The sequence below is a fragment of the Hemiscyllium ocellatum genome, chromosome 6 (assembly GCF_020745735.1).
Source record: "Hemiscyllium ocellatum isolate sHemOce1 chromosome 6, sHemOce1.pat.X.cur, whole genome shotgun sequence".
NCBI lineage: Eukaryota > Metazoa > Chordata > Chondrichthyes > Orectolobiformes > Hemiscylliidae > Hemiscyllium > Hemiscyllium ocellatum.
Window position 1 is genome coordinate 31,124,477 of NC_083406.1, and position 72,089 is coordinate 31,196,565.

General features: G+C 42.2%; 1 protein-coding gene across 1 annotated transcript; it reads left to right on the forward strand.

Annotated features, from left to right (window-relative positions):
- The first annotated feature begins 1,690 nt into the window (after nucleotides 1-1,690).
- slain1a (SLAIN motif family, member 1a) lies at nucleotides 1,691-57,563 on the forward strand. Its single transcript, XM_060826527.1, has 4 exons — nucleotides 1,691-1,796; nucleotides 32,299-32,430; nucleotides 52,583-52,865; nucleotides 57,301-57,563. The coding sequence occupies exons 1-4, from the start codon at nucleotides 1,736-1,738 to the stop codon at nucleotides 57,374-57,376; spliced, it is 552 nt and encodes a 183-aa protein (XP_060682510.1). The 5' UTR covers nucleotides 1,691-1,735; the 3' UTR covers nucleotides 57,377-57,563.
- The last annotated feature ends 14,526 nt before the right edge of the window (nucleotides 57,564-72,089 follow it).

Here is a 72,089-nt window from a genome sequence, read left to right on the forward strand (position 1 = left end):
AACCTTTATTGCTAATGATTATACGTCAAGGAGAAACAACTCAAGATGTGATGCTGGATACTTATGATATGCTTTAGGTCCTTGCAAATTAGAAGTTTTGATATCAACTGTTTAACTATTCTGCTTACAATGCTAAGTTTACTTCTATACAGACATGGGACAGAGTATTTGACTTCGATAGAGAAGTAAAATTGATCTCAATGAAAATTTAAGTCAGGTGGGGTGTACAGCCAGACTGAAAGTCCAAGTTTTACCATTCTGCCAAAGTTAATAGTCCTTCCCATGGAATTTTGCAGTATGATTACTTTGGTTTTCCTATCACCTTATTGCTCACATCTGTATTTTCTTGCTTCATAATTGGTTTCAAAGTGAAATGTAACTTTTGCTTGCTTTTATGCATCACCTTCTGATAGGTCTTGATGGTTTTCATGATTTTTTGGTTGGTCAAACAGAGAAGATAACAGTATTGATAGCAAACATTTAACAGGTTTGAATGATATTTCATCATTATTTCAATGCCGGTCATCTATTTTACATGTAATGCTGTTCCTAAAAGAGCACAAAGAGACATCATAAATGTTCTTCAGTAAATGTTGGTTACAGTAAAGTCTAATGAAAGTAAATCTGTCTCTGCATGCATGAAAGCTTAGGTTTCAATTTTACTGTAAGTAGACAAGGATGAATTTGTCTGCTGGTCTGAAGTTGAAAACTGCCTCAATTTATATGCTAACTGCTTGCTTCCAATTATAATTTCTTGTCCAGGACATGTGCAAAACATCTCTCCTTACACGCATGCAACGTTTGAACTAGCTTTAATGACCTACTGCAATTAATGTGGCTTCAACAAGAGGCTGCCTTTAAGGAGGAGATCAGCACTAGCTCGAAGCGATAGTACTCACCAACAGTGAAGATGCAGGAGAAAAGACGAGGAAACATCAGGCATCATTCAATTTTCAGAATAGTATTACAATATCAGAACTAAATTTACATTTTATATTGGTCTTCTGTTTTCCCAGACAGCGAATGTTTATCACAGTGGTTACCAAAGCAGCTAATACTAATTATAATAAACTAGTGTCAATACAGTGACAAGGTGGCCATTAAGAATTGTGTAAGGATATGTGTGGAATGAACAAAGTTGAAAAGAAACTTTTAAAATATTTTTTTTCTAGCTCAGATTGAAGCTCCATTATTGTGATAGCCCATGTCTGCTGTTTTGGATTATAGTATATCTATTGCAACCAGCAAAGACTTTGTATTGAGTGCAATACATAGAAACTGAAAGAAAAGCCAACATTTCTTAGTGCTGTTTAATGATTTTGAACAATTCCCAGTCCTTGATGAGTGAAAAAGATGTAAATTGCTTTTAATCAGTCTCCATTATACACAGGGCATTATGGAGGCTTTTTTCCAAGTGCCTCTGGGCCTAGTGCTGGCTTCATCATGTACACTGTTAGTAATTTTCAAGTTTTGCTGTCAAGTCATGCCTGTACTCTTGTAAGATTTCTCAATTGCTGAGTCAGTTTTAAAAAGGATTTCAAAACCATACATTTATTCAGTTGAGGCAACTTTTATCCTGCTTTCATTTAAAATATGCAATTGTTCATCAAATAGTTACACCTGATTTTGTTTACATGTATTTACAGGTTATGCAATCCGAAATCTTCCACTCAGCCCACAATCATCGATCGACAGTGAACTGAGCACTTCTGAGCTTGATGATGAATCTATCTCCATGGGTTATAAACTACAGGATTTGACAGATGTCCAGATCATGGCAAGACTACAAGAAGAAAGTGAGTGTGTTAATAGTTAAGCACACAATGTAATATATCTCATATTAGCAAAAAATATTGTCAAAGAATATTTTCACCTTTTAGCAAGTGCAGTGTTTCAAATAATTTCCTTTGTTTGGAGCAATGACCTGGTCATGGGTGAGCAACAATACTGGATTTCTCCTGCATTATTTTTAAATAAAGTTCACTATGGAGTATGCTAAAAAGAATCTAATATTCTCCACAATTCAAGGTTTTGCATTTCCTTGTCTGAATGTTTATTCTAAGTCTGGACTGCAAACTAATATTTCTGTAATTCATGCAAATTTTGTTACAACTTAATTTCCCTTCAGTAGGGGTGAAGGAATAATTTCTTCTTCTAACATTTGAAGGACTCCACTTTAATCTTCATTTTAAAAATCATTCAGTTTTGGGTTGAAATTTGAAAGAAGCAATTGTCTTATAGTGATGAAAGTACTTAAACTCACAATGATGGAATCAATTGGAATTTTCTATGTTAACTTTCGTTTGCCATTATAGTTTTGAGGTAGAGTAAATTCTTAATTCAAGACTTCAAGTGCAATTATCTGATGATTTAATTTCTTTCAGCACTCACCTCCAATTTGGCTGAGTTATGTACATTGCCTTAATTCTTGACTATTTAATATTTTTGCCATAAAACTTGTTTTGACTTATTAGGGGTAGGCCTGCTTGCTTTTGTTTTTCTTAAAATGACCTTAGTAAACCATAATTTCCTCCTATTTTTGTAACTGAGCACTTGTGGAACCAATGCGACATCTCACATTACATTCCCTTGTAACTAATCCCCCACCCCTGAGATCTCTCAATAGCTATTTGCAGTTTTTTTTGTGTGTTTTATAATTGCTTGGTAGACGTGATACTATGGTCTGTCGAGCTTCTGCTTCGCAAGGTGCTCATTTTTGTTCAAACTAACCTTGTGGAATTATCAGAACTGGCCTTCTTGCTGCAAAATCAGGTATTGGCTGCAAAGAACACTGACCTAAACAAAAATTTTGATTTCGATGGATTTTTGCAGTTTACTCACTGGAGTAATGTACATTTGCAAGTTGCTCATTCTCTGTCTGCATGTTTATTTTGTAAAGAAAGTTTGATTCTCTATCCTTTAAAAGAACTTCACAGTTTCCCCACTGAGAACATTGATTTAATTAGCTAGAACACTATCTTAAAAGTTGTTGTGGTTCTGTTCGCCGAGCTGGAAGTTTTTGCTGCAAACGTTTCGTTCCCTGGCTAGGGAACATCATCAGTGCTATTGGAGCCTCCTGTGAAGCGCTGCTTTGATGTTTCACAGGAGGCTCCAATAGCACTGATGATGTTCCCTAGCCAGGGAATGAAACGTTTGCAGCAAAAACTTCTAGCTCGGCGAACAGAACCACAACAACGGACACCCGAGCTACAAATCTTCAACCAGACTTTATCTTAAAAGTGCTAGTTTGTAACTATCCTTTTTTTTAAAGTTATGCATTATCTCATGTATCAGGCTTTGTGTTAAGAACTTTACATGACCTCAGTATGTTGCAGAACACTGCAAACAAGAAACCATTTTTGAAATGTAGCCACTTCTGTAATATTGGCAATGTGGCAGTCAGTTTGTAAAATAAGGTCTTGAGCAGTAGTGAAACAATCTGTATTTGTCTGAAGTGGAGGAATAAATATTGGCCATGACACCGGGGAGGTAATGACATAGAACAGATAAAGGCATAGCCTACTGTCTCAACCAGATTTGGAGGTGCTGGTATTGGACTGGGGTGTACAAAGTTAAAAATCACACAACACCAGGTTATAATCCAACAGGTTTAATTGGAAGCACTAACTTTTGAAGTGCTGTTCCTTCATCAGGTGGTTGTGGAGTACACAATTGTAATTCACAGAATTTATAGCAAAAGTTTACAGCGTGATGTAACTGAAATTACACATTGAAAATACCTTGATTATTTGTTGAGTCTCTCATCTATTGGAATGATTATGATAGTTTCACTTCTTTCATATATAAATCAGAAAACTTTTTTTTAAAAGTTACATTCTCAGAATAACTGTAACAATTGGTGTCAGCCAGATAAAATGGCTAACGCCTTCAACAGCTTAACATCTTTATCATATCCTTCTGATCTGGAGGTGAGAAAGTCACCAGTTGAATCATGGCTTGTATTCTAGTTATTGAAAAACATACGTTTTTGTGTATGATTCAGTAAACAGTGTACATGTATTTTGATGCTATAGATCATGGTTTATAAATCGAACTTTGAAGCTTAGAAAAATCCTACCAATGTGATTGGTATAAAATGTGAGGCACTGATGCTCGTGTATGTGATTTACATGAGTGTGTCTTAAAGCTCCACCCATCGTTTTGGCAGCAGGAGCCATATCTCCTATTTGATCTCATGTGACGATTAATAACCTGAGTATACCCATCCAGGTGCCTTTTAAATGCTGCAATTGTACCAGCCTTCACCACTTCCTCTGACAGCTTGTTCCATACATGGACCACCCTTTGTGTGAAAATGTTGTCTCTTCGATCCCTTTTAAATCTTTCTCCTCTCACCTTAAACCTATGTTGTTAGTTTTGGACACCCCCACCCCAGGGTAAAGTCTTTGTCTATTCACCATATACATGCCTCTCATGATTATATAAACCTCTGTAAGGTCATTCTTTCAGCCTCCAAAACTCCAGTAAATAGCCCCTGCCTATTCAGTGTCTCCTGATCGCTCAAACCCTCCAGTCCTGGCAAGATTCTTGTAAATCTTTTTTGATCCCTTTTAAGTTTCACAAAATCCTTCCTATAGCAGGGAGACCAGAATTGCTTGCAATCTTCCAAGAGTGGCTTAACCAACGTCCTGTACAGCTGCAAACATGACCTCCCAACTCCTATACTCATTGCTTTGACCAATAAAGACATGCATACCAAGCACTGCCTTCACTATTCTGTCCATCTGTGATTCAATTTTTCAAGAAACTTGCACTCCAATGTCCCCAGGACCTTACTATTAAACATATAAGTCCTGCTTTGATTTGTCTTTCCAAAATGCAGCACCTCGCATTTATCTAAATTAAACTTCAGCTGCCACTCCTCTGTCTATTGGGCCATCTAATCCAGGTCCCTTTGTACTTTCAGGTAACTTTTGCTGCTCACTTTTGGTGTCAGCTGCAGGCTTACTAACCATATCTCCTGTAAACACATCCAAATCATTTATGAAAATGATGAAAAGCAGTGGACCCAGCACCAATTCTTGCAGCACACTGCTGGTCACAGGCCTCTAGTCTGAAATGCTTCCCCCCCACCAACACCCCCTGTCTTTTACTTTCAAGCCAGTTCTGTATCCAGAGGGCTAGTTCTACCAATATTCCATGTGATCTAAGCCTTGCCCTTCACCCTAACAGGAACATAGTGTTTCTGGACTTTCATTATCTCATTTTTGAAGTTTTCATATTTACCTGTTGTCCCTTTACCTGCAAACATCTATCCCCAATCATCTCTTGAAATTTCTTGCCTAATACGGTCAAAATTGCCCTTCCTCCAATTTAGAACATTAACTTTTAGATCCAGTCTATCCTTTTCCATCACTATTTTAAAACTAATAGAATTATGGTTACTCGCTGCAAAGTACTCCCACACTGACACCTCAGTCACCTGCTTTGCTTTATTTCCCAAGAGTAGGTCAGGGTTTGCATCTTCTCTAGTAGATACATCCAACTACTGAATTAGAATTTTGTTTTTGGACACAGTTAAGATCTCAATCTAATCCGTTAACACTATGGCTGTCTTATCTATTTTTGGAAAGTTTCTGAAGCTGAAAAATTAATCTGATTCTTATTATGAGAATAACCCTGAACATGCACTTATTAGTTGCAGAGTTGGAGAGATTGAATTATACACCAAATATAAGGATAAATTGAGACATTAAAAATTCTGACTAACTGGGTCAACTTTTATGCTATGATCTATGATATTTATTTTGTGTGTTCTATTGTAGTGCTGAATACATTTATTCTTTAGAACAGAAATATTTATTTTACATTTTGATATAAATTTGTTGTTTGTGATCACCACAACAAACCACTTGTTAATTATTTTTGTCTGTTTATTTTGCCTGATTTTCAGGTCTACGACAAGATTATGCTTCCACTTCAACAACACTCTCTCAACGCAGCTCCAGTACATCATTATATTCAGCAAAGCGAGGGACGAGCAGCGATCAAGAGTACGATTGCTGCAGTCTGGAAGATGAAGAGGAATTTGACCAACTTCCCCCACAACCTCGGCTCACCAGATGCTCTCCACCATTGCGCAGTATGCCACATTCACAGACTTTTGCCAGTATACGAGAATGCAGAAGAGGTCCAACTCCTCCTTCCTACTTGCAGTCCAGTGGTTATTCATCGTATTACTCACAGGGTCATATGTCCGATCAGCATCAGTACCGAACAAATGCAGGTAAAATTCTAAAAACTGTTTCAAAAGTGATTCTCGTTTTGATATTGTAAGTTCATTGCCAGTCTTTGTGAAGATGCCGGAGTTGAAATTGGAGATTCCTTTATGATTCAGTGCCAGCATTCAAGGACCTACCAACAATTCAGGTACAGCCTGCATCAAATGCTGATCAAAACCTCCCTATTCTTGCCTGAAGCATGTGTCTTTTAAACTTAAATACAAAAAAAAGAGAGGAACCACAACTGAAACTTTATCATGATTTACATTCAGTTCATGTTCAATTATTAGTCATGCCAACCAAGAAACCGCTGCTTCAGTTTCAATCCACTTGTAATTATAAGTTGCAGTGTCTTTATGATGTCTTGACATCTTTTGTATCATTGTTGAGGTGAAACAGCCACCTCTAGCATAAATATTTGAATTATTTTTGTCAGTTAGCACTCCCAATATGAGGCTTCATGCTCTGAGAATGCACACTGAGAATCCAGCTGACTTTTGCACTGAAATTCTGAATGGTCCAGATCTCCTGAAAGTCCAAAGCCGGATATATGACCAGAAATGCATTTTGGAAACCCTTGGATATCTTGATGCTCTGAATCCTTGCAAATCTCATGGCAATTATGAACTTCTGAAGGATAATTCCTCCACTCTCAGCCCCCTCACAGGAAGCCTTCAACTCTCCGCTAAAGCTGAAGACTTCAGACAATTATGATCTATTTACCTGCTATGGAATTTTAGACAGAAATTTCTATCTAACTCCTAATAATAGAATTGCCCTATCTCTGGACTCCTCCCACTGATTCCCCTTCACTGAACCTGACCTGATTTGACCCCTTATGCTTCCCCACCATAGATGCCCTCCCCTAACCACCGAAACCAACATGATGAGGTTCGCCAGCTACTGCTCCCCATTTCTCTAAACACCTCCCAAATCTTCAATACCATCTCCAACCTAACTTGACTATCTCCTGATCTGATAACCTCTGTTAATTTGATCTGATAGCCCACCTTACCTTGCTGCCAATCTACCCAATTGTCACTTATTATGTGGGCATGCCAACTCTATACTCTTTTGGTCATGATGACGGTTGCTACCAACACTTCTTTTTAAGTGCAGGAAACTAGGAGGCCTGTTTTGTCTAGTGTGGCAGAGGGAAAGTACTTCCTGGTCTAATTTGAGAAATCTCTTGCAGTTAACATGCAATAAATTGCATCATGTTAAATAACTAGTTACAGGTTACATTGATATGATGGACATTGAGGCAGACCAGGTATTAGGTTCCAGTCATAGAGTCATAGAGATATACAACACAGAAACGGACTCTTCGGTCCAACTCGTCCATGCTAACCACGTATCCTAAATTAATCTAGTCCCATTTGCCAGCATTTGGCCCATATGCTTCTAAACCTTTCCTATTTATTTACTCATCCAGATGTCTTTTAAATCCTGTTACTGTTCCAGCCTCCACCACTTCATGCACCACTCTCTGCTTGAAAAAGGTGCCCCTTCCATCCCTTTTAAATCTTTCTCCTCTCGCTTTAAACCTATGCCTTCTAGTTTTGGACTCTCCCACACAGGGTAAAAAACCTTTTCTATTTATCTTATCCATGCCCCACATGATTTTATAAACCTCTATAAGGTTATCCCTCAGCCTCAACATTTCAGGGAAAATAGTGCCAGCCTATTCTGTCTCACCACATAATACAAACCTTCCAAACCCTGGTAACATCCTTGAAAATCTTCTCCGAGCCCTTTCAAGTTTCACAACAACTTGTCTAAAATGGGGAGACCAGAATTGCATGCCATATTCCAAAAGTGGCCTCACTTTTGTCCTGTACAGCCGCAACATAACCTGCCAATTCCTGAACTCAATGCACTGGCCAATAAAGGCAAGCACACTAAATGCTGCCTTCACTATCCTATCTACCTGTGACTCTAGGAACTATGCACCTGCACTCCAAGGTCTCTTTGTTTAGCAGCACTCTCCAGAACCTTACCATTTAAGTGTATAAATCCTCCCTGATTTGCCTTTCCAAAATTTAGCACCCCACATTAATCTAAATTAAACTCCATCTGCTACTCTTCAGCCCATTGGCCTATCTGATCAAAATCCCATTGTACTCTTAGGTAACCTTCTTTGCTGTCCAAGGCACTCCAAATTTGATGGCATCTGCAAACTTACTAACCATACATCCTATATTCACATCCAAATCTTTAAATAAATGATGAAAATCATTAATTTTGTTCTGCTCAAGTTTGTAACATCCTCATTGTGGTTGGTCCCGGACTGCTGAAGTGCCCTCCGACTGGGAGGGAACACTGCTGTCTGCTGTCTGTTGTTTGTTGTGCGGTGTCCATTCATCTGTTGCTGTAACCTCTGCTCGGTCTGTCGAATGTAACATGTCTCAGGGCATCCTTGCCTGCAGCGTATGGCCGAGTCGAATGTGTACCTGCATGTACATGGTGGGAGGTGTCCCCACGTTTAATGGTGTCACGTCGACACTGACACATCTTGCAGCGTCTACTGTGACAAGATTGTATGGTGTCCTGAAAGTTGGGCAGTTTGCTGCGAACAATAATCTGTTTGAGGTCGTGCAACTAACAGGGTACCCTTGGTTGTCCTGTACTTCCCAGGAGCCGAAAGACTACGCCATGTTCTTCGTAGCCTAATACATATTATTGACCTTCTCCACGCCTCCACCTCTCACCTTTAAACAACTACCAAACCTCAAACAGATCATTGTTCGCACCAAACTGCCCAGCTTTCAGGACAACACCATACGGTTTTGTCATGGTAGACGCTGCAAGATATGTCAGTGTGAACATGGATGTCACCATTTCATGTGGGGACACCTCCCACCATGTACATGACAGGTACTCATGCGACTGCACGACAATCAACAGACAGGGGTGTTCCCTCCCAGTCGGAGAACCATTCAGTGGTCCGGGACATTTGACCTACAACCTTTGGGTGACCATTCTCAAAGTCTGATTTTGGGACAGGCAACAATGCAGAATGGCAAAAGCAGAGGATGATAGCCAAGTTTGGAACCCATGGGGATGGCCTCAACCGGGACCTTGGATTTGTGTCACACTACAGGCGACTCCTCTGCATGACACACACAGACGCACACACACACACCTACAGACTCATACACTTACACAGACCGCCTCTCATACACAAGCTCTTCCTCATATACTCACACTTACACTCCCACACTCGTATGCACCCCCTCACAACCTATACCCTTTTACGCTCATGCTCACACAATACACATAAACACGCACTCCCACATACACTCCTACACCCTTGCGCACACACACCCACATGCATGCACACACATATATGTTTGTGGGGTGAATTTGTACTTGCAGAATTACATTTTATGTTGCTTAAAAACTGCATGAATCCATGTAAGATTCTGTAAATCCCCTTTTTAGATTAGAATCAGCCTGAACACTGGGGCACAGACAGGGCACCTTTAATGCATTATCTGGGCCAACACGGCACCTATTGTTAAAGTTCACTTGAGAATGTAACTTTGAAAAAGTTCTGGGATTTACTTATAAAAGAGCTGAAACCAACATACCCATTCTAAAAGGTGAGAGACTAAACAAACAATCCAGGTCTGTTTCAAAATATAATTTCATTTTCATCACACTGTAAACTTTAGCTATAAATTCTGTGTCTTGCTATCCTATACTTCACAACCACAGTGCTCCGAAAGCTAGTGCTTCCAAATAAACCTTTTGGACTATAACTTGGTACTGTGTGATTTTTAACTTCATAAATTTGAATCTACTCAATGTGGTATACATGAAAATGTATTAGGATTGTTCTATCATGTGCATATTCCACTCAGCTTATTAAATTAAAGTTCTTTTCCTATTGAATATTAGTTTAAGAGTCTTCAATATAAATCAGAAATTCAGTTATCTAACATGTAAAATATGTGCAACTTCCAGCCCTCTAGGCCAAAAGGAAGTACTGCCACACATTCCACAAGTGAACAAATGTTAGCCCTTTTTTTATTTACATTGATCCATTGACACTAAGAACAGATATCCTTAATTCTTCTGAACAAATCCGCGCCCACCCCCTCCAAAAAAAAAGATAAACTGGACAAGCACTTTCCAGCATATCCTGTTTAGTTCTGGTGTGTGTAGCTGATGTAACGTGACAAACATTCTCACCTGGAATGCATTCTTGTCTGACTTGGAAGGCTGGTAGCTTGTTGCATTAAAAACTGTTGTCTTTGAATGTCTGATGTCTGGAGGATTTCAGTCTCTTGGATTTTATCTATGGAGGACGTTTTCGCTGCTGAAACATTCAGTGTCTTTGAAGTAAACTAAATCTCTGAAACAGGTAACTTCTTCCTTGCAGTGGCTTCAGGCATTGGGTGTTAGTTGTTCCTTCTCAATGATGGCTTCCATGGAGTTGTATATCAGGGGATTTGTATTCGCAAGCTATCTGTAGATTTGTGTTGAAGCATGTAATCTCTGGACTTCAACTCCTAGGTTGGTTGAGAGTCCCTCATTCACCTCTGTGATTGCATTTTGGTGAAACTAATGTTCACTTCCTCAAATCTGCTCTTTTTGAAGATAGATCATGGCAAGGTAGAACCACTTAAGCATCTGACATTCGACTTCAATGCGTCACAACTCTTTGTTTATAGGGCTTTGTTGCATTCTGAGTTACCTTAATTGATGACATATCATTGAACTGAAATGGAATTTGGTATTCATTGGATAGGTCATTTTAAATAATATTTTCCCCATATCTGCCCCGCTGATTAATTCATTGATATCCTCTTGCAGTATGCAGTTTCCTTCTCACTATTCACCACGCTTCCAATTTCTATGTCTTCTGAAAAATTCTTGATTATGATACCTAAATTTAAATGCAAATCATTAATGTATACCATAGCAGCAAGGGCTCCAACTTTGCAGAATCCCACTGGAAACAGACTTAATGCCACTGAAACATGCTTCGACCATCACCCTATACTTCCACCCTTTCAGCCAATTTTGTCAGACATGTCACTTTGCCTTCAGTCATAGGTTTTTAATTCCTTGACCAGGCTGCCACACGGCACCTTATCAAAAGCCTTTCTAAATCTATGTAGATCACGTATAATGCATTACTCTCTTGAACACACCTGATCAAATTTATCAAACACAGCCTTCCTTTGATAATTCCATGTAGATTAACCCAATTCTCTCCAAGTGCTGCTATATCCTGTTCCTCAGAAATATTTCTGATAACTTCCCCAACACTAAGGTTAGACTAAGCAGCCTTTACGTTTTTGGTCTTTCTCTTCCTTTTTTAAAATAATGTTAATGGTCCTCTGGCACCTTACCTGTGGCCAAAGAGGATTTGGAAATAGCTCTCAAAACAGTTCTTCTCTCTCCTTCATCCCCTCCCTTGACAGCCTTGGTACATCTCATCTAAGGCTGCACTTTAACCACTTTATAAGGCCGCTAAACTTGCCTGTTATTTTCTTCCACTATTTCACTGTCTTCCATACTGATGTCTATATCTGCATCATCCTTTCCCATTGTGAAGACACCCTAGTTATTCAATTGCTGTTTATATATTGTAACAACCACTTTGGGTTATCCTTTATTGTATACATCAATTCTTTCTCATGTACTCTCTTAGCTTTCCTAATTTCTTCCTTTATTTCATTGTTGGTCTATTGATATTCCTCTGGGGACTCTGCTGTAATGAGCCCTCAATATTTGGCATAGCCGCCTTTTTCAATTGTAAGGCTAACCTTTACGTCCCTTTACAGCTCGGAAATCTGTGGCCTCAGTCGCGTCCTTTCCTTTACAGGAACAGACTTGTCTCATACTCTTGCTGTTTCATCATTGAATGCCTCCCACTGGAACAACAGTTTTTTTTTCTGCGCGTAGCCGCTCCTTCTTCACTTAGACCGAATTGAACCTTATCTTAGTAAAATTAGGCTATCTACATTTTAGAACTTTTATTTACAGTCCATTCTTAACCTATATATTAAATAATATGCTCACAATCTGCAAAATACTCCCTTACTATTATGCCTTTCTCCTCTCAGTGATACTGACTGCCTGTCTTGATGTCCTTAACTCACCCATTCCTCTCCATTTGTTTAACATAGGAACACTTGAGGCTTTTTTTTTCTTGGACTCAGCACCACCCTCCTAACCTGCAATCCTCTTCCTGACCTCTCCGCCCCCACCCCCACTCCGGCCTATCACCCTCACCTTGACCTCCTTCCACCTATCACATCTCCATCGCCCCTCCCCCAAGTCCCTCCCCCCTACCCTTTATCTGAGCCTGCCTAGCACCCTCTCCTCATTCCTGATGAAGGGCTCTGGCCCGAAACGTCGAATTTCCTGTTCCTTGGATGCTGCCTGACCTGCTGTGCTTTAACCAGCAACACATTTTCAGCTTTTTTTCTGTTGTCAACTGTCCTACCTCATTATCCTGTTTGTGCACAGCTAATCAATTTCTTCCTTTTTTCTGAAAGTTACCTATTTGGTGACAAATAATGTATTTCTTTTTGATAGCTGAACACTTGATTGTGCCTGTGAAGTTTCTTTGCTCCATAGTGTGGTCAAGTTGTCATATATGTGTTCCCTCAATGTACTAACTTCTCACTTGGGTCCACTATCTTGTTTTGTACCTCAAGAATTAAATAGATACTGCTGATCTCCTGAATCAAGGTTGATCCTCTTCTCATTGAATTGATCTATGTTGCTTAAAGACTTTGGCTTCACTCACCTTAGAGTCTCATCTTCACTCACTCACTGACTTGGAGTCTCTGAACTATGACTCAACACCATTCTCAAGATTTTTGCACCATGATATGCTCTGTATCTGCTTTGGAATTACAGGCAGTTCTCCTATAATGCCATAGTTCCATTCCAGCGAAGCCTGGAAAATCACTTCATAGAAATAATGAGGCCTATGGGAAAAATGGGTTTAGGGGCAGACCAGCAAAAGAAATCACTCACAATCACTCAACAATCCTCCAAAAGCCTAACACGAAGTATAGCACTGCCTGAATGAAGGTTTAAATCATATTTATTAACAAAACAAAGGTAAATTTAACACAGTACAGTGAAAAAATATTGTTACTGAAGGGACCGAAGGTCGTTGTCATCACTACCCTCAGGTGCAGTTATGATTGCAGAAGTTGGATGGATGTGGGACATTGTCTTCTGACTGTTTCTTGGGGGTTGGCTTAAAAAACGGCATCCAGTTTTTCCTGCTTTGCCCTTTTTCATCTGTCTTGAAGAAGCTGCTCAGAGTGCCAGACGATATCTTATTGAATGAACTGGTACCCTGCTGCATTGTGTGTTGTGATCATTGTCCTCTAAGAGCTGCATCTGCCTCTCAGTTTCCCTCCGGATAGAAGACAAAGGAGAAGTGGAAAGCCCTCATGCTGCTACATCCTGAACTTCATCTTTTTCATCTCCAGCTTCCACTTCCCCTCAGCGACAAGCTGTTGTAGATCAGCTGCAGAGAAGTCTTCACAGTGGGGCTCAAAGCAGCTCTTCAGTAGCCTCACTTTCTACTTCTTCAAAGCCAATCTTCTTTGCAAGGACAACACCATGCTCTTTGATTTTTGGGAGCTCCTCTGATGGTTCACATCCTTTAAAATCTTGAGAAAAATCTGGGAGAAACTGTCGCCAAACTGCATACAGGCCTTCCTTACAGACATCACCCTAGGCCTCCATAATAAGGTTGATAGCATTTGATGTTAAAGCTCTTGTCACTTTTGTCCTCCAACTCTGGGGGAAAAAAAGAAAAGAATAATCTAAGAGTAGATCGTGTTATATACAGGTACAATAAGGAATTAGAAAGGCAAATGGTATGTATAGGAGTAGTGCAGTTATGCAGAAATTATACAGAGTTTGTACAAAATAAGACAAGAATATCCTCGTCTCCGAGGGAGAGCAATGAACATTCATGAGTTTAATTTTAGAGATGAAGCTGCCCAATGTATAGTACTGTACTTCTCTCAGTCTCTGACGGCAGCAGGTGTCAGCACATGTACAGAATGAAGCGTGCAAAACAATTGCTGCTGGAATCGCGCTATTACAAACAGAGGTAAGCATTCTCGAAAATACCATGCCCTAATTTTCCATGACATTATAGCCAAATTGTGTTGCCAAAACACACTTTATACAAGAACTACCTGTACAGAGTCTCCTTCTCCAGGGACGTGCTAACTCCCATGTTGCAGTCCTTATCTTACCAAGTTAGAGATGTTTTAATCTTTCACAGGAGTATTATTCCTCATTGAGGAATGCCATAAGAATTTCCTAATTAGGGTCCTTAAATTCCTCATCTTTCCTGCTACTAACTCAGTTGTAAGACTTAAAGCGGAGTATGAAAATTTCAGATCAGTAGATAAGCTAGCAGGTGGCAGGAATGTCAAGTTAGGAGAGGGTAAGATGCCAAGTGGATAAGTTGCCAAATGTTTAGGGGTGGGTAAGAGGTATCAGGGCAGTAGTGTGCCGTGTAAGTGCGATTCTAGGTTGCAAGATAGCAAGGGGGACAGGTAGATGACGTTGTTGTAGGTGGGGAGTAACTGGATTTGTGTCAAGTGTACAGATCTCTTGGCAGGAAAAAGGTTTTGGCACTAGGGGGTGGTGGGATGGTAGCAAAGAAGTGTTGGTTCCCAGAAAGTGAAGTGGGGGGCCATGCACAAAATGAGGGAATGTAGATGGGTGAGTGAATGGAGGTCAGATTTGGAATGGGTTGGAGTTTGCAGATGGGGCACCATCAGTTTCTTGAAATAGAGGAGGAGTGTCAGGTCAGTTCTGATCTGGTGTGTTAGTTGCAAGGCAGGCTGTAGTTGGGGGTGAGAAAGATAAATGTCAGATAATTACTCAGGAGTTAGACAATATATTTAAAAGTCCAAATTTTCCAAAGTAACTGTTCACTTCATTTAATTAGAATGCTACCAGTTCTGATTTAAATCGAAATTTTCTGAGGCTGCCAGGCATAAATGAAGAAAATTTAATTTTCTCAGCAATTCTGACGGAGTCTGCTGCAATGGAGATTCCATGTGCATTCTCACATCTATGCCAGAATAATTGATGTCGAGCCATGGGATAATTCAGTTAATATATCACAAATAAAAACCTTGCTTATGTCTCACCAGAAATTGTTTACACTGTCCTTGATGAGAACATTGTAAGGTTCTCACTTCTTTGGGAAGGAAGTTCCTCAAATGGTACTCGCTGTATGCTGAAGTGATTCTCTGCATACCTGTGTGGTAATGATCAAGCACAAAATTTATGCTTTGGCAATATCTGCAAAAGACAGCTTTCTACTGTTTCCAGACATTTAACTTTATGCTCCTAAATTCATTTCCTGAGAGATATTTTGGTGAAACTATGCATTAAGAACCTGAGAAAAAATGCATTATTGTCGTCTTACAGATTTTTGCAAAGAACTAGCATTTTCTGTTGTAGAAGTGAATTATTTGCATGGCATTGGAGCAGAAAATCCTCTGAATACAAATGGAAGAGGGTGCAAGTTTTTCTTTGTAATCAATAACTGGAAGTGAAATTATAGAAATAGGAAGCATTGAAATGTTTGTGCATGTATTAATTGAAAAGAGACAGATCCTTTTTTTTTAAGCTTACCCCTAAATGGTGGTTGGTAGTTCTATTTAAAAAAATGATTTCAGCATTTGGCTTTGCTGATTCCATGATGCTTGGAAATTTGTAGACATATATTTTGTACCTCTCCTTGCTATCTCTGTCAATCTCTAAAGCACTCATTGTCTTGGAATATTGATATGCCTTTGAAATTTGTTAAATTATCTCCGTAACTGAAACTTTATCTATATTCAATAGTCCCTTTTTCATTGATTTGACCAGTACTTTCAATAACCTTCTTAAATTTCTTAGTAGAATTGCAATAATAGCAAGCCATCATTCATCGTCTTCCTTTTTTATAAAATTTGTTTCTGTTTGTAACTGCATTCATCATAACAATAAAAAATGACTCCAAGATATAATTTGCATCGAAGTATTAATACATGAAGAAAAGTTGTAAATATCAAATATCTCTCTAGGTTAAATAAAACCTTTAAGGGGCTAAAATTTGTGCTAAATTATGCAACAACAATTTTATGTTGAACTGACAGTAATAAATTTACACTCTGGCTGCATCTTAGACTGTCACAAAAACACAATTAAAAGCCTTGAGGGACAGGAATAAATGTAATCATGTCAAAATTCTATCTGATGTTTTCACATCATTTTCCCGATTATGCTGGAGATTATTAAGAGGATAAATAGCTGCCATCGATGTCTTGTGGATCTCTTGCTTCCAATTATCAATTTCCAGTGGACAAAGTGAAATCTCTTTAAAACTAGCAGTAATTTGATATATTTTTCATAAGGCAAGCTGTTTTCTGCCCAGATAAGCTGCAGAAAATTACACAAGATTGCTCAAGTTTCACAAGTCTCCTTGCACAATACAAGCTGAATGGAAAATTAAATAGAGCAGCTATTATATACTAATTTTCCTTTCATGTTTCGTGTTTTTAACAAAGAAAATCGGTCAGCCAATGAGATCAGCCATGATCCTAGTGAATGGCAGAGCAGGCTTGAGCTGAATGGCCGACTCCTGTTCCAATTTCCCATGATCTTGTAAACACTGTATAAAAATTAGAATTCACAGTGATGTCTAACGCAGTATTAGTTCAAACAAACTTTAATATTATGGATTAGATGCTTATCTTAGCATTTTAAAAGTTAATATCCACTGATTCCTAATAAACATTATTAACCTATTATGCCATCTAATGAACACTGGTTTTCCTCATATGTAATAAAGTATAGCCTTTGTTTGTATAAGCATTCTTGGCTCAAACCTGTTGTGTTGCAGTGTTCAGCCTTTCAGAGTTTTACTGGTAGAACATTCCAGTCTTGGGAGAAGTTTGGAAGAATGGCGGATGGGTGACCTACATTGGATGGGAGGCCATAGTTTTGAATTACAACAAGGAAATGTTTGCACCACAATTAAATGCTCTTTCCCAATTATGATCCACCCAATCAAGAATTGTGTGCCTTCACAAACCTGATGGTATTAAGAGGCATGCAGCGGATGAGCTTGACTTCTTGGTGTGAGTACTTGATTCAATGATGGAATTGCAGTGTAGGATATCCAGGAAAGAAAGCAGCACAGGGGAACAGACTAGCTCCTCTTTCAGGGTAGAATGGAGAGAAGGTAATACTGGAAGGGAAGATCAGTGGGGAAAGGAAGGACAATGGCCAGGGAAAGTTGGGGCTCTCATTTTCAAAGGAAGAAAGGTGGATAAAGTCACATGTTTCTGCTCTGTCTGGGGTCACTTCGCTGCATCTGGGAGGAAGAGTTTGGTGCAGGGTCATTCCTTTCAACAGGCTGAATGATAGTATTGAGCAGCAGGTTACAGGGGCAGTTGGATATGTTAGGGGGTACATATAGGGTCATGGCAGGATTGTACTGTCTCAAAAAGGAAGGTCAAGAAATGCAACGATGTAAGTCATCTTAAGAATTGGAAGGGATCGGAGTCAAAAGGGGCATCGGGATGTTGATATTTGGAGATTTGGGAGGGAAAGCAGCAAAGTCAACATAAACATGGAATCCATGGAAAGGGCAGGTAAGGCAACTGTTCAAAGGTAATAAGGGTGACATGAATCACAAGTTGGTGTGAGTAAAGGATAATTGGGAGACATTGATGGGTGAAGGGGGAGAATTAAAAATATTGTCCTTCATAGAAATGAAGTGAATTATATTCTCACAAGAAGGCCTGGTGTTTGTCAATGCAGTGGCAACATCCAGAGTTGGAGGATGTTTTCTTCAGGTGGGCAAGGTTAAAGTGAGAATATTTAGTTGACTGAAAGGGCAATGTGTTAATCACCTTCCAAGGAGCAGGAAATGTCGATACTCCTGCTCCTCGGATGCTGCCTGATCGGCTGTACTTTTCCAGCACCACACTCTTCAATTCTGATTCTGCAGTCCTCACTTTGTCCTAATGCATTAATCACAAATGCAGTGGCTGACGAACCATGCTCAGCTGAGTTACTCTCCATGAACCAGCATCCCTCTAGACCTTGTGATATTCTAATGAGATCCTATAATATCATGGACACTGACATCATTGAGGGCAGATTGGAATGGACAAGATATGGATGCAGGCATTGAGGAAGGGCAGCTGGTATAGGATCTCTTGACCTCCCCAACTACATGCTTGAATCAGAAAATTGAGGTTTGTGGTGTTAATGGAGGGAGGGTATATGTCTAACATGCAAAGGAAAGGATACAAACCTTGTGTTGAAATTTCAGTGAAGGAAAGCTGACTGTTATGTTGAGGAAGGTGAACAGATGTGCTTTTAAGTATCCCACTCTATGCGCAAACTGTCCATTCACTTGAATGTTTTGCTACAAGGACCTGTCCTGTGGGGCCACACATGATAGACCTCACCATGGTGGACATGTTGGGTTGGAAGGAGGGTCAGAGGAGGAAAATTACCAGCAGGGGCATTATGCAGTGGATCTGAAAATCAACTTAAAAGTCTATGATGAACATGGCTATCAATGCTGTGAATAGCCATATTTCCTGAAGCAAACGTTAAGATGGCACAGCACCATCCTGCCCTGATTTTGACCATTGTTTAATGGAGGAGGAGCCAGTGTAGATGGATAGAGGAACAGCATCAGCAAATCAGCCTGCCCAGGGCAAACTCCAGGTAGTCCAGGAGTTATACAGGCAGAGCATGAGTGGAAACTGAAATTACAGATATTGTTGCAGTAACATCAACTGACTGAGAGGTATTACAAGAGCTTCAGGCCATCCTGGGAAGTGCCCGGTATCCCTCAGCTGGTTGGGAAGCTTTGACTCAGTGGTAAGCACTGTTTCTTCACAGCACCAAGGACCTGCGTTTGATTCCAGCCCTTGGTAACTGTGCAAACTTCAAACAGGCATCTCCCTGGGTTTTCTCCGACTCCACTGGTTTCCTCCCGTAGTCCAAAAATGTGCAGATTTGGTGGATCAGCCATGTTACATTGCCTTGTGGTGTCCAGGGATATGCAGACTAGGTGGATGGGCCATGGTAAAAGTGGGGTTATAGGGATAGGATGGAGAGGTCTAGGTAGGATGCTTTTCGGAGGTGAAGTGAAGACTCAAAAGGCCAAATGGCTTCCTTCCGCACCGTAGCAATTCCGTGACTGAGGACTAGGGGACAATCCTGTGCTGGTTCTCTTGTAGGCAATAGTGGCCTCTTCACAACTGACTAGTTTGAGGGCTCAATTTTGTTTTTCACTCATGGGATGTGGGCATCACTGGTTGGGCAGCATTTATGGCTCTTCAACTGAGTGGCTTGTTCGGCCATTTCAGAGGGCAGTTGAGCATCAACCACATTGCTATGGAGCTAGAGTCACATGTAGGCCAGACCATGTGAGGATGGTAGATTTCCTTCCGTGAAGGACAAGAGTGAACCAGATGGGTTTTTCTAACAATCAATGTCTTTAATATGACTACAGTGTCATTACTGGATTCTTAATTCCAAATTATCATGAGTACAAATTCTATTTGTCATACTGGGATTCGAACTCAGGCCCCCAGAATATTAATTGAGTTTCTAGATTAATAGTCTAGCAACAATGCCATTTGGCCATTGCCATTCCTCCCTCTGTGGGATCTTTCAGAGCTACTCACAAGTATATATGGAAGGTCACTGATATAACTGAAAATCCCTGAAAGTTGAGAGGTGGAATGAGCAAGTAGTTCGGGCAATGGACCTTTTTGCTGCAGCTAGTTTCCTACAGTTATAAGGTATTACAGACCATACCCACATTGTCATTAGAGTGTCTTGGAGCTTCCAGCTGTGTTTATAAATAGGAAAAGGTTCTATTTGTTTAATGTGCAACTAACATGTTACCACTGAAGCCAAATCCTCCAGATTTGCACACAATATCCAGGGAGTTCTCATGCAGGGAGAGAATGCTCTGTTTCTTTTAGTTTCTGTGAGTCCTTTCTCTTCATCAACACAGTCACACTTCAGAGTGCTCTTCACTCTGAAATCAATGATGAAAAGTGAATTCTGGCACTTCTCCACCAGTCTGGGCCCCACTCCCTCTTGACCTGGGATTCTTGATCTTCAGACTGACAGAGAGAAGGTTTGAGTAGCATTGCAATTGATGCATGAGTACTTCAGGAACATTCATGGCCATGCCAGCACTTGAACTTTCTCAGTTATATTTCCCTCATATAGGAAAGATTATGTTAAACCTGAAAGGGTCCAGAATAGTTTTAAGACCATAAGACCATAAGACATAGGAGTGGAAGTAAGGCCATTCGGCCCATCGAGTACACTCCGCCATTCAATCATGGCTGATGGGCATTTCAACTCCACTTATCAGCATTCTCCCTGTAGCCCTTAATTCCTTGTGACATCAAGAATTTATCAATATCTGCCTTGAAGACATTTAGCGTCCCGGCCTCCACTGCACTCTGCGGCAGTGAATTCCACAGGCCCACCACTCTCTGGCTGAAGCAATGTCTCCGCATTTCTGTTCCGAATTGACCCCCTCTAATTCTAAGGCTGTGTCCATGGGTCCTAGTCTCCTTGCCGAATGCAAACAATTTCCTAGTGTCCACCCTTTCCAAGCCCTGTATTATCTTGTAAGTTTCTATTAAATCTCCCCTTAATCTTCTAAACTCCAATGAATACAATCCCAGGACCCTCAGCCGTTCCTCGTATGTTAGACCTACCATTCCAGGGATCATCCGTGTGAATCTCCACTGGACACGCTCCAGTACCAGTATGTACTTCCTGAGGTGTGGGGACCAAAACTGGACACAGTACTCCAAATGGGGCCTAACCAGAGCTTTATAAAGTCTCAGTAGCACAACAGTGCTTTTATATTCCAACCCTCTTGAGATAAATGACAACATTGCATTCGCTTTCTTAATCACGGAGTCAACCTGCATGTTTACCTTGATAGAATCCTCGACTAGCACTCCCAGATCCCTTTGGACTTTGGCTTTATGAATTTTCTCACCATTTAGAAAGTAGTCTCTGCTTTTATTCTTTTTTCCAAAATGCAAGACCTCGCATTTGCTCACGTTGAATTCCATCAGCCATTTCCTGGACCACTTTCACAACTGTCTAGGTCCTTCTGCAGCCTCCCCACTTCCTCAGTACTACCTGCCTGTCCACCTAACTTCGTATCATCGGCAAACTTCGCTAGAGTGCCCCCAGTCCCTTCATCCAGATCATTAATATATAATGTGAACAGCTGCGGCCCTAACACTGAACCCTGCGGGACACCATTTGTCACCGGCTGCCATTCTGAAAAAGAACCTTTTATCCCAACTCTCTGCCTTCTGTCAGACAGCCAATCCTCAATCCATACTAGTAGCTCACCTCGGACACCATGGGCCCTCACCTTGCTCAGCAGCCTCCTGTGTGGCATCTTATCAAAGGCCTTTTGGAAGTCTAGATAGACCACATCCACTGGGTTTCCCTGGTCTAACATACTTGTCACCTTTTCAAAGAATTCCAACAGGTTTGTCAGACACGACCTCCCCTTACTAAATCCATGTTGACTTGTTCTAATCAGACTCTGCTCTTCCAAGAATTTAGAAACCTCATCCTTAATGATGGATTCTAGAATTTTACCAACAACCGAGGTTAGGCTAATTGGCCTATAATTTTCCATCTTTTGTCTTGATCCTTTCTTGAACAAGGGGGTTACAACAGCGATCTTCCAATCATCCGGGACTTTCCCTGACTCCAGTGACTTTTGAAAGATCTCAACCAATGCCTCTGCTATTTCCTCAGCCATCTCTCTCAGAACTCTAGGATGTATCCCATCGGGGCCAGGAGATTTATCAATTTTAAGATCTTTTAGCTTTTCTAGCACTTTCTCTTTTGTAATGGCAACCATACTCCACTCAGCCCCCTGACTCCCTTTAATTGTTGGAATATTACTCATGTCTTCCACTGTGAACACTGATGCAAAGTACTTGTTAAGTTCTCCTGCTATTTCCTTATCTCCCATCACTAGGCTTCCAGCATCAGTTTGAAGTGGCCCAATGTCCACTTTTGCCTGTCATTTGTTTCTTATGTATTGAAAGAAACTTTTACTATAATTTCTAATATTACTGGCTAGCCTACCTTCATATTTGATCCTCTCCTTCCTTATTTCTCTCTTTGTTATCCTCTGTTTTTGTAGCTTTCCCAATCTTCTGATTTCCCACTGTTCTTGGCCACTTTATAGGATCTCTCTTTTTCTTTAATACATTTCCTGACTTCCTTTGTCAGCCATGGCTGTCTAATCCCTCCCCGGATAATCTTTCTTTTCATGGGGATGAACTTCTGTACAGTGTCCTCAATTATACCCACAAACTCCTGCCATTTTTTGCTCTACTGTCTTCCCTGCTAGGCTCTGTTTCCAGTCTATTTTTGTCAGTTCCTCTTTCATTCCCTCATAATTACCTTTATTTAACTGTAACACCATTGCATCCGATTTTGCCTTCTCTCTTTCAAACTGCAGACTGAATTCTACCATATTATGATCGCTGCTCTATAAAGTCTGGTTCATTACATAGCACTAGATCCAGAATAGCCTGCTCCCTTGTGGGCTCCATGCCAAGGTGTTCCAAAAAGCCATCCTGTAAGCATTCCATGAATTCTCTTTCTTTGGATCCACTGGCAACATTATTTACCCAGTTCACCTGCATATTGAAGTCTCCCATGATCACCGTGACCTTGCCTTTCTGACATGCCTTCTCTATTTCCTGGTACATGTTGCGTCCCTGGTCCTGACCACTGTTAGGAGGTCTGTACATAACTCCCATTATGGTTTTTTTGCCTTTGTGGTTCCTCAATTCCACCCACACAGACTCCACATCATCCGACGCTGTGTCATTCAGTGCCATAGATTTAATTTTGTTCTTAACTAACAAGGCAACCCCACCCCCTCTGCCGACTTCCCAGTCTTTTCGATAAGTTGAAAATCCTTGGAGGTTTAACTGCCAGTCCTGACCCCCTGTAACCACGTCTCTGTGATGCCTACCACATCATAATCATTCACTATGATCTGTGCCATTAGTTCATCTGCTTTGTTACGAATGCTACGAGCATTCAGGTAAAGTGCCTTAATGATAACTTTATCATTAGAGGTATTGGAAGTCATAAGATGTCCTAAGTTATCCTTCCTTTTTGCTGCATTCCCAGTCTGCCTCGACTTTAAATCCACCTGCACATATGCTATCCTGTTGCTTATCTTTCCATTTAACTCCATACTCCCTGTCACTTTCACTTTCCCTTCCACCCCCCCCCCAACTCAGAAGTTTAAAGTCCTACTGACCACCCTATTTATCCTCTTCGCTAGAACATTGGTACCTAATCGGTTCAGGTGGAGTCTGTCCCAACGGTACAGATCCCCCCGGTTCCAAAACAGATGCCAATGCCCCATGAAGTGGAATCCCTCTTTCCCACACCAATCCCTTAGCCATGTGTTTACTTCTCTAATTTTCTTATCCCTATGCCAATTGGCACGTGGCTCGGGCAGTAATCCGGATTTATATAGTCAAAATGACCATTGGCGTCGAAGGGTGAGTATTTATACTCACTGCTTTCCTTCCCGGCTGCCCCTCTGGTCGTCGTCACTTCTCCCGCTCTGTGAAGAGAGAGAGAAAAAAAACCCACTGCTGCCTGCTACCTCTAAGTAATTTTAAAACAAACTGTCTTACCTTAGCTGTAGTCTTCCGGGTTTGTTTAAACTCAGCAGCTGCTCGCACTCAAAATCAAGGATGTTGATTTTGGATGTTGCCATGATGTTTCTAAGGATGTTGCCATGATTGGAGGGTTTTGAGCAACAGGAAGAAGATGAATGGGCTGGCACTTTTCCTTGGAGTGTCAGAGGCTGAGGAATGACCTTTAAAGAGGTTTATAAAATCATGAGGGGCATGGGTTGGGTGAATAGCCAAGGTCTTTTTCCCCAGGGTAGGAGAATCTAAAAGTGGGTATAGGTTTAAGGTGAGAAGGGAGAGATTTAAAAGGAACTTCACGGGCACTGTTTTCACCTAAAGGGTGCTATGTATATGGAATGAATTGCCAGAGGAGGTGAAAGCTGGTACAATTACAAAACTTAAAAGGCATCTGGATGGCTACATGGATAGGAAGGGTTTAGAGGGATATCGATCAAATGCTAGCAAATGTGACTAGATTAATTTAGGATATCTGGTTGGCATGAACAAGTTGGATTAAATATCTCTGACTCTTCTGTGGTCTTTGTCTAAAGAAGTCATGAGCGAAGTTCCAGTCATCCAATGGGGTCGTGCCAACATCCCTCACTGTTGCCATGTGATTGGTGTAAAGTGCACTAGTCAAGATGGCAGAACGCCTGATCGATACTTATCAAATACACAACACCTGAGTTAGTTGTAACTGGTTCCTGTTGAGCTTTCTTAATCTCTATGGCCTGGTTTCCACTTTCCTCTGCAGCCAATAACTGCTGGCGGCTGTTTAGTTTATTTAGTTTATTTAGACCAATTTTCTGTCAGGGAGAAAGCAAGGACTGCAGATGCTGGAGATCAGAGTTGAAAAGAGTGGTGCTGGAAAAGCATAGGACGTCAGGCAGCATCCAAGGAGCAGGAGAGTCGACATTTTGGGCATAAGCTTATGCTCAAATGTCAACTCTCCTGCTCCTCAGATGCTGCCTGACCTGCTGGGCTTTTCCAGCACCAATTTTCTGTCAGGCCTGATCTCTCCGACTGTGGGTCAGTTTGGAATATGCACATTTGGATCTGTGGTCGCTTGACCATATAGGATCATTTTTTTGACTAACTTTCTAATCCCAATGTTTATTGAATTCATATTTCACCATCTGCCACAAAGGGATGCAAACCCTATTCTGAGAGCTTTAGCCTGACATTGTAGATATTTGCCCAGTGACATTACAACTACATGACAGCCTGCACAGGTAATGATGTGATTGTGTGAGAATTTTCACTTGCAGGCGTGTCTCCAAACTATTTAAATTGTTTGCAGCATGATATATGTTGGAGGTATATAAGCATGGACCAGGGGTCTGCCGGGAAAGGTGAGTCATTAATTTAAATCTTTAAAAGCTTACCTCAAACGTTTGAGCCCTCCATTTCTGTTTTCAGCAGCAGGGAGAGTGACATACTAGGAGCATGCATTGGTTGCAGGTCACTGGCAAAGAGTCTGTCCCTGTTGCACAGAGAGGACAGGGGGATGGAGGAAAGTGTTAGTATTGGGGACTCAATAGTTAGAGGGTCAGATAGAAGATTTGTTGGGAACAAAAGAGACTCACAGTTGGCATGTTGCCTCCCAGATGCTAGGGTCCATGATGTCTCTGATTGTGTCTTTGGGGTCCTGAAGGGAGAGGCTGACCAGCCCCAAGTCATGGTCCATGTAGGTACCAATGACATAAATAGAAAGAGAGATAAGGATGTAAGGCAGAATTTCAGGGGGAAGCTGAAAGCGAGAACAAACAGTTGTAATCTCTGGTTTCTTATCCGTGCCACGTGATAGCGAGGCGAAGAACAGGGAGATATATCAGCTGAACACGTGGGGGTAGGGATGGTGCAGGAGGGAGGGTTTCGGGTACATAGATAATTGGGGCTCATTCTGGGGAAGGTGGGACCGCTTCAAACGGGATGGTCTCCACTTGAACCAGAGGGGTACTAATATCCTGGGTGAAAAATTTGCTTGTGTTATTCGGGTGGGTTTATACTAGGTCAGTAGGGGGATGGGCACCTGTGGTACACAGGTGTACACAGGAGGATGAGAGTAGGGAGGACATTGACAGGATTTCACGGTCACAGGAGTGTGCTGGCAGACAGAAAGCTGGTTTGAAGTGTGTCTACTTTAACGTCAGGAGTATCTGGAATAAGGTAGGTGAGCTTGCAGCATGGATAGGTACTTGGGACTTGCAGCATGGATAGGTAATGTGGTGGCTGTTTTGGAGACATGGCTAGAGCAGGGTCAGGAATGGAAGCTGCCGGTTCCAGGATTTAGATCTTTCATTAAGATCAGGGAAGGCGGTAAAAAAAAGGGGGAGGTGTGGCCTTGTTAGCCAAGGATTATATAACGGTGGCTAAAAGAACTTTTGACGAGGACTCGTATATTGAGGTGGTATGGACTGAGGTTAGAAACAGGAGAGGAGAGGTCACACTGTTGGGAGTTTTTTATAGGCCTCTGCAAAGTTCCAGGGATGTGGAGAAGAGGATTGGCAAAACGATTCTGGGCAGGAGTTAAAGGAACATGGTGATCATTAGGGGGGGACTTTAACTGCCCCAATATTGACTGGAAATGTTATAACTCTAGTAAGTCAGATGGGTTAGTTTTTGTCCAATGTGTGCAGGAGGGTTTTCTGACAAAGTATATCGAAGGATTGACAAGAGGGGAAACCACACTAGATCTGGACCAGGCCAGGTGTTTGATTTAATGGTAGGTGAATGCTTTGGTGAAAGTGACCATAATTTGGTCATGTTTAGTTTAGCGATGGAAAGGGATTGATATATGCCACAAGGCAAGAGTTATAGGTGGGAGAAGGGCAATTATAATGCAATTAGGCAAGACTTAGGATGCATAGAAAAATGCATAGATGCATGGGGTAGAAAAATGCAGGGGACAGGGACATTCAAAATGTGGAGCTGGTTTAAGGAACAGATATTGCATATCACTGATAGGTATGTCCTTGTCAGGCAGGGAGGAAGTGATAAGGTAAGGGAACCATGGTTTACGAAAGAAAGAAGAGGGAAGCTTATGTGACGTTAAGATGAGGTGGTTTAGATGAGTCGATGGAGAGTTACAGATTAGCTGGAAGGAATTATAGAGAGAGTTAAGAAGAGTGAAGAGGGGATATAAGCAGGTGGAATAAAGGACAACTCTAAAGCTTTCTATAGGTACTAAGGAATAAAAGAATGACTAGGGTAGGAATAGGGCTAGTCAAAGACAGAAATGGGAAGTTGAGTTGGACGCTGTGGTGATAGAAGTGCTAAACAAATATTTCTCATCCATTTTCACTCAGGAAAAGGAGAATATTGTAGAGGAGAAGGCTGAAATATGGGATATTAGACTTGAAAGGATTGAGGTTTAGTTAGGAGGAGGAGGAGTTATCAATTCTAGAAGGTGTGAAAGTAGATGGGCCAGATGTTATTTATCCGAGGATTCTCTGGGAAGCTAGGGAGGAGATGGCAGAGCCCTCAGCCTTGTGTTGTCATTGTCTACAGGTTTAGTACCAGGGGACTGGAGGATTGCAAATGTTGTGCTCTTTTCAAGAAGGGCAGCAGAGATGACCCAGGTAATTATTGACCAGTGAGCCTTACATCTGTTGTAGGAAATGTTTTAGAAAGGATTATAAGAGATAGGATTTGTAATAATCTAGCAAGCAACAATTTCATTGCAGATAGTCAACATGGTTTCCTCAAGGGCAGGTCGTGTCTTACAAACCTCATTGAGCTTTTGGAGAAGGTGACCAAGCATGTGGGGGTAGGGCAGTTGACATGGTGTAGATGGACTTCAGTAAAGCCTTTAATAAGGTTTCACATGGTGGGCTATTTTTTCCAATAGGGGGAGGAAGAGAGTTTCTCCAAGGAAGGCATCCTTGAAAAAGGATTTGCAATAGGTTAAAATCTTCTAGGAGAAAGTGGACTGCAGATGCTGGAGATCAGAGCTGAAAATGTGTTGCTGGAAAAGCGCAGCAGGTCAGGCAGCATCCAAGGAGCAGGAGAATCAACGTTTCAGGCATGAGTCCTTCTTCAGGAATGAGGAAAGTGTGCCACTTTTCTCACTGCACACCCAAGGCCATCTCCTCTGTCCAGAAGCACCTTCAACTTAACCTCCTTCCACCTATCGCACTTCCAACGCCCCTCGCCCAAGTCCCTCCTCCCTACCTTTTATCTTAGCCTGCTTGGCACACTTTTCTCATTCCTGAAGAAGGGCTCATTGCCCGAAACGTCGATTCTCCTGCTTCTTGGATGCTGCCTGACCTGCTGCGCTTTTCCAGCAACACATTTTCAGCTCTGATCTCCAGCATCTGCAGTCCTCAGTTTCTCTTAGAAGATTTTAACCTATTGCGAATCCTCTTACAAGGATGCCTTCCTTGAAGAAGCTCTCTTCCTCTCTCTACAAGGATTTCAGTGAGTCCCCCTCTCATTGCACACCCCAGGCCGTCTCCTCTGCCCAGAAGCACCCTCACCTTAACCTCCTTCCACCTATCGCATTTCCAACGCCCCTCCCCTAAGTCCCTCCTCCCTACCTTTTATCTTAGCCTGCTTGGCACACTTTCCTCATTCCTGAAGAAGGGCTCATGCCCGAAACGTCGATACTCCTATTCCTTGGATGCTTCCTGACATGCTGCACTTTTTCAACAACATATTTTCAGCTATTTTTTTCCAATAGCATGGGATTGAGGGTGATTTAGCAGTTTGGATTAGAACCTGGCTTTTGGTAAGAAGGCAGCGAGTGGTAGTGATTGAAAATATTCAGCCTGGAGTCCAGTTACTCGTGGTGTGCCGCAAGGATCTGTTTTCAAACCACTGCTGTTTGTGATTTTTATAAATAATTTGGATGCAGCCATCGGTGGATGGGTTAGTGAGTTTGCAGATGACAATAAAGTCAGTGGAGTGGTGGACAGTATGGAAGAATGCTGCAGATTGCAGGGGGATGTGGATAAACTGCAGAATTGGGCTGAGAGGTGGCAAATGGAATTCCAATGCAGATAAACATGAGGTGATTCACTTTGGGAAGAATAACACGAAGGCAGGATACTGAGTCAATGGAAAGATTCTTGGTAGTGTGGATGTGCAAAGGGATCTTGGTGTCCACGTACATAGATCCCTGAAAGTTGCCACCCAGGTGGATAGTGCTGTTAAGAAGTTGTGTTAGGTTTTATTGGTAGAAGGATTGTGTTCCAGAGCCGTGATGTCATGCTGCAACTGTACAAAAAGCTAGTGCAGCCGCACTTGGTATATTGTGTTCAGTTCTGGTTGCCCCATTACAAGAAGGATGTGGAAGCATTGAAAAAGGTGCAGAGTAGATTTACCATGATGTTGCCTGGTCTGGAGGGAAGGTCTTATAAGGAAAGGCTGAGAGACTTGGGTCTGTTCGCATTGGAGAGAAGAAGGCTGGGTGGGGATTTGATAGAGACATACAAGATGATCAGAGGATTAGATAGGGTGGACAGTGAGAGTCTTTTTCCTAGGATGATGAAGTTGGCTTGTACAAGAGGGTATGGCTGCAAATTGAGGGGTAATAGATTTAAGACAAATGTCAGAGGCAGGTTCTTTATGCAGAGAGTAGTAAGGGTGTGGAATGCTCTGCCTCCAATATGGTTAAGATGCAGCCACATTAGGGGCATTTAGCAGTCCTTGGATAAGCATATTGATGATGATGGGATAGTGTAGGGGGATGGGCTTAGATTAGTTTACTGGTCGGCACAACATCGAGGGCCAAGGGGTCTTTTCTGCAGTATTTTTCGATGTTCTATTTGCATTGATGTCTTGTTTTGTCCTCCGCACTTTTGGCCAAGAGTTTAATGTAACATATTTATGATTTATGAATGAAATAATGCAAAGTACTATAACATTTTTTGCATATTATTCAAATTGAAATATGCCAAATAATGGAGGAATTATTTTCTGGTACTTCTTAAAAATTCATGCAACTATTCTTGGCACATGTTCTATTTCAAAATGCAACTTCCTTTTGGTTAAGAAAAATGGCAGGATGGTGTCCTTTGCCTCTGACCTTGGAGGTTGGATCCTAAGATGTGTGTTTCAGATCTGGGATTGCAAACCATGCACCCGTCACTGTAATGAGTAAGCCATTATATCTTATTTTGTTGGAGGTGCATCTTAATTGTAGAGTTGGATTCTTGGAGGTTGTGTTCCAGCCATAGCTCCTCCGCCTCCAGCGATTCTGAAAGGGAAGTTGGCTTTGCAAGCCCTGCCCTGTTGTCACTGTGCGGTGTCAGTGACCCCTGCCTCTCACTTGAGAGGAACTTCTACCCGCCAAGCAATCTGATTGGCCTGCTTCATAGAGGACACTGCTTTAAGGTCAGGAAGAGTGTTTCTGTTGGGTAGACATTGTGGTGAGGTTCCCCCAACATGTCCAGGACACCCCTGAATGAAGTACCCCCTTCCTTCCCAACTTTATTGTTTGAGGGCTTTTAAAATTTCCATCGGTCTACTTGCTTCCACCTGCCCCCATCAGCCATAAATTGGCATGGAAAACACATTTTAAAGGCATGTTAACAAACCCAATTAACCTTTACATGATTAAATACAGCAGACGGGCAGTGATTTCAGCACCTAATCACCTTGCTGCTTTGGGGGTCAGCTCAGGGTGGATTCAAAGGTGGCGGGCTGGCCACCTGATGTATTTTACAAAGAGACACACACACACACACACACACACACACACACACTTGGTAGTGACACACAATTCAGCTGATAGTCCCCGATAAGATATGTGGATAGTGTGATAGTCGTAGAGATGTACAGCACGGAAACAGACTGTTAGGACCAACTCATCCATGCCAACCAGATATCCCAACCCAATCTAGACCCACCTGCCAGCACCTGGCCCATATCCCTCCAAACCCTTCCTATTCATAACACCCATCCAGATGCCTTGTAAATGTTGCAATTGTACTAGCCTCCACCACATCTTCTAGCAGCTCATTCCATGCACATACCACCCTCTGCATAAAAATGTTGCCCCTTAGATCTCTTTTATATCTTTCCCCTCTCACCCTAAACCTATGCCCTCTAGTTCTGGACTTCCCCACCCCAGGGAAGAGACTGTCTATTTATTCTATCCATGTCCCTCATGATTCTATAAGTTCAACCCTCAGCCTCTGATGCTCCAGGGAAAACAGCCCTAGCCTATTCAACCTCTCCCTATAGCTCAAATCCTCCTACCCTGGCAATATCCTTAAATCTTTTCTGAACCCTTTCAAGTTTCACAACATCTTTCCGATAGGAAGTAGACCAGTGTTGCACACATTATTCCAAAGATGACCTAACCAATCCTCTGTACAGCCACAACATGACCTCCCAAACTCTGTACTCAATACACTGATCGATAAAGGAATGCAGACCAACTACCTTCTTCACTATCCTATTTACCTTTGACTCTACTTTCAAGGAGCTATGAATCTGCACTCCAAGGTCTCTTTGTTCAGCAACACTCCCTAGGACCTTACCATTAAGTGTTGTAAGTCCTGCTAAGATTTGCTTTCCCAAAATGCTGCATCTCACATTTGTCCAAGTTAAACTCAATCTGCCACTCCTCAGCCCATTGGCCCATCTGATCAAGATCCCATTGTAATCTGAGGTAACCTCCTTCATTGTCTACTACAGCTCCAATTTTGGTGTCATCTGTAAACTTTACTAACTGTACCTGTTATGCTCTTATCCAAATCATTTATACAAATGACAAAAAGTAGTGGACCCAGCACCACTGGTCACAGGCCTCCAGTCTGAAAAACAACCCTCCACCACTACTCTGTCTTCTACCTTTTGAGACAGTTCTGTATCTAAATGGTGAGTTTTCCCTGTATTCCATGAGATCTAACCTTGCTAACCAGTCTCCCATGGGATACCTTGTCGAACGCTCCTGTAAGGGAAGCTTGCTTCTTTCTTACTGTTATTGAAGGAACTTCAAAAAACGCTTAAAACAATTGTGTGAAGATAAGCTGTTTTTTTTCTGCTACAACTAAAACCGATTATAACAAAAACATACAACAGTTCCTACAACATTAGTTGAAAGAAAACATGGGCTCCACAAGAACTGTTCTGACAAAAGGTCAGCACTTTAAATGCTGGTCGATTGATTAGCTACTGGCTTGCTATGTTCTTTGAAGCCTTTTTGAAATAGGTTAGATTTCCAATATTTGCACTTTGTTCATGTAAATGTTTAAAATATAAGTAGCATTAATCCTTATTTGAACTCTGAATGCATTTGCCTTTGTTGCAAAAATATGTGGTTGAATTTGAAATGACTTTTTGTGTTGCAGAAAAACTCAGACGCAGTATGCCAAACCTGGCTCGTTCATTCAGTGCTACCAGTTCACCAGATTCTTTTAAGAATAGCAGAAGTTTTGATTCAAACCTACAGAATGGAATTTCACGACTCCAGTCACCGGCATGTGAGTATAAGCTGTGTCCATAACAAAACTTTATCATGTGAGGTTAGTTTAGCTTTCAACAGATTACGTTGCTCATTCCACAGCGTGATGTATTAATGCTGTTCCAAATGATCTGAACGAATCAAACTCACCTTTGTTAAATTGTTTTATAATTCCAGTTTTTAAAATATTCATCTTTTTCAGCTATGTCTCATTCTTGGATGAAAAGGATGAGTAAATGAGCTATTGTCTGGCTTCTATCAGATGCTGCTCACTAATAGTTTCTAGGGAGCACTCAGGACAAATGAGGTTGAGAGAGAAGGTTTATGTTATTTACGAAAAAGCTCATAGAATGAATTGTGGTGTGAAACTTTTCAATTTCCACTCCCCTTATAATCTGCATAGTTTGTTTATGTGAATTTTGGAATTTTTTAAGGCATCTCTCCTTTAAACCTGAGACAAATTTAGTAATTAGATTAGATTAGATTACTTAGTGTGGAAACAGGCCGTTACGGCCCAACAAGGGCCACACCGACCCGCCGAAGCGCAACCCACCCATTTCCCTACATTTACCCCTTATTTAACACTACGGGTAATTTAGCATGGCCAATTCACCTGACCCGCACATCTTTGGACTGTGGGAGGAAACCAGAGCACCCGGAGGAAACCTACGAAACACCGGGAGAACGTGCAAACTCTACACAGTCAGTCACCTGAGGTGGGAATTGAACCCAGGTCTCAGGCGCTGTGAGGCAGCAGTGCTAACCACTGTGCCACCGTACCACCCACGGTGTTGTAATGTATTAAATAAGGAGCACTTTTCCTTTATTACCTTAGCTGGCATTGTAATTTCCTCATTAAATGGAGAAATTGTGTGTATTGTGACCTGATCTTGCAAATATCACATTTACAAATTTTTCTCTGAAATTTAAAAGTGCATATGAAATCTGAACAAAAACATCTGGTAAGTTTGAAGTCATAGAGAAAAATGAAAAGGAGAGAGGATTTGTATTTTAAAAAACTGAATTTTGACAGATGATAATTATCACTGCTTTTAGAATGATTGTCATCTTTTCTTAAATGCCACTATTTTGCTTCAAACTTATTTCTACACTTCGCAATTTAGACTCTTTTTTTTAAGCTTGTGCAACAAATACAAGAAACTTCCGATTTTTGACTTGAAACATATTCTTTTTTCGTAGTTTAGAACTGATTTTCTTTTAATATAACTTGATTGTCAGGTTTGGCCATTGCTGTCTTTAATGTGTGGAGGGTACAAAAGGAAGGAAGTTATGATAATCCAACACAGACTGCAGCATTAGGCACTACATAGGATGGGAAGGATGAGAAAGCATTAAAACAGATCATAGGAAAAGGAGTAGGACTATTCAGTCCCTGGAGCCTATTCCATCATTCAATGAGATCAATTCAAAAAAGATCCAAGAGAATAGCAGCTGAGATATGGAATTTCAGCAGACAAGGGCAAATTGGAGAAACAGGGGCTATGAAGAAATAGTTTAGAGGAGATTTGATAGGGGTGTTCAAAACCATGAGGAATCCAGTCAGAATATATGGATGAAACTGTTCCCATAAGTGGAAGGATCAACAATCAAAGATCACTAAGTTAAGGCCTTTGGTGATGTGAGGAAAAGCTGCTTTATCAAGCAGGCAGTTAGGATTGGTAATGTTTTTTGAGAATCGGGTGGAGGCAGCCTCCAGAGAAAGCATTGCTGTGTATGGTGCCCTTATTATTGAGGATAAGGGAGTCTCACTTGTGAATATTTTGCTTTAAGTTTATATTTGGGGTGGGGTTTATTTGTTTTGCTGAAGTTTTTTTTGCTTATGAAGGTCTAACATATCTTTGATGTATGATCACTACAGACCACTGTTGTATGAAGCATTCTGCATTATTGATCAACACGGTAGATTTGCTACTAAAGTCATCTTGAAGAGTAGGGGTTTATCAGACTCACTTGGTCTATTGTGGAAGAGGGAGCCCACTTCATTGTCTAACAAGAGGAGTCTTTTGAACGTGCATGTTTTCATCTTAGCAACAAAGTACAAGTTACGTTTTAGAGGCTGAGGAAAACCATCATTCATCTTACTCCTTCAATATCCTAGCTGTTCTCCTACTAGTTCCATGTAACATTACTATAAGGGGTAATGCTTAGTATTAGCTCCTTCAGACCCTTACACCTTTATACAACATCTCCTCCCAAAATTGGTTTTTTTATTTATTTTTCTATCTATCTATCTATCTATCTATCTATCTATCTATCTATCTATCTATCTATCACTCACTCACTCACTCACTCACTCACTCACTCACTCACTCACTCATTAACATTTACCACTGTCACATCTTCCCAAATGTCTCTGATTTCAGGTGGTCTGGAGGTTTCACTATTCTTGCCACACACATTCTTGACAGCCTTGTTGGATTTGTCAATTCTGGGTTCAAGACATTTAGCCTTGATTCTGTTCCAAAGAGAGTGAATGCTGCAAGTCCCTTTCGACTAAAGACATTTATTAAGACCATAAGAAATAGGTGCAACATAGATCATTCAGACTGGCAAGTCTGCTGTGCCATCCAGTAGTATCCTGGCTGATCCAATCATCCACAATTCCACTTTTCTACCTTTTCCCTAAAACCCCTGATTTCTTTGCTGGTCAAAACATCTGCCTCTGTTTTGAACATACTTAATGATTAACCTCAACATCCATCTGCAGTAAGGGGTTCCACAGATTCAATACCCTATGAGAGAAGAAATTCCTCTTCATCTGTATCTAAAATGGGCAAGCCCTTATTCTTGAATCATGCCCTCTGGTTCTACAATCTCCAGAGAGCGGAAATAATTTTTCCACATGTACCTTGTCAAGTCCCCAAGATAATCTAATATGTTTTAATAAGGTTTCGCCACTCTTTCTTCTAAACTCTAATGAGTACAGGCCCAACCTATTCAACCTCTCTTCATACCTCATATCAACCTAGTGAACATTCTCTCGACCACTACCAATGCCAATTTGCCTCCCTTTAGATAAGGGACCTGGAGTCACTTCTCTCATCAAAGTTATTAACATATATAATAAATAACAGTGGTCCCATCACTGATCCCTGTGGTATTCCACAAGTTACAGATTCTATCCTGAAAATGCCCTCCTTAGCCCAGCTCTGTCTTCTATCCCATCTAATGTTCTTCCTCCAACACCATGGACTCTTATCTTCTTAAATAGCATGAGATATGGTACCTTATCAAATGCATCCTGAAAATCTAAATATATTACATCCACCACTTCCACTTTATCTATCCAACTTGTTATCTCCTCAAAAAATTCCAGAAATTATGTCTGGCATGATTTCCCCTTCATGACGTGTCACTGACAATGCCTGATGATGTTTCTAATGCTTTGCTGTTGTATCCTTTATAGTAAAAAATGAGGTCTGCACATGCTGGAGATCACAGCTGAAAATGTGTTGCTGGTTAAAGCACAGCAGGTTAGGCAGCATCCAAGGAACAGGAAATTCGACGTTTCGGGCATAAGCCCTTCATCAGGAATGAGGAGAGTGTGCCAAGCAGGATAAGATAAAAGGTAGGGAGGAGGGACTTGGGGGAGGGGCGATGGAGATGTGATAGGTGGAAGGAGGTCAAGGTGAGGGTGATAGGCCAGAGTGGGGTGGGGGCGGAGAGGTTAGGAAGAAGATTGCAGGTTAGGAGGGCGGTGCTGAGTTGAGGGAACCGACTGAGACAAGGTGGGGGGAGGGGAAATGAGGAAACTGGAGAAATCTGAGTTCATCCCTTGTGGTTGGAGGGTTCCCAGGCGGAAGATGAGGCGCTCCTCCTCCAGCCGTCGTGTTGTTATGTTCTGCCGGTGGAGGAGTCCAAGGACCTGCATGTCCTCGGTGGAGTGGGAGGGAGAGTTAAAGTGTTGAGCCACGGGGTGGTTGGGTTGGTTGGTCCGGGCGTCCCTGAGGTGTTCTCTGAAGCGTTCCGCAAGTAAGCGGCCCGTCTCCCCAACGTAGAGGAGGCCACATCGGGTGCAGCGGATGCAATAGATGATGTGTGTGGAGGTACAGGTGAACTTGTGGCAGATATGGAAGGATCCCTTGGGGCCTTGGAGGGAAGTGAGGGAGGAGGTGTGGGTGCAAGTTTTACATTTCCTGCGGTTGCAGGGGAAGGTGCCGGGAGTGGAGGTTGGGTTGGTGGGGGGTGTGGACCTGACGAGGGAGTCACGAAGGGAGTGGTCTCTGCGGAACGCTGATAGGGAAGGGGAGGGAAATATATCCCTGGTGGTGGAGTCCGTTTGGAGGTGGCGGAAATGACGGCGGATGATACGTTGTATACGGAGGTTGGTGGGGTGGTAGGTGAGAACCAGTGGGGTTCTGTCTTGGTGGCGGTTGGAGGAGCGGGGCTCAAGGGCGGAGGAGCGGGAAGTGGAGGAGATGTGGTGGGGCGGGAAGTGGAGGAGATGCGGTGGGGCAGGAAGTGGAGGAGATGCGGTGGGCGACCGACTCAACACAGACATCTACTATAAACTGACTGACTCCCACAGCTATCTGGACTACACCTCCTCCCACCCTGCCCCCTGTAAAAACTCCATCCCATATTTCCAATTCCTTCGTCTCCGCCGCATCTGCTCCCAGGAGGACCAGTTCCAAAACCGCACAGCCCAGATGGCCTCCTTCTTCAAGGACCGCAGATTCCCCCCAAACGTGATCGACGATGCCCTCCACCGCATCTCCTCCACTTCCCGCTCCTCCGCCCTTGAGCCCCGCTCCTCCAACCGCCACCAAGACAGAACCCCACTGGTTCTCACCTACCACCCCACCAACCTCCGTATACAACGTATCATCCGCCGTCATTTCCGCCACCTCCAAACGGACCCCACCACCAGGGATATATTTCCCTCCCCTCCCCTATCAGCGTTCCGCAAAGACCACTCCCTTCGTGACTCCCTCGTCAGGTCCACACCCCCCACCAACCCAACCTCCACTCCTGGCACCTACCCCTGCAACCGCAGGAAATGTAAAACTTGTGCCCACACCTCCTCCCTCACTTCCCTCCAAGGCCCCAAGGGATCCTTCCATATCTGCCACAAGTTCACCTGTACCTCCACACACATCATCTATTGCATCCGCTGCACCCGATGTGGCCTCCTCTATATTGGGGAGAAGGGCCGCTTACTTGTGGAACGCTTCAGAGAACACCTCAGGGACGCCCGGACCAACCAACCCAACCACCCTGTGGCTCAACACTTTAACTCTCCCTCCCACTCCACCGAGGACATGCAGATCCTTGGACTCCTCCACCGGCAGAACATAACAACACGATGGCTGGAGGAGGAGCGCCTCATCTTCCGCCTGGGAACCCTCCAACCACAAGGGATGAACTCAGATTTCTCCAGTTTCCTCATTTCCCCTCCCCCCCCCCACCTTGTCTCAGTCGGTTCCCTCAACTCAGCACCGCCCTCCTAACCTGCAATCTTCTTCCTAACCTCTCCGCCCCCACCCCACTCTGGCCTATCACCCACCCCTTGACCTCCTGCCACCTATCACATCTCCATCGCCCCTCCCCCAAGTCCCTCCTCCCTACCTTTTATCTTAGCCTGCTTGGCACACTCTCCTCATTCCTGATGAAGGGCTTATGCCCGAAACGTCGAATTTCCTATTCCTTGGATGCTGCCTAACCTGCTGTGCTTTAACCAGCAACACATTTTCAACTATCCTTTATAGTAAACTCTTAATATTTTCCTAATAACAGACATTAAGCTATCTGGTCCATTGTTCTTTTTTTTTTGTCTCCTTCCCTTTGCAAATATAGCTGTTTAGATGCTAAGAATTTTTGGAAGATTGTGACTAGTGTATTCAGTATCTCTCAAGCCATTTCCTTAAATATCCTTGGATGCCTCCTTGGCTATCGAGTGAACTTATCGATTTTTAGCCCCATTAGCTTCCTTTGCACTTTTTCTCCAGTGGTAGTTATTGTAATTCTTTCCTCTGCTCCTTTTACCCCTTGATCATTAAGTAATTTTGGCGTGCTAGTAGTGTCGTTTACTGCGGAGACTGATGCAAAGTATTCAACTCCTCTGCCATTCCCTGGCTTCCTTTCATTATTTCACCAGTTTCATTCCCTAAAGAGCTAAGTTTACTTTGGCTTCTCTCTTCCTTTTTTATATATTTAAAGCACTTTTGCTGTTTCTTTTGATATTACTTGCAGGTTTGCCCTGAAACTTTATTTTCTCTCTCTTTATTATTTTGTCATTGATTTTTGTTGGTTTTTAAAATTACCCCAATGCTGTCACTTATCACTAGTCTTAGACACATTGTCTGCTTTCCTTTCAATTTGATGTTGTCCTTAACTGCCCTGGTTAACCATGTTGGCTTACCTCCTTCCTAGAATCCTCCTTCCTCACTGAATGGGTTCTTGCTACAAGACATGAGCTATTTACTTAAACATCTGCCATTATTTCTGAAATGTCATTCCTGCTAAGCTCCTTTCCCAGTCGACACCAGCTAGCTCTGTCCTCAATATTTTGTAAATACCTTCATTTAAGCTTAGCATAGTTGTTTCCAAACCACATTCTACCCCTTGAAGCTGAATGCTACATTCAGCCATTTTATGGCCACTGGTTCTGAGGGGATCTTTTACTCTGCCTCATCATACATCACCAGGTCCTAAATAGCCTGATCCCTGGTTGCATCCACAACATATTCGAGGAAACTGTGCAAATATACTCTACGTCTTCCCCCTCGTGGCCTCCTCTAGTTGTCTGACTGTCCCAATCTACATGATGGTTAAAGTTGTCATGATTAATGTATTGCCTCTGTTACATGCTCTTATTGTCTCCAGATTTATCCTCTATCCTACCATATAGCTATTGTTAGGTTGCCTCTGAAACACTCATGCCAATGTCATCTTCTCCTTCTCATTTCTTTATGCCAACCATGCACACCCCACACTGCCATCCCACCCAAGGCAGCCCTCAGGAATTCAATTTGCCAGGTCACTGGTTCCAGCATTGTTCAAGTGAAGCATGGCCCACCAGAACCATTACCTTTAACCCCAGTACTAATGTCAGTGCCCTACAAATTGAAATCAATGCCACACTCCAATCTTTGAGCACAGATTGAAATGCTGTCTTTCAGCAAGAGATATTTCCTAGTCTTATGAATGTTGTTGCCATCAACATAGAGAGCAGTATCTATCCTTTCAATTATACTTTCCCCTAACGCCACGTTATTCTTATTTTCTGACCCCATTTGAATAGTTCCCAGTACCAAAGTGCGATGATCAGTTTGCTTGTTCTCACTGCAGTCCTCACCCTTGTCTGCACAATTTGCAAGAACCTTGTAACAGGGGCCGAGACTTCTTAAATTTAACCCCTTGAGTCCTCCAGAGTCTATCACTCTTTTCCCTCATCACTCTTTTCCCTCATCATAGACCAATTTTGAATTGCCTAGTCTGAGGTGTGAGAGCTCCTCTGAGCAAAGTGTCCAAGTAACATGCCTCTTCTCCGATGTGCCACAATGTTTGCAGCTCAGACTCCAGCTTTTCAACCCGGATCTGAAGTTCCTTGAAATCTTTTGTTTCCATCATGGAGGTCGATTTTCCTACTGAAACAGGCAATTGCTCCATTGTAACTTTGGGGGCACTTTTAACCTCATGCATTTCCTTTGTGGAGGATGATTGCCTTATTGAAACAAACAATTTATTTTCTACAGCATCCTGCATCTCTGAACCAGGCAATTTCATATTGCCCATACCCTGGGTCACTAGAAATTGATTATCTTTCCTTAGTGTCCCTTTCACAGGAATGTAACCAACATATTTCCTTTGTGGAGGATGATCGCCTTGTTCAAACAAACAATTTACTTTCTACAGTATCCTAGATCTCTGAACCAGGCAATTTCATATTGCCCATACCCTGGATTACTACAAATTGATTATCTTTCCTTACTGTCCATTTCACAGGAATGTAAGCAACACATTTTCAGCCTGTAGCAGCAGATACTTATTGTTAATCTGACGTTAAACTGTGTTGAAGTGTGTAGTCTGTTAACTTTAAGTTGTAGATTAGCTTAGAGCTTTTATTTTGGCCTCCGTGATTACATGATTAAAGAAACCATAATGTTTACTTCCTCGGGTCTGTTATTTGAGGATTATTTCTTGGTATGTTCTCTCTCACAGTTACGAAGAATTTTTCCTTTGAAGAATAGGCAACAAAAGTCTTTGTTTGAACTTGCGTATTCTGAATCACCTCAGTATCTGAAATTGGGCTTCAATCTGTAATAGCTATTTGTTCTGATTTTTTTTTCTGATTTTTCGCTGCTGGCCACAGAAACATTTGTCTGTACCTCAGACTAGAGAGTCCCCAACACAATTGATTTCTTGGAACCCAATGTACCCCTCATTGCATGAGAGCCAGTCTCAATACCAGAAACTTAGCTGTTCGTGCTACGTTCCCCTGAGAATCCATCACCCCCTACATTTTCCAAAACAGCAAACCCGTTTCAAACGGGTATAGCCACAGGAGGCTCTTGCACTAGCTGCCTACCTCTCTTATCTTTCCTGGAGTTAACCCATCTATGTGACTGTATCTGAGGCTTCCCCCCTTCTTATAAACTGCCATCCATCACATACTGATACTGTTGCAAGTTCCTCATTGCTTCTAACTGTCTCTCCAACCGATCCATTTGATCTGATAAGATTCACGACCAACAGCATTTATTGCAGATATAATCCGCAGTAACTCTTCAACTCTCTTTAAACTCCCACATCTGACAAGAAGCGCATATCACTCTACTAAAGGCCATTTTTGCTCTTTCACAATCTACAGACCCAGAAAATAATACTGTCTTATTCCTCTACAAAACACTGCCCCAAGTTAAATTCACAATGCTTTGTTGCAATCTGAGTTACTTCCATTGAAGATGTATCAATGAACTCAAATGGGATATACTTAGACTTAAAATATGTTGCTTTATCACTTTAATTTTGACTTTGTGACCTTGGTTTGAATTCCTTCTGTAATATTTCCTACTTCGTGATTCTGATGAATGAACCCAGTTCCTCAACTTCATAGTTGGGCATTTACATTATAGAAGACACTTGATGTTTTTAATAGCTTCTAGGCACATTGTTTACTTATGGACCAGCTTGTCATAGTCCCGTCTAGATGCCCCATCTAGTTATTGTCACTGAAAGGGACAGGAGCTTACTTTGGGAGTGGAAGCATTATTAATTTGAGTTACTGAGGCTGTTTTTGAAAGTGTGAATCTTGCTATCACATGGAGTGTTTGAGTTGAATGGCACAGATGCATTGAAGGGGGAGCTAGATGGTTTCATGAACTACAATGGAATAGAAAGATATGCTGATTAGGGTGCGAGAAAGAGGAGTTGAAGGAAGCTTATGTGGATCATTCTACAAAGCTAGTATTCTGGGCTGTGGTTTGAGTCTTTCAGCTATATACAAGTCCAATCCCTATTGCAGGGTGACTGCATTTAGTTTTGGTACAGATATTTTCTGAAGCCTCGAAATTAAAACCATTGTGTAGCTTTTTGTCCTCGTTGTATGACAACAGCATACCTCTGCTGTGAGACCTGTCATTCTTGCTGAAGATCATTTTAGCTATGAAGGAATTCCCATCATTGTTGGGAAAGGAGCAAGAATAAAATGACAAGGCAGCACAGTTTGCAAAGCCAGCTGCAGTTTTCTTTTTGTTCCATGCAGCTTGAGTTTTGAGTTAAATGACCTTTCTGGAAGGATGTGGATTGATACATTTGTTTTTTCTTTCTGTAATGTTGAGCTGTGCAACCAATTGCTTGAAAGTAATTGCTAGCATTTTATCTAATAGAGATCTCTTCAAATGAGAAGGTTAAGTGATGATTGGTTAAGTTAATCATTGTTTCCAAGGTGAAAGATTTTGATGGAGGAGAATGTGTCCAGAGTTTAGATTAAAATTTGTTGGAAAATTATTGAGGTTAGATGAGGCAACATGTTATTCAGTTACACTTGTCAGATTCTGGAATGCACTCACTTTAAAAAGGTGATAGAAGCTGATTTCCTGGATAATTTTAAAAGGAAGTTAGACAAACCTTCAAATTTGAGAAGCTTACAGGATTATGAACAAAATGCTACAATGCGGAACTAATTACAACTGCTCGTTCAAAGAAACAGCATTTAACAGTGGAATGGTATCCTGCTTCTGTGGTGTAAATTTCAATGTATCTATGACTAAATGAAGATTGAATTATGCAGTTAAGCAAACACCTTTGCGGGAAAAAAATATCATGGTGTAGGGCCGGCATGTTGGCATGAGTAGATGCTTGGCTGCTAATAGGGAACAAAGCATAGGCATTAAGGATTGGCAAGATGTAATGAGTTGTGTACCATTGGTATGAATTCTGGGACCTCAATAGTTTGCAATTTTTGCAAATGTCTTTGAAGGGACGGATAGCATGCTTGCCAGATTTATTACCAACACAAAAATAGGTAGGAAAGTACATTGTGAAGAGCTCTTAAGAGAGACTACAAAAATATTCAGGTAGGTTAACTGAGCGAACGAAGTTCTAGCAAATGGAGTATTCAGTAGCAGGAAAAATATGAAATTGTCCATTTTGGCAGGAAGCATTAAAAAAGAATTACACTATTGAAATAGAGACTGAAGAGCACTGATTGCAGACAAATCTTTGTATCTTCATGCATTAATTATAAAAAGTGAGCAGATACAGCAATTAATTAGGAAAGCTGATAAAATGTTATTATTTACAATGAGGGGAAATTGAATGTAAAGGTGGAGAGGTTATGTTTCAGTTATGTAGGCTACAGGTGAAACCATGTCGGGAGCAATATGTACAGAATTGGTCTCCTTATCCAAAGAAGAATGTAATGGTGTTGGAAAGAGTTTCAAGTGGGTTTACCAGATATAAGACAACCCACCCAATCTAGATATTATGAGAGGGGTTTGGACTGGCTCATCTCAATTCTTTGGGTGTTTCGAGGTGTTTAACGGTGTTGGTTGAAATATATAAAATCCTGAGGGGTCTTGGTAGTTGTGCGGAGGACATTTTCTCTTATGGAATAATAAAAACTAGGGGCCACGTTTAAAAGTCAGGGGGCACCTGTATTACACAGACATTTGGCTTTTTTTTCCCACTCTGAGGATTGACAGTCTTTGGAACTCGCTCTGAAAAGATGCTGGAAACCGAGTCCTTGAATATTTTTAAAGCAGAAGTTCTTCTTTAACAAAGGGTTAAAAGGTTATCAGGATAGCTAGGAATGTAGTTTTGAGATTAAAATCAGATCAGCCATGATCTTATTAAACGGTGGAGTTGGGTGGAGAGGCCTAACTTCTCCTTGTTTGTAAGGTGGAACTGTTATGAGTCTTTCAGCCACAGATCAGAACTTAAGATGACTGATGCACAAGTATTTTAACATTATCAGAACAATAGAAAGGAGAAGAGAAAAGAGAATAAAAAAGGAAGGTGCAATGATCTGCAGCCTACCTGACGTTGAGGTAGATAGCCCCCATTATCTCACACACTCCAGTTACCGGCTCCGCTCCCACTCTCAGCTCCACACCCACACCAGATCCCAGCTCCCAGCCCTGCCGAGTTTTCACCATCCCTCTACACATCCCCCTCACTGAGTACGAATGATCTGTCCTCAGCAAAGGACTCACTTTCATCCCCTCCATCCACACATCAATGAATTTAATACACGCCGTGACGTCGAGCACTTCTTCCGCCGCCTCCGCATCCGAATTACTTTCACAATCAGGACTCCCGCCCACCTCCAACACACTGCATCCACCTGGACACCCCGCGCTGGCCTATTACCTGCCCTCGACCTCTTCATTTCCAACTGCCGCCAGGACATTAACCGCCTCAACCTGTCTACCCCACCTCCCCCACTCCAACCTTTCACCCTCGCAACGCGCAGCCCTCCGATCCCTCTGCTCCAATCCCGACCTCACCATCAAGCCAGCAGATAAAGGGGGCGCAGTGGTAGTCTGGCGCACTGACCTCTACACTGCTGAAGCCAAACGCCAACTCGAGGACACCTCTTTCTACCGCGCCCTCAACCATGACCCCACCCCCGCATCACCAAACCATCATCTCCCAGACCATACAGAACCTCATCACCCCAGGAGATCTCCCACCCACAGCTTCCAACCTCATAGTCCGGGCATCCCGCACTGCCAGGTTCTACCTCCTTCCCAAGATCCACAAGCCTGACCACCCTGGCCGACCCATTGTCTCAGCATGCTCCTGCCCCACTGAACTCATTTCTACCTACCTCGACACTGTCCTATCCCCCCTAGTCCAGGAACTCCCCACATATGTTCGAGACTTCCGTTTCCCCGGCCACCAACGCCTCATCTTCACCATGGATATCCAATCCCTCTACACCTCCATCCGCCATGACCAAGGCCTCCAAGCCCTCCATTTTTACCTCTCCTGATGTCCCCAACAGCACCCTTCCACCGACACACTCATTCGTTTGGCCGAACTGGTCCTCACCCTTAACAATTTCTCCTTCGAATCCTCCCACTTCCTCCAGATCAAAGGGGTAGCCATGGCCACACATGTGGGCCCCAGCTATGCCTGTCTCTTTGTTGGCTCTGTAGAACAGTCGATCTTCCGTAATTACACTGGCACCACTCCCCTCCCCTCCTCTTCCTCCGTTACATTGATGACTGCATAAGCGCCACATCATGCTCCCGCGAGGAGGTTGAGCAATTCATCAACTTCACCAACACATTCCACCCTGACCTTAAATTTACCTGGACCATCTCTGACACCTCCCTCCCCTTCCTGGACCTCTCCATCTCCATTAATGACGACCGACTTGACACTGACATTTTTTACAAACTCACCGACTCCCACAGCTACCTGGATTACACCTCTCCCCACCCTACCTCTTGCAAAAATGCCATTCCGTAATCCCAATTCCTCCACCTCCGCCATATCTGCTCCCAGGAGGACTAGTTCCACCACAGAACACACCAGATGGCCTCCTTCTTTAGAGACCTCAATTTCCCTTCCCACGTGGTTAATGATGCCCTCCAATGCATCTCGTCCACATCCCGCGCCTCCGCCCTCAGACCCCACCCCTCCAACCGTAACAAGGACAGACCGCCCCTGGTGCTCACCTTCCACCCTACCAACCTTCGTATAAACTAAATCATCTGCCGACATTTCCACCAACTCCAAACGGACCCCACCACCAGAGATATATTTCCCTTCCTACCCCTTTCCGCCTTCCGCAAAGACCGTTCCCTCCGTCACTACCTGGTCAGGTCCACGTCCCCCTACAACCCACCCTCCCATCCTGGCACCTTCCCCTGCCACCGCAGGAACTGTAAAACCTGCACCCACACCTCCTCCCTCACCTCTATCCAAGGCCCTAAAGGAGCCTTCCACATCCAGCAAAGTGTTACCTGCACATCCACCAATATCATGTATTGTATCCGTTGCTCCCGTTGCAGTCTCCTCTACATTGGGGAGACTGGACGCCTCTTAGCAGAGCGCTTTTAGGGAACATCTCCAGGACACCCGGCCCAACATTTCAACTCCCCCTCCCACTCTGCCGAGGACATGGAGGTCCTGGGCCTCCTTCACCGCCGCTCCCTCACCACCAGACACCTGGAGGAAGTACGCCTCATTTTCCGCCTCGGAACACTTCAACCCCGTTGCATCAATGTAGACTTCAGCATTTTCCTCATTTCCCCTTCCCCCCACCTCACCCTAGTTCCGAGCTTCCAGCTCAGCACTGTCCCCATGACTTGTCCGAACTTGTCCTACCTGCCTATCTTCTTTTCTACCTATCCACTCCACCCTCTCCTCCATGACCTATCACCTTCATCTCCTCCCCCACTCACCTATTGTACTCTATGCTATTTTCTCCCCATCTCCACCCTCTAGCTTACCTCTCCACGCTTCAGGCTCTCTGCCTTTATTCCTGATGAAGGGCTTTTGCCCGAAACGTCGATTTTACTGCTCATTGGATGCTGCCTGAACTGCTGTGCTCTTCCAGCACCACTACTCCAGAGACTGAAATTAACAGTACACTCAAACATGGGAAAAATGAATTCAAGTGACACAAGGGAGGGGTTAGATGGTGGAAAAAATGGAGAAGCAGGTAAGATTCCCAGTCATGGCACATGTTAGATTGGAAACATGACAGCAGAGTGAAGGATGGGATGCAGGCGCAAGGCATTAAGAAACTTGAAATTCAAAGGCAGATGCTGAAGGCTACAACTCATATCATACCCTAGAAATTCTGGCACTTGTGCAAAGTAGGGTAGGTTGTATATGTTCAGCCCAGAGTTCCACGTATTGTTTCTTTTTATATAGTTGCAGCGGGTGGTGGCAGTGGAAAACAAATTCCAGCCACAGGATCCTTGCAGGACTGCATGTGATTAGGAGTGTTCTGTAGCAGGATATGAGACTCCATACTGAAAAGGTCTTCCTGTAACAGCCTTCAGGCAGTTAGAGCTCAGTCCCAGGAGCCATTAGGTGCAACCTGATGTTACAGTCAGGGATCAGAAGAAGCCCTGAGAGCTGTCTGATGCAGTCACCATTTGTAAGAAGGCCTGAGGGCCATTGATGGTTCAGTGCAGCAGTGATTGAGAATGAAGAAAGTGCACAAGACAGTGCCAGTAGCTGAGAAACATTAGAGCTTGAAAAAGTATCAGTTCAGTAAAATCCAGCTCATTTTCTTGGCTTTTGGCATTGTGCTTGAGTAAGTGCTGGGATGCAGTCTTAGAATTCCAAGGAGCACAGCCTCATGAGAAGCTACCTGGTCATGAGTAGTCATTGATGGAATGGCTTGTGAGTGGTTTCTCAAGCTGGATCGTCAATAGTGAGAATTGCAATCTTCTGTAAATGAGACAATATTTGTACAGATTTAGTGTCAATGTTGGGGAGGGATTGTACAATGTTTGTGGAGTAATCTGATTTGTCTTTTCTACATTTAACGTTCTCTGTGGGGGTGCTTACTGTTAATTCTGGATATTAAAGTATAAATTGTACATGTACTAGATGTACTAGTTTATTCTGTTTATTCGTGACTGTGGAATCTTCTGGCTTTATTCTCTTAGTAACTTGCTAGAATCTGAAACATTGTCCATTTTAAACAAAGAACCTGCTTGTCCCTCGACAAATTATAATATCCATTTGGAAATCTCATCAGGGATCATTACAAGGAGACAAACAACCAACAAGAGCTTGGATTCGCATGCTGTTACTTTATTCTGTCTAGTCCTTTACCCTCAACATCAAACCATTTTATAATTCCAAGAAATTTGTTATTCATCTCAAAAAGGTGCACAGAAGCAAATGTTGTTTTTATTGGAGTTTGCATTGAACCTCATTGAAACAGTGTAAAGGGAATATTCAGAATTGGTGGAATATTGAAATCATAGTCAAGATTAGAGTGGTGCTGGAAAAGCACTGCAGGAAATATCAACATTTTGGGCAAAAGGCCTTCATCAGGAATGAAGCTGGGAGCCTCGGGGGTGGATAGATTTATCTCGATCCCAGCCTCTTTCCTGATGAAGGCCTTTTGCCCGAAACATTTTTTTTTCCCCTGCTCCTCAGATGCTGCCTAACCTGCTGTGCTTTTCCAGCACCACTCTAATCTCAACTCTGATCTCCAGCATCTGCAGTCCTCACTTTCACCTGGAATATTGAAATGACAAGTCTAAGAGTGCTCAGATCAGAGGGACTTGGCAAAATAGGCAGCTGACCTCATTTGGTGTCCCTAGCATAGAGAAGCTTACAAAATGACAAACAAATGTACTGTTCTATCTTGAAGAATGTACCCATATCTCTTAAGGAAATAGGGTTTGTGTGAGAGAAAGTGAGTGAACAGGTATTGCATCTTCTGCATTTGTGCCATAAGCTGTGAGCACAAGACAGTTGTTTGAAAAGGTGATATAGAAGTGAAATAAGAAGGCATGGAGGGGAGATTACGAAGAGCTTCAAGAGGTTTGCCATAGCTCACACCATCTTCAGCCTACCAAATTGCCTTGATCCTTTGCAGTTCTTGTACAGGCTCAGCAGGTCAACAGCAGGTGCCATCTCCTTGACCCTATCCTCATTCCTGGAGCATCTGTATAACAAGGATACCTATGTCAGGCTCCTACATATTGATTGAGGTTCTGCTGTCAACCCCTGATACTCCAAACAAATTCATCTCTAAGCTCCGAGACCTAGGTCTCGCACCCCCCACCCCCCCCCCCCCTCACCTCCTGTAACTGGTTCCTCGACTTCCAGATCCACAGTCAGACCGCTATCAGTAAGAATAGGCGAATACACTTTCCCCACCATAATCATCAACATCAGTGCCCTGCAAGGCAGCGTGTTCAGCCCCCTACTATACTCCTTATACACTCATGACTATGACCAAATTCTGCTCCAACTCCATTTACAGGTTTGCCAACGACACCACTGTTGTAGGGTGGATTTCAATCAATGATGAGACAGAATACGGGAAAGAAATCGAGCGCTTAGTGGCATGGTGTAAAGATGACAATTTCTCCATCAATGTCAACAAAATGAAGGAACTGGTTATTGACTTTAGAAACCAAAGTGGAGGGCACAGCCCAGTCTGTATCAACGGTGCTGAGGTGGAGATTAGATTAGATTCCTTAGTGTGGAAACAGGCCCTTCGGCCCAACAAGTCCACACCGACCTTCCGAAGAGCAACCCACCCAGACCCGTTCCCTTACCCTACATTTTTTTCTTTACCTCTGACTAATGCACCTAACTCTACGGGCAATTTAGCATGGCCAATTCACCTAACCTGCACATCTTTGGACTGTGGGAGGAAACCGCAGCACCCAGAGGAAATCCACGCAGACACTGGGAGAACGTGCAAACTCCACACAGACAGTTGCCCAAGGCGGGGAATGAATCCCGGTCCCTCGTGCTGTGAGGCAGCAGTGCTAGCCACTGAGCCATGGTGCTGCCCTCAAAAATCACGCACATTAGGCAACAGTGGGAGACAAACCCAAGCCTGTGTGGAGATAATCACCTGAATCCAGCGGCTTAGACAGCTTAGCCATAGCCCAGAGATGGTTGAAAATGCCACGCTGCTGGGAATGATGATCACCAACAATCTGTCCTGGTCCACCCATGCCAATGCACTGGTCAAGAAAGCACAACGATGTCTCTACTTCCTCAGGAGGCTAAGGAAATTTGGCTTGTCCACAAGCACTCTTACCAATTTTTATAGATGCACCGTACAAAGCATTCTATCTGAATGCATCACAACATGGTTTGACAACTGCTCTTCTCAAGACTGCAAGAAACTACAATGAGTTGTGCACATAGCCCAGTCCATCTCACAAACTAGCCTTCCATCCATTGATTCCATCTGTACTCCCCGCTGCCCCAGAAAAGCAGCCAACATCATCAAAGACCCCTCCCACCCTGGTTATACTCTCTTACACCCTCTTCCATCAGGCAGAAAATATAAAGCTTTGTATATACACTTAAGTAGATTGAAGAAGAGCTTCTTTCCCACTATTATTAGACTTTTGAAGGGATCTCTCAAATTTTAATTTAATGGTTGATCTCGCTTTCTGTGCACCTTCTCTGTAGCCATAACAGTGTATTCTTCACTCTGTTCTATTACCCAAATGCACTTTGTATGATCTGACCTGCCTGTACTGCACACAAGACAAAACTATTCATTGTACCTTGGTACATGTGACAATAATGAATCAAATCAACTCCTTCCATCCAATAAATAGAGAGGTAAAGGAAGAGGGCATTCAATTCTGTGGTCAGATCATATTGTAGCTGGCAGCAACTGTGGAAGACGATCTGGTTAATGCAGAAGTATAACTTGCAAGGAGTTAAGGAGATGACAATCTTTTGGTATTTTCTCTCTGATGCACTGAGAGCAGGAATTTTGCTTTAAAGTAGAGTAGTTCTCCTATTGGAGGATGATTCTCACCCTATCTATCTCCATGGCAACACAGTGATACCATGGGCACCTCCAACAGTGCTTGTCAAGCATCCAATCCAAATGAAGTTCACTTCCCAAAAGCCCCCCTGGCAGAATCGGCTGATTTGCCAATGCCAAATAAAACTAGCTCAGCTCTCAGAACAGCTGTGTAGTCGATTGCATTGTTCCAAAAGAGGGAGAGGCACATGTTGATAATATCTGATCTGCTGATAGAGGCTGAGTCTTATTTTCTTTATTTTAGTCTTTATCAGTTTGTCAAAACTCTGTACAGCCAGGCTGTTTAATAGAACTCTGAATTCAAATTTTGTTTTGCTTGCTGGATTTTATTTAAAGAGATACAAATTACACATTGGGCGCTTCCAATAGTTCTGAGCCTGCTCACAGAGCAGTTCAGAGAACACCTCTGGGACACCCACACCAACCAACCCCACCGCCCTGCGTTAGAACACTTCAACTCCCCCTCCCACTCCGCCAAGGATATGCAGGTCTTGGGGCTGCTCTACCGCCACTCCCTAATCATCCAATACCTGAAGGAAGAATGCCTCATCTTCTGCCTCAGGACCCGCCAACCCCATGGCATCAATGTGGATTTCACCAGTTTCCTCATTTTCCCTCCCCCCACCTGATCCCAGTTCCAACCTTCTAACTCCTTCCCACCTATCCACTCTACTCTCCCTTCTGACCTATCATCATTACCCCCACCTCCATCCACCTATTGCACCTCTCAGCTAAGTTCCCCCAACCCCACCTCATCTCATTTAACTCTCCATTCCCAATGATCCTGGCCCTATTCCTGATGAAGGGCTTTTGCCCAAAACGTCAATTTTCCTGCTCCTTTGATGCTACCTGACCTGTTGTGCTTTTCCAGCACCACACTCTTCTATTCCAATAGTTCAGCCTGCTGCGGTATATGCATACTTACATACACATGTAGGTCCTGAATTAGACCCGACTGAATACGGTTACCACCCAATGATTAACAAGTAGATCAGCTGCCACACATTTTAAGGGTAACCAAGGAATTTATTATTTTGTTTATTCATTCATGGGATGTGTGCATTGCTGACTGGGCCACCATCTATTGACCTACCCTTATTGTCTAGAGGGCAGTTATGAGCCTATTAAGAGTCACATTGCTGTTGGTCCTGAATTGCCTGTAAGTCAGACCAGGTAAAGGTGGCTGATTCCCTTCCCCTAAAGGACATTATTGAACCAGATGGGAATTTACAATATTCAACACTAGTTACATGTGATTCAATCCCCTGTGTTCAGAATGTGAGCCTAGATTACTCGTCTTGTGATATTCCAACTATGTCACCATCTCAAGCTTGTACAAGGAGCAAATGTGTGACACAATGGCTAGTCATACACAATTTCACTTTCTTAATCTACATTTGAAACTTGTAACTGAGTTGCTGTAATATTTATCAAATTTGTGCTGTAATAGGGGGAATTTTATAGTAATTTAGCTTTCTATAGCAATTCATGATGTGCAGAGAGAAGTTTGAATGCTTTGCAAGAGTGGACATTCACAAATTGTGAAACAAAGTTTGGAAAAGGACATGAAACGTTGAGAAAAATTAAGAACCTTCTGGACATCATTAGGGAACAATTGTTTAGAGAAGGAATTCCAGAAAGTGGGGCCCTTGTTATAATGTGCCATTAAATGATACTGCATGGTCACTTGTTTCTATTGACAATCTTGTTGTGTTTGACTGTGATTCATTATGACCAAAACAGTAGCAAATTAAACTGATAATTTTCTAGTATTCAGCATTCCTATAGTGTAGATCATTGCAAATGGTATACAATGTACAACAATTGAATTAAATCTACTTCACATTCTGTTTAAATCAGCCAAGAGTTGCTGTGTAATCATTTTGAATTTTTGATCCTTCTAGTACTGTGACAATAAAGGAACTGAATGATGGAAGTTCACAAACAGTGTTTGCTTGGTTTAGCTGAGATGATGCCTTGAAACAGTGCAGCGTAAGCTGACAGGAGAATGCTGCAAAAGTGTACAAAATATAACTATCATCGCTGTCTGCTGAAGCACATTTTAGTTTAGAGATAAATGCAGTTGCGTGCAACATGCAAGCATTCTTACAAATGCTCTAACTGAAGGTCACAAATACAACAGGGGAAGTAAATAAACCTCCTATTTGAATAATTTGAATCTTTACTTTCTCTCTAGGTCCTTCTCTCAATAAGCTACAACACCGAGTAAACAGTGTCAGCCATTTTCCATTGTCGGTCAGGCAGCCACCTAAGGCTACAGCTTATGTGAGCCCAACTGTTAATAATACAAATGGAATCCATACGTCTGTCAGTTTGCATTCCATTTCGAGTACTGGTATCCCTTTACCAAATAGGCCCAGTAACACGGGGATACCAGGTCGGAGTGGCCTTCCCAGACCGACATCTGCTATTGGAGGTAGTGGAATACCCAGAAGCAAATTAGCACAACCTGTCCGAAGGTGAGTCATGTTTTAAGCAGTACTTTTTAATCTGTGAAGTAAGTGCTTTTATTTATTTCTAGGAATTTTCTATACTTGACAGTGCCAGTGATAGTGCCTTGTTGTTTGATCTTGTCCAGAGATGGATGTAAATCAGAGACTTGAGTGTAGCTTAATTTCTCTCTGCTGCCTCTTGAGAAAGCAATCCCATTTATTGTGTGTCTTGAAAACTGATGAAGCTTAATCCCTGCTCCATGAATGTGATTTCAGACTCTGTACAGAGCTTAATGGAATTTCTTTTTTTTTAGAAAGGAATCATTACAGTGTGGAAACAGGCCATTCAGCCCAATGAGTCCACACCAACTCTCCAAAGAGTATCCCACCCAGAACCATCCCCTTACCCTAACCCTGTAACCTGGCATTTCCCATTTATAATGCACCTAACTTACACACCTCTGAATACAATGAGCAATTTAGCAAAGTCAACCAATGTAATGTTGACATCTTTGGACTGTAGGAGGAAACCGGAGCACCTGGTGGAAACCTACGCAGACATGGGAGAATATGTAAACACACAGTTACTGAAGGTGGAATAGAAGCTGGGTCCCTGGCATTGTGAGGCAGCAGTGCTAACCAGTGAGTGCCTGTGTAGTTTTTCCAAATGAACATATAGTACTATTGTATATATAGTGTAGGGTGGCATAGTGGCTCAGTGGTTAGCACTGCTGCCTCACAGCTCCAGGGACCAGGGTTTGATTTCAGCCTTGGGTGACTCTTGGTGTGGAATTTGTACATTCTCCCTGTGTCTGGGTGGGTTTCTGCCAGGTGCTTCAGTTTCCTCCCACAGTCCAAAGATGTGCAGATTCGGTGGATTGGCCATGGGGAATGTAGGGTTACAGGGGTAGAGTCTGGGTGGAATGCTCGTCAAAGGGTCAGTGTGGTCTCGATGAGTGAAAACATCTGCTTCTACACTAAAAGGGATTCTCTTCTTTAATAATGATTTTAATGTGGAGGCAAGTTCACATTTATCTATTTTTATTTCAGTTCTAGGCAGAAATTGGAAGTGATTAGTGGTAATCAGATGCCAGGTTTGATCAAATATTCATGATTAACCAATAACATGACCAACTAATCAATCAGTTTCCACAAACCATACAACATATGCCTTATGGAGTGAGGTGCAGGTTTTACGAACTTATGTAGGTCTCTCTTATAATTGGAAATTGAAGAGGGATAGTAATATCAAATGGCTGGTGTTGATTATGGGTTTGTGATGAATAAGATTGGAATGTAACAATACAGTGTTAAGTATATTCGTGATAATTAACACTAATTAAGCATGTAATTAGTAAGGGATTAAACATGTTAATAGGGATGGGGGAAGTGAATTAAAGGAGATGAAGTAACGGTTCAGAAAGGGTGGATGCTGGGAAACTGTTTCGATTAGGCGTGGAGACTAGGACCTGTGGGCATAGCCTTAGAATTGGAGGGGGGGGTCAATTTTAAAACTGAAATGAAGAGATATTTCTTCAGTCAGAGAGTAGTGGGCCTGTGAAATTCATTGTCACCGAACGCATTGGAGGCCAGGATCTTAGATATCTTCAAATCAGAGATTGATAAGTTCTTGATCTCGCAAGGAATTAAGGGCAACGGAGAAAAGTGTGGGTAAGTGGAGTTGAAACACCCATCAACCATGATTAAATGGCGGAGTGGATTTGATGGGCAGAATGGCCTTACTTCCACTCTTATGTCTTATGTACTATATAAAGTTATGTGGGCTATATCTTTAATATAGACACTGCAAATGTGCATGGGAACAAAATGAACTGTCTGCAATTGCAGCGCCACTAAATGCAGTTGAGTCAAAATGAAACTAGGTTTCGTTTGTCCCATACCTCAGCAGCCAGTCATTATTTTAATAGTTATAAAATGAAGCATACATAAGCTATGTCTGCCTCTTTGTGGGATATGTGGAACATATCTCTTCTGCAGTTACACTAGCACCATTCCTCACTTTTTCCTACAGTAACTTGATGACTGTATCTGCGTTGCCTCTTGCTCCCACAAGAAGCTCAAACTGTTCATTAACTTCACCCACACCTTCAACCCAATTTCAAATTCTCATGAACCTCTCCATCTCCCTCTGTGGTAACTGACTTAGCACCAACATCCATTTCAAATCCACTGACTCCCACAGCTACCTCGACTACACCTCCTTTCACCCACCCTCCTGCCAAAATGTGATCCCATACTCCCAATTCTTCTGCCTCTGCTGTATCTGCCCCCCAGGATGAGAGATTCTACTCCAAGACATCCCAGATGTCCTCCTACTTTAAGGACCGTCATTTCCTCTCTCCTGTAATTAATAAAGCTTCAACTGCATCTCCTCCATTTCCCGCACCTCTGTCCTTAAACCCTCTCCCCTTAACCACAATAAGGATGGAGTCCCCTGGTCCTCACATTTCACCGCACCAGTTCTAAATCCAATGCATTATCCTCTGCCATTTTCACCACCTGCAGTCAGATTCATCATCAAAAAGATATTTCCTTCCAGACCCCACCTGCTTTCTGTAGGGACCGTTCACTCCACGACTCCCTCATCAGTTCCACATTCCCCACCAACTTCTCCTCCACACCCGGCACCTTTCCCTACACCTCCCCTCTCACCTCCGTCCAAGGCCCCAAACAATCATTTCAAACCTAACAGAGATTCACCTGCACTTCTAACCTGGTCTACTGCATCCATTGCTCCTGATGTGGTCTCCTCTACATCAAAGAGACCAAGTGCACTCTGACTGGGGTTTGCAGAGCATCTGCACTCTGTACGCTCCAATCAACAATTAGCTTCCAGTTGCCAGCCATTTCAACTCCCACCCCACCACCCCCCAGGCAACATGTCCATCCTGGGCCGCCCTTCATTGTCAAGATGAGGCCACACGCAAACTGAAGGAACTTCACCTTATATTCCGCCTCGAGCGTTTACAGCCTAATGGCCTCAACAGAGAGTTCACCAGCTTCAAAATCTCCCCACCCCCAACCTCATCCCATATCCAGCCCTCTGTCCTCCCTGCCTCCTTGACTTGACCTAACCTGTCCATCTCTTCCTTCTCACCTATCTGCTCCACCCTTCTCATTGACCAAGCACAATTACCCCCTTACCTATGTCCACCTATCGCCATCTCACCTACCTTCCCCCAGCCTGATCCCTTCCATTTATTTATGCGCTCCCTTCCCCTCTCTAGTCCTGATCCGAAATGTTGATTTTCCTTCTCCTCCAATGCTGTGCCTCTCCAGCCCCACATATTATTGACCCTTAAGTATAACACAATTGTGCAATGTGTGTGTGTACCTTCTGATAAACTCCAAAGTAGATTGGTAATTAAACTGTTAAGAATGTTATGTCTATATATGCTTCCTATTAATTTTTTCAATTCAGTTATAATGAGAACTACCTGTGCCAATTTGCCACATAATTATAGCCTCTTGCCAGTGGAATACTTCAGCGTGGGAGGATATAATTGCTATGCAACAGGTTTTCATGTGCATTTGTGTGATAAATGTGGTTATAGCAATTTATAACATCATTACAAAAATATGAACTAAATTAATGCTTTAAAATAGTGGCTAAGTTATGTCCTTACACTCTGAACTAAACCACTAAACCCCAGTTAAACTAAAAACTACATTTGGTCTCGAGTCTCCAAAAATGTCATTATTTCGCTTTTTAAATGTTAGACCATTGAATCAACAAGTTGAGTACAATTAGAAGAATCATGCTGTACTGAAACCAACTTATTTTATTGTCAGCAATTTGGCTTCAGTAATTTATGTTGGACATTGGTGGATGTGTGGCTAAGTTACACAATATATTATACCAGAAGTGGCTGTACACAATATTAGTGAATATTATGCACTTTTATGATATTTTTCTGTAATTTTCATATAGATGTAAATCACTTTGTCACACGTCCAATAATGCAAGGTCATCTACTAACGATGCATTCACCAACACCATCCATTTCTGGACAATGGTATATCAACAAGGATAATATTGTTTTACCTCTTTTCTGAAAATAAACATAATTTAGTATTTTCATGAGGGAAAAGAATATCTTGCATTTATATAGTTTCTTCCTTGGTTACCAAAATGCTTCACAGCCACTTTAGAAATCATGAAGTGTTGTAATCTCAGAAATGCGTTAAAAGGTTTGACAGCAATTTTGATTCCAGAAGCTCTGAAGAAAAGTCATATTCAACTCAAAACTTTAACTGTCTTTTCTTTCTCCACAGAAGCTACCAAACTTGCTTGGTATTTCCAGCACTACTTTTTTCATATAGGAATCTGTTTTATCCAAACCAAAATGGAAATACAGATGTATAATATGCATTTTTAACTTGAAAATGAAAACTTTGTGGCCTGTGATTTAACCTGCTATTTCTTTCCTTTTCTCTCCAGTTTTCTTCAGCCCCCAAAGCCCCTCACAGCACTCAGTTCTCTTAAAGATGGAAGCTGGAGGGATGGCTGTTACTAACATTCACTGTCACAGAGACTGTTTAAACAGTGGAGCTCTTACACAATGATGCCCAGCTGGCTGGGTTTAGATATGTTACAAGTTGTTTGTATCTACAGTTGGTTTCAGTGAAAATTCTAAAGTCTAGGCACATAGTTACACAAGTTTTGTTAATAAGTAATACTAAGCGAACTAACTGTTGTAATGTTGTGCTTTTAAACCTTAGCCCCGTGCGTTGTAATAATCTCAAACTTGCAGATGCAATACTTCCAGTGCAAGATGCCTCTTGATCAGATTCGATTTGTTTAATGTTAGCTTTGCACTAATATTACAAAAAGTATTTTGCCATAAGGGATTTTCTTTCTTTAGGAGATGAAATTAACTTTGCTTTTATTGAATTGCATTTGAACAAAACTGTCAACTATTGAGTGTATGCTGCAGACCAACACTTGTCGTGCCAAACTGTAATACCTCAACTAAAAGCAATGGTTATGGAAGCTCCAATACTGTTACATATAATTTAATCACTAAATTGCCACATGTTTGAAATGATAAACTGAAATTGCCTTGTGCATGACGGAAGTAATTAGCAAATGCTAGCTAAATATAAAACACACATCACCTGCTCTCCTCACTTGGTACTTATTCATTTATGATAGCTGGCTGGAGAGTTCAATGTGAGAGACATACCAGCCACTCTTCTATGACTCTACATAACAATGTAAAGTAATTATAGCACACAAAAGACAGTCCTACAAGTCTGTGATAATATTTATAGACACATTTACCACCTCACACCATTCTTCAACTAATGTCATTTGTGTCTTTTTTCCCCCTAGTTTGTCACTAGCATCCCACTAAATACCTCTGTACGAGACACCTGAACTATTCCACAATCCCAACTACTGTCTGGGTAAAGGCGTTTCTTCTAAATTTCCTACTAGATTTATTAGTGATTATTAAATGTTACACTCTGAGCTTAGAGGCCTAATTTTTTTTTTGCATTAATATGGACTTGTTAAGCTAATTTTAGTGACGTTTGATTCTATGCATGTAGATCCCGCTGCTCTTCTATCCCACTTAGATTTTGTTTGCCCAATGTGCTCACCCAAAGTTTAATGTCACACGTGTGCTATGCTGTCACTCCCAGTGCATCCGCAGAAGGCTTTTACTTCAGATGTAGTGTTTCTGTTGCCAAGCCAGTTGACCTATTTGGTCTTTGTGGCTCGACAATACAATGACATAATCTCATGCTGGGGAATTTATATCATTTCAAGTGTCTTGTGTAATTAATTCCTTTAAACATTGAAAATGATCTAATTCTAATCTTTGACCACAGAAATCCCTTTCAATAAAGCACTGTAATTTTGTCATTACTAAGAAGATTCTACTATGGTAAAGAGAAAGTTACTGAGGACTGAACACAATTGTGGAAGAAGGCTACTAAATGCAAGAGAGTAATAGCTTAAGCTATATCTAGCATTTATCTTTTCTTCCCCCTTCTTTTCCAGGTACATTATTTCTGATCAGGTCCTTCATAATGCAACATGTAGGAAAAGGTGTAAACAATTAACTTCGATTTTCCATGTTGGTCAAAACCTTCTCTCTTCTTTCAATAGTAATCTGTATGTATTAATGTTCCTTTGGTGTGATGGTTTCATTTTTTTATAAGATCGTACATGGGATTTGGGCATCATTGGCTAGACCAACACTTATTGCTCATGCCCAAGATGGTCAGTTGCATTCTTAATTTGGATGCTGTAATTTTATGTCAGAACATTCTCAGATGTTTCAACCAGATGTAATTGGAAGCATTTATATTATGCTATTAACAATTATTTATTACAAATACAAACTACACATTTTACAGTGTGTCCAACCATCTAAACAATGCCTGCAAAATTATATTTTTTACTGTACTGGACTATTGACAATGACAGTAGATTTGCTTTTAATATTTAGTCTATTCCAGTTTTGTCAAACAAGTATACTTTCTGAGAGGCATTTAGGGTGAAATTACTGTTGACTAATGGAAAGTCTGGTCTGCAAATTTGATATAGAGCCAATTGTATTGAGCACTGCAGCAATATTTTGTTTCTGTTTTGCACAGGACCTGAAGGGTCAGCATGTCCGTGAAAGTCCATTACAAACAGCTTTTCACGTGCCATAGTTCACATCCAGTAAAGTTAACAGTTATTATGTTTTGTAGCATTTGTGGGTAAGGAAATTCACAATACCATCATCACTGTTTGATTTGTTTGTTTTTCTGAACATTAATTTATTATGCATAAATTATTTGTCCTCTCAGTTATGATTGATGACAATGCACATTGCACTTAAACCCAGCAATGACCATGTATGCGAAGTTTGAGATGATTTTTTTTTAGAATAATTGACCGTTTTGCAATGTTTTCTTAATATTGGTATTGAGAACAAGGTGCACTTTTTAAATGGACACACAGCAACTTAATTTTTATAGAGGTTTTACAGGACTACTTAAACGCAAATTCATGTAATAATGTTGTATTAAGGTATTATAGAAATGTCAAATACATAAAGCCAGTTACTCTTGCATTTTATTGAATATTGCTTAAAAATATAATACATTATTGCCAATTGATTTAGGAATGTATTGATGATTTTATGCAATAAACTTTATTTTCCCTCCATTTTTGGATGGGTTATGCTATACTTCCAATGATAGCTTAACTTGACCAAGATCAACAAAGGATGCTGTTACCAACATTGTTTGACGTTTGCAGTTTGAGTCTGAATCACTGAAAATAAAACACTTATCATGTTGCAAATGTTACTTGTCTTCACTGTTCAATGATTTATTTTCCATAATCCTCCAGTTCTTGGAATTGTTCCTTGGGAAATGTTGTGTAAAAAGGTTAATTGTACCTTTGCTCCAGGAATATCTACTGAGCAATAGGAGCTGAATCATAGTGCTGTCAAATCACAATGGTACTGGAACCTGAGTCTGTAGGGTTTCAGATGATGTCCTCTCTTACAATCTCTTGTATACAGTTATGTTTAATAAAGCCTGCAATTGTTCACCTACCAGAGTCATAGAGTCATAGAGTTATACAGCACAGAAACAAACCCATTGGTTCACTTCTTCCATATTGAGCAGATATATTAAATAAAATTAGTCCCATTTGCCAGCATTTGGCCCATATCCCTCTAAACTATTCCTATTCAAATACCCATCCAGATTGCTTTTAAATGTTGCAATTGTACCCACCTCCACCACTTCCTCAGGCAGCTATTTCCACTCTTTCCTTAAACCTATGCACTCTAGTTTTGGATTCCTCTATCCTGGGGAAAAAGAACTTGGCTATTCACCCTACCCATGCCTGTCACAATTTTATAAGTTTCTGTACAGTTAACCCTCAGCCTCTGGTGCTCCAGAGGGAAAAATCACAAGCCTATTCAGCCTTTCCCTATATCTCAAATCCTCCAGTCAGTGTGTTGACCTGATCTTACCAATGGGTAGTGGCAGTGATGTCACCCAGGAAAAGAAGAAACAGCATAAAGAGCCTAAAACAAAGCCCTGGGACTCTAGAAGTGGGAGCAAGTGTGAAGAGAAGCTCTGTAGCAATGGAAAGAAGTTAATGAAGGACTTTAAGTTGCACCTAGGAACTGAACTTTGCTGAAGGAAAGCCTGTGCAAAAAGGTGAAAGACATGGGAAAGTCCTTACAGAAAAGAATGTGACAAGCAACAGAAAAAGCAGATGACCATAGTGAGTAAAAATAGTACCATAGTTCAGAGAAGGTTTAGAGATGAGGAAGAAATTAACTCTAAGAAAATTCACCAGCGACAAATGCCATTAAGGAGCCCCATTGGCTGGCCTTTGATAGAGGTTCACAAGTGCCCAGAGAGACAATGACCATTCATTACAATACTTTGCCAAATACAGCCATGGACCAATGCACCAATCTTTGCTCCACTTACACACCATGACAACTGTGTACACCATCGACAACATACACTGCAGTAGCTCACCATTGTACCTTGAACCACATTTTCTAAATTCATAATCACTACTCCATGGAAGGATAAGGTCACCACATACATGGGAATGCCACTAACTGTGAGTTCTCCTCCAAGACACATGTCATCTTCATTTGGAACTATATTGGTATTCTTTTGTTGGTGATGGATCAAAGTCTTGGAACTCCCTTTCTAACAGTATTGTGGGTGTCCCAATACTTCAGGTATTATGATTCGAGAAGGCAGCTTGCCACCACTGGGGTCCAGGCAGTTAGGAATGAACAATAAATGCTGATCAAGTCAGTAACGCCCACATCCTGTGAAAGAATTTTAAAAAGGAAAAGTTAGTTAGTCATCAAATGAACCTTTAGGGTATGGCATCTGAACAGAGAGAGGGAGTGAATCCAAGAAAAATTCCTTTCCCCCGAGAATGTTTAAAGTGTGGAGTAATTGAGACAAGTAGCATAAATGCATTTATGATGCTTGATAAACTTGAGAGCAAAAAGTAGAAGGTTTTGCTGGTCAGATCAGGGAAAACCTGAGAGGAGGTTCATGTGTAGCAACAATATAAGTTGGGCTGAGTAGCCTTTCCCTGTATTGTGCATTCATTGTATTTTTAAACAATCCTTAGACAAGCCTTAATGCAATAAACGTTGGGTATGTATGACCTACAAATTCTAGATAATTTGAAAAATTTGCCCGTCAATATTGTTTCAGAACTGAAATTATCCAGAGTTCTAAAACATGAGGCAGCTGAAGGACTCAGTTGACAAATTGATTTTTGCATTTGCAGTGCCATCACACACAGCAGCCTCTTGGGTGTTTGATGTTGGGAACCAGCAGCTGCTGTTTCATGAGGCTACTGCTGACAATTGGCTTCAACCATGATAGATTTGATAATAATGGCCACTCATTTTGAGTATTGTTTGAAGAGAAATACAGAAAACAACAGGGGGCATTTTAACTGATAATGATGGGCGGCAGAAGCACACTGACTTGTAATGTCTGAATGTAACTTACAATTGCCCAGCTGCTTTCAGGATAGACTTCTGCCAGATTTACAAAGGAATATTTGAATTTGATCTCTGCATTGACTGAAATCATCTCAATTTCAAGATGACTCAAGTAAGGCCCAAGATTTTGTGACACTATTGTGGAAATTAGAAGTGAAGAAGTAGTCACAGAAAGACACCCTCTTTCCATTAGGTCAAGAAAGATACCACAAGAGGAGAATTTGCAAAGGCAGTTGACATTTTGGAGTAAAAGATAAAGTCGCCATAGTCCTTCCAGATCAGAAGGCTGCTCTCTCATTAGAGAGAGAGATGGCAAGTGGTGGTTTAACCTAAGGTCACAGTCATAGAGTCATCGAGATGTACAGTACGGAAACAGACCCTTCAGTCCAACTCGTCCATGCCAACCAGATATCCTAACAAGATCTAGTCCCATTTGCCAGTTCCTGGCCCATATCCCTCCAAACCCTTCCTATTCATATACCCATTGAGATGCCTCTTAAATGTTATAATTGTACCAGCTTCCACCACTTCCTCTGGCAGCTCATTCCATACATATACCACCTTCTGAGTGAAAACGTTGCCCCTTAGGTCTCTTAATGTCTTTCCCCTCTCACCCTAAACCTTGCCCTCTTGTTCTGGACTCCCCAACCTTAGGGAAAAAAACTTTGTCTATTTATCCTACCCATGCCCCTCATGATTTTACAAACCTCTATGAGATCACCCCTCAGCATCCAACCCTCCTGGGAAAACAGCCCTAGCCTATTCAACCTTTCCATATAGCTCAAATCCTCTGACCCTGGCAATATTCTTGTAAATTCTTTTCTGAACCTTTTCAAGTTTTACAACATCTTTCTGATGGGAAGGAGACCAGAATTGCATGCAATATTCCAACAATGGCCTAACCAATGTCCTGTACAGCTGCAACACGACCTCCCAATTCTTATACTCAATACTTTGACTAATAAAGGAAAGCATACCAAACTCCACTTTCACAATCCTATCTACCTGCGACTCCACTTCCAAGGAGCTATGAACCTGCACTGCAAGGTCTCTTTGTTCAGCAACACTCCCTAGGACCTTACCATCTAGTGTATCAGCCTCAGGCTCTGCATTACTGATCTGATCAGAAAAGTAAGTAGTAATTTGGATCTTCATGTTGTGGTACACCTTAACTTCTAAAAGGCTCTTGACAAGGTGACTCTCCATGAGCTACCTTTTTAGGAATTCAAACTAGATTCGGGGATTGGATGATAAACTGAATAGTGAATATTTGATATGACAAGTTTTTTTTTTGCCGGACTGAGTCTATGGGGTGTTGAATGGAATATAGCACTGTGTCCTCGCTTACACAAACCCTGATGTTCATTCCTGAGTCACATGCACAGTGATGAGACAATTTCTCGCTGCAAAAAAAATCTTCAAACATAGGCTACCTCAACTTCTTATTTTTGATGTGGTAAGTGAGCAACTCAGGAAAACCTGAAAAGTTATACCCATCTACATCACCTGTAGACCCTATACTGAGCTCACATCATTCCCATTCCCTTCACATCATCCAGTAACCTGTAAACATGCTTTGCCTTTTCAGAAAGCATGCCAACTCATGCTGTATCCACCATGAGTTGACCTTAACACATGCACCGATGAAAAAATAGTAAAATTCAATAAGGTAAATTAATGGCACACTTCATTATGTTAAGAGGAACATTCTTACTCATAAGAACAGATGTACTACAGGTGGAATTTTCTCAGCCCCTGAACTCTGTAAGCATTGGCGAGTCAGTTGGAAAATTAAGACTGGCATTACCTAATTCCACATTGGAGAATAGGAAACTGCATATCAATGTGCTAGAAGGAATCTAGATGGTTGACGATTCCCAACACAAAAGTCAGAGCAGATTTCTGATATCCCCTGTTTGTTGACTGACTTGTTCAGGGCAACATTTTAGACAGCAAACCTCCCTGATATCTCTGGGCACCCTCCAGGAATAATGATCTCTCCCTGACCATGGAAGTTGGCATCAAATCAGCCTCGCTGAATCATCATGGCACGTCGCCAAACCAATATAGTGCTTCGCTTCACTTCAGAGAATACGAACTACCTTTTATTGCAATGTTGCTGCCAGGACACTTTGTGTATAGGTACAGGCACTCAGCTCTTACATCAGACAAGGAGGCATCTCAGGGCTCTTGAGTTTGCTTTCTTAGTACTCCTTCAATCTGTTATGGTCAAGACCAAATCCCTCAAAATGTATTAAAAGGATCATGTAAACCCTAACTTTTTTCTTATTTTAAAAGTGCGAGGTATTGTGCTCCAATTGCAATTTGATTGTTCAAACTACCATGCTTGAAGCAAAATGCACTTTATTCCTACACTACAATTAAAATAGAAAATCTTATTAAAAATTGGCTTGACTGTAACTAGGTGTAGACCATTTGGCATCATGAAAGCTAAAATTTCTTCACTCTTTCAGATAAAGGTACCTGCCAGTATCCTCTGAGTAAGTCCAATATTGAAATATAAGTTGTTGTCTTCCAAACATGGAATAGCATATAAATCAGATTTTGTAACAGCATTGACTTTGTGATAGTCTGCAGATAATTGTTGGGTCCTATTATTATGGGTGAGCTCCATTAGCTGCAACTCACTTTGATTATATTGTCTTTGAGCATGCGTGCAATTTCTTGCGCCAACTTTAGAGAATTAAGTTCATCCTTTCAAGCTCTATATATGTTTGACCAGGGTCCCTGCTTAGATTCCTAAAATGCCATCTGCAGGCTTCTGGTACTTGCTCATATGCACTTAAAATGGCTTTTTCTACCTCATCATACTACTGAGACACCTCCTCTGATAGTACCTGATTAGCACTACCTATCATCTTTGTTTGACTCAACAATACCAACATGGTCACCAGCCATTTCATTTGTTTAGCCTCTTTATCAAATGAAATGAAAAAAGCTCCTACATTCTTATCATCAAACTTTGGCAATGCTTGGATATCCTTTAAACAGATCCCTACCAGGCCTTTGGCTACAATGGGATTGCTCTCCATCACTGTTCTTGCCATGAATCTTACCCTTCACCTCTGCCTACACCATATTAAGTTGACTTTGAGCTATCAGTTCCAAACTCTGATGCTCAAGAACTCATTCTTCCTTTCTTTGACCAGGCCCTTCCTCTCCTTTTTCCTCTCCATTCAACCACAACTCAAACTTGTTTCATTTCCTTTTCATGTTCAAGCTGCTTCACTTGCAATTGAATTTTAGCCATTTCCAATGATTTAAATGGCATTTCCAGCAATTGTAAATGTCAAGCTTTTCCTGCAATTACCTCCCCATTTTGCACAAAGGCAATCTGAACTCCAGCTTGTCTGCCAATTCCAAAAGCTTTGCCTCATTCGCTTTCTGTAAAACTCGTAACGTGACTTCTTCTAACCCAGGAAACTCTTAATGATTGGAAGAGCCATTATTACACAAGGCACACCCTATTGAAACCAACTGAATTTAGCACCCGAAATGAGAGCACTAAAACTCACCACTTACTGCCTTTGAATCCATTAATCCTAAATCCAACCTGGAATTAGAGATTTTGATTTAGTATGAGCTCCTAATTTGTTATGGACCAGACCAAACTTCCTCAAAATGTATTAATAACACAGCCTGGATCCTAACTTCTTCTTATTTTAAAGGTAAGTGAAAGGTATTGTGATCTAGATGCAATTTGTTTGGTCAAACTTCCAGGCCTGAAATAAAACACACTTCATTTGTACACTGTAATTAAAATACATACAAAATAAAAATACAAGGAAAGAATAGACAAAAACTGGCTTAACTAACTATCAAAATGCTTGACAAGATAATATAAATGTTTACTATTACTAATGGAGTGTTTTAATATAGTAACATCCCATAAGCAGACCTTGTCTAGACAAATTCAATAAAATAGATTGCCTCACAGGTCATACCCCAGGTTGTCTCCTCTACCCTGAAGCTCTTCAGTCACATCCTGAAACAGACTCGTTACCACAGCCACATCTCCTTTCTCAGTGCCTGCCTACAGAACTGACTGACCCCGCATGGACTCCGGACTACATTCAGACCAACACAATTTGGATCTGAACAGGACAACCAGTACCTACAACAAATTCAAAACCTCCAGAAACAGTTCTCCTTCTGGATCCTTCGCTCTACACTCGCAGCCGTGCGCCGCCCCCTAACCTCTCTACAATCAGTCCTGCCTCAACTGAGGGCCACATTCTCTCAGAACTTCAAAGGACCTCTGCTGTTTTACATCCTCAGAAGAATTCACACACTTAACAAACATCAGACATCAAAAACTCTTAAGTACGTCAAACTTTCAGGTACCCACCTCAATAGTCGGGGTTCCTCCACGATTCCAAAAGCTTCCCTTGGCCTCCGAAACTGCTCGGTCGCCATCAGCCACGTGGGGCCTCCAGCCATCACCACTGCGGGAACGATGACATAAATTCCGTCCCCGCCGCTTGACAACCCGCAGCCACAGCTGACCATGCTGCCTCCGCAACCGTCAGCCAGACCACGGCTGCCACGATCGCTACGAGATCCGCTGCTGCAGAAACCAATGTGAGGCCTAGCCAGAACATTACTTCCACTCCCTATGTTGCCACCGCCACAGCCATTTCTGCCCCCACTGACATCACTTACGCCATGAGTTCCGCCCCTTCCACGCCGCTGCAACCACTGATGCCACTCACCTGAACACAACCTACAACACCTAGGGGGAGGGAGTGTCACTAACGTAAATGATGTAACCCCGGTCCCTCTACGACCACTCCCTCTCCAGCTACAGTCTCCACCCCATTCCCAGCTCCAGCCCTGCTGAGTCTTCACCATTCCCCCAGACCACCTCCTCACTGAGGACGATTGATCAGTCCTCAGCCAAGGCCTTACCTTCATCCCCCTCTACACTCGGATCAACGAATTCAACACGCGTTGTGACATTGAACACTTTTTCCGCCACTGCCACCTCCGCCTCTGGGCTTATTTTTTCCACCAAGTCTCCTGCCCATCTTCCTAGGGACCCCTTTTCCCTCCTCCAAAACACCCCATCCACCTGGACACTCTGTGCCAATCAGTTACTGCCCTCGCTTTCCTCATTTCCAACTGCCACTGAGACATTAACCGCCTCAACCAGTCCACCCCTCTTACACACTCCAACCTCTCACCCTCGCAACACGCAGCCCTCCACTTGCTTCGGTCCAACCCCAACCTCACCATCAAACCAGCTGGGGGGGGGGGGCGGGGGAGGGGGAGGTGCAGTGGTTGTTTAATGCACTGTCCTCAACACTGCTGAAGCCAGGTGCTAACTCAAAGACACCTCCTACTACCATTCGCTCAACTACGACCTTATTTCCCAAATCATCTCCCAGACCGTACACAACCTCAACACCTCAGGGGATCTCCACCCACAGTTTCCAACCTCACAATTCAGGAACCCACACTGCCCAGATCTACCTGCTACCAAAGATCCACTTGTCTGACGACCCCGGCCAACCCATCATCTTGGGCTGCTACTGCCACATTGAACTCATCTCCACATAACTTGATACTGTTCTATTCCCCCTAGTCCAGGAACTCCCTGCATACATTTAGGACATCACCCACTCCTTCAACCTCCACCTAGACTTCCATTTCCCCGGCCACCAACGTCTCATCTTCATCATGGACATCCAGTCCCTATACACCTCCATCCGCCATGACCAGGGCCTCCAAGCCCTCCACTTTTCCTTGTCCTGAAGTCCCCCACCAGTACCCTTCTACAGACACTCTCATTCGTTTGGCTGAATTGGTTCTCACCCTCAACAATTGCTCCTTTGAATCCTCCCACTTCCTCCAGATGAAAGGGGTAGCCATGAGCACCCACATAGACCCCAGCTATGCCTGTCCCTTTGTCAGCTACGTGGGACAGTCCAACTGGAGTTACACCAGCACCACACCCCACCTTTTCCTCTGCAACATTGATGACTGTATCGGTGCCACATTGTGTTCCCACAAGGAGGTTGAACAATTCATCAATTTCACCAACACATTCTATCCCAACCTTAAATTCACCTGGACCATTTCAGACACCTCCATCCTCTTCCTGGACCTATCCATCTCCATCAATGGTGACTGACTCAACACTGACATTTTCTACAAACCCACCGACTCTCACAGCTACCTGGACTACACTCCCTCCCACCCTGCCTCCTGTAAAAATGCTATGCCTTATTCCTAATTCCTTTGCCTCCACTATATCTGCTCCCAGGAGGACCAGTTCCACAACAGAACACACCAGACTGCAATTTCTCTCCCATGTGATTGATGATGCCCTCCAGTACATCTCATCCACCTCTGTCTTCGAGCCCCACCCCTCCATCCACAACAAGGACAGAAACCCCCTAGTCCTCACCTTCCGTATACATCGCATCATCCTCCACCATTTCTGCCACCTACAGACAGACTACACTACCAGAATATATTTCCCTTCCCTTCCCTCCCTACCTCTATCTGCTTTCCATAAAGACCATTCCCTCCACAACTCCCTCGTCAGGTCAACGCCACCCCACCACCCACCAAATCACCTCCCCTCCAGGCATCTTCCCCTGCTATTGCAGGAATCGCAAAACCCATGCCTTCACCTCATCCAAGATCCCAAAGCAGCCTTCCACATCCATCATAGATTTACCTGCACTTCCACACATGTCATTTACTGTATCTGTTGCTCCCGATGCGGTCTCCTCTACATTGGGGAGACAGAATACCTATTCGCAGAACACTTCAGAGAACATCTCCGGGACACCCACACTAACCAACCCCACTATCGCGTGGCCGAACACTTCAACTCCCCATCCCACTCCGTCATGGACATGCAAATCCTGGGCCTCCTCCATCGCCACTCCCTAATTACTCGACGCCTGGGGAAAGAATGCCTCACCTTCCAACTGCACAGCATCAATGTGGATTTCACCGGTTTCCACATTTCCCCATCCCCCACATTATCCCAGTTCCAACCTTTGAACTTGGCACCGCCCTCATGACCTGTCCTACCTTTCCATCTTCCTTCCCACCTATCCTTTCCAGCCTCCTCTCCGATCTATCGCCATTACCCCCACCTCCATCTAACTATTGCACTCTCTGCTACCTTAACCCCTGCCCCACACCCTCCTGATGAAGCTCATTCCTGATGAAGGGCTTTTACCCAAAACATCAATTTTCCTGCTCTTTGGATGCTGCCTGACCTGCTGTGCTTTTCCACCACCACTCTAATCTAGACTACTTACGTAAACTCCCAAACAAAAGGCGCATCTGGGTCACTTAATGAGGATCTAATTTCAGGTAGTTCTTTATTAAGCTGCTTTTTCACTGGAACCCTTGAAATAAAACCAGCTGAAGGTTAATTTAAACAAGCTTTTAGCTTAATGCCAACTACAAACTCAATTTGTACAAAATAGAAATTTATAGTTTCTCACCCAACAACGTATTCCCTCAGTGCAAATTTTAATGGCAAGTCCCCCATTGATTAAAAGATTTCAGACTCCCACCTCACAGTCAGCTGGATTGGCAGCCTGGCTGGTGCAGAGGGGCTCAAACAAACATTTCGATGTATCAGAAAATATGAATTTTACTTCCCAACACATTCTAATCAATTTGGCTATTGGAAGATTTTGCCTGACAGGAAAATGAAGAATGCACTTGTTTAATTCTCTGAATGGTATCAGGCTTGAATTATATCCAACTTGCGTGTTTAAAATAAGACTGCTTTATTCTCTGCGGGCATCTCGTTCATCTACTCGGAAGAACTGGTTGATATGGTAACATATCTGGGAGATAGCGCTATCAGCGGAGTTAACTAATTGATCTGCCTCCTGCTATTAATTTCTGTCTGGTGAGAGACAATTTGATTCGAGACACTAGACTTGTGGGTGTGTAAGTTATAAAAAGACTTGAGACACTTTCAGGACTTTTCAATTTGGGTAAAAAAAAACACAGGTTGTTTTGTACAAGTAGTATTTTAAGTGTTAAAATATAAATAATAATAAACTTAGGTTATTATACAAGGGGGCACGAGATCCCAATAGAAGAACTCAGGACATTCTTCACACAACATTGGAAAGAAATGGTTAACAGCTGGCTGCAAGCCCTGAGATGTGCTTAGCACAGGTAGAAGATCCTTTTTTCCGATCATCGAGAAACCAAAAAGTTCCACAATCCGAAGGTTTTTTTTGTGAAGTGTTTTTCTCATTAACAAGGTTGTTTGGCAAGCAAACATTAACCCAAGTCGACACCCACTCGATGTGTGTCACTCACTCAGATGCGAAATGGGGGTGTGGCTAAACACCGACAGGTCTGGGGTTTCTCTGTGAATGCCCCCAAGTCGACACCCACTCGATGCGCGTCACTCAGATGTGACGTGCGGGAGGGGCATGGCCAAGCACATTCTTATTTAGAAGTCTGCTTCTCCAGTAAGATTTTAAAAAATTTCACCATTAAACTGCCACTGATTCTGAAAACCGAAAAATTCTAAATTCCGACAAAACATCTGGTCCTGAGCATTTCGGGTAAAGGATCTTCTATCTGTATGTGGAAACAGGATGGGCTAGATACAATCATATGGCTAAGTTGAAGAGAAGGTTTTTACATTTAATTAGAACAGTTAATCACAGCAAATTGATCAAGATCAAATCGCAGAAGAGGAAGAGATCTGCACGTGGCTAAGGCAATGAGAAACCTGAGAGAATGCTAACCAATCAACAGTTGATGATGCACTCAACTGGCCAATCTGCATCCAGAACCGGACATGCATGAGCTCTTTCCCAAACTGTGATTTGTATGAAAAGCTCTGTCAAAAAAAATCCCACAGGGAGCATTTAAGAGTGTAGACAGGAAATAAGTATCGATGGTTATTTGAGGACCAATGTCCTGGGCACCATATGGGAATGAGAATTAAGGCATCTCTCTTGAATTGTGCACCATAAAAGTAAACTAGGTTTTCTCTGTCAAGGATCTTTCAGGAGTCAATGTGGATTGAGGATCAACCACTACCAAAGGTCAGCTTAATAAAATAGCATTATAAGTCATACAGCATAGAAACAGACCCTTCAACCCACTGATATAGTTAATGTAATTTCTGCAGTTTCACACACACACACATATTTCTTTATTCACACATATACACACACACACACCCAATTCACGCAGATACACCCAACACACACAGATACACACTAGACCTATACACACATACAAAGACCCACACACATATACACACTAGACCCACACTACCTTCACACACACACACATATACATTCACACACCACACACATATTACACACACACCCACCCAATTCACTCACTTACACACACACACTCTCTTGGTATGAGTGGGGTAATTTCTGTACTAAAACTGAGGTTTATTGACTAGGCCATAATGAAGCATGAACTAGAAGTTACCTCTGTAAAGCCAGGAACATGGTAACCTTGGGCAAGAAACCAAGGAATGCTTCGATTAGACACAGAGGGCAAAATACAATGAAAGCTCTTTTCATGACATACACAAAAATCAATAAATGTTATAACTAGTAGAACATGAAGATACCAAATAGCAGAAATTGTAAAATAATATAACATTTTAATTAAAGAAATTGGCAGAGAAAAGCGTGAAATGCTTTAACCAATGGAATTGTCATTAATGATTTTTAATGTA

Excerpts from the sequence above, each read along its gene's own strand:
- slain1a (XM_060826527.1), top strand. The coding sequence starts at position 1,736 with ATGGGTTATAAACTACAGGATTTGACAGATGTCCAGATCATGGCAAGA. Across the intron at positions 32,431-52,582 it reads ACGACTCCAGTCACCGGCAT|GTCCTTCTCTCAATAAGCTA; the intron begins GTGAGTATAAGC and ends CTTTCTCTCTAG. Across the intron at positions 52,866-57,300 it reads TTAGCACAACCTGTCCGAAG|TTTTCTTCAGCCCCCAAAGC; the intron begins GTGAGTCATGTT and ends TTTTCTCTCCAG.